The sequence below is a fragment of the Pinus tabuliformis genome, chromosome 9 (genome assembly GCF_031772625.1).
Source record: "Pinus tabuliformis cultivar Carrire ecotype Pingquan chromosome 9, CPIR1, whole genome shotgun sequence".
In the NCBI taxonomy this organism is placed as follows: Eukaryota; Viridiplantae; Streptophyta; class Pinopsida; order Pinales; family Pinaceae; genus Pinus; species Pinus tabuliformis.
In genome coordinates, this window is record NC_142307.1 from 1,879,905,676 (window position 1) to 1,879,977,764 (window position 72,089).

Genomic DNA, 72,089 nt, shown 5'->3' on the forward strand with positions numbered 1-72,089 from the left:
TTATATAATAAAGTTAATAGTTAATATGGAGATGAAAAGAGGGCACTGAGGTATGAGACCTTAGGCTTTGTTGGGGAAAATAAGGCTCACAGGTGATGAGTGAGCAGTCCTTGAGTGAAGCAGATCCTCACCAAGGCGAATGTCATGGAAATGATGAAACTGAGAGGCTCAAGCAGACCTTGACCCCTTGGGGGATGTTAGTAAGTGACTTGGGGGAAATGAGATGAAGGGGAGGTTAGTGAGTTCTAGCTTGAGTACCTCCTTTCAATGCAAAACTGTCTGATAACTATGATCTGAAAAGATAAGACATTGTGAGATACAAAATTGATCATCAATTATCATTCTGCCACCAAACAGCTACCTACCCAGCCTACTGTCCTAACATTTTTTCTTCTTTTTGTTTTGGGTGCACTTAGACTTGCAGACCCATGTTTGCAATTTTTCTTTTTTTTTCTTTTTTCTATCTAAATCTACACTTATTTCTGCCAGGGCCCAGATTAAACAGTTGGGTCCCTTAGTTTCTCTACCTATCTACAAATCTGCCAAGATTAGACTGTTTGGACAGATATCATTCTCTATATTCTACAACAGGAAATTGAAACCTAGGGAGACCAGGATTAGACTGTTTGGACCTCCCTTTAAGAAATTCTTCAAAATTGGAACAACTCATCAAAATGGAATGCAGCAGTGGCATTTGGATCAGCACACTTCATGGCTTCTTCTTTGGTCTCTTCTGGAAATATGGAACATTGCAGCTTGCAAAGTATGACATATTTGGCATGTAAAAATGTCAATCATGAAAGATGATACTCTGTTGCAACATAAGGCTAACAGTGGCTCCACTTGGGGATGGCTTTTCCTTGTGAAAACTCAAGAACAGCAGGTCAGACTGCCTTGATCTTCTGTTTGTTGCTGTTAACTGTGAATTTCTTCTTTGTTCTGGTTGTTTTAGATATGAAACTTTGAACTATGAACCACTCCTCCTCAACAGAGCTTTCTGTGAGATGTACAGCAGCGCCTGCTTTCTTCTGTGCGCTTGATCTTTATGTACAATGCTTGAGCAACTATGCTGATATAAACTGAAAGTTCTTGCTCTGTTTTGATGCTTTTGAGATTGAAGAATTTGCATCGACTGCGTCCTTTCCAAATTTACTGCTATTCCTTAACAATCGGCCTGTTTACAAAAATTTAAACTGAGTGTTGATATATACAAATAATATTGTACAAAGATATTTATAGGACTTGCATTGTTTCAATAACAAGGATCGTGATAATGTTTCAACATCCTGCCATTCACAGGGCCTTCTTCAACAGTGTTGTTCTCCATAGATCTGAGAAAATAAGTGTTGTTTCCTTGAACAGCAGAAATTACAAATGGACCTTTCCATAGAAAGTCAAACTTGGCATGTTTGCCCTTGTCTTCTCTTCTTGAGTCCCACTTCAAAACTTTGTCACCAATACTGAAATCTTCAGCTTTAGCTCTCTTATCAAACATCTTTTTGAGCTTTTCTTGTAAGATTTGTGCTCTGTCATAGACTTGTTCTCTGGTTTGCTGAAGGTGAATTGTCTGATTAATTCTTCTTTGAATGTCATTTGGTTCAGCCTGAATTTCCTGTAACAGCTTGATAGTAGGAATGCCTAGGGATGAAGGAAATCTAGCCTCCATGCCATATACCAGCTCATAAGGGCTCATTCCAATTGATCTTTTTCTTGAAAGTCTGTCTGCCCATAGGGCGTTCACCAGCTTTTTGTGCCAGTTTTTCTTGTTTTCTTCTAGCATTTTCTTTATGATGTTGATGAGGCTCTTGTTAGATGATTCGGCCAGTCCATTACCTTGAGGGTAATATGCTGTAGAGTGGCCCAGGGTGATATGAAACTTATGGCAGAAACTAATCATCTTTTTGGACTTAAAGGCAGCGGCATTGTCAGTGATGATTTTCTCAGGGCAGCCAAATCTGGAAAGGATGTTGCATTCAAGGAATTGGATAATGATGGTATCATTGGCTTGTCTACAGGGAATGGCTTCAACCCACTTGTTATAGACATTTTTGTGCCTTACAGCATTGAGCATGAAATGTCCATAATCCAAGGGATCCAAAGTCCCTAAACATGTTGTTCCTACCCCTAGAGGAACAAGGCTAACAAACCACAGCAATTCACAGAAGTTCTCCACCAAAAACTGCTCAAAAACAAGTCAATTCAGGATCAATTCAGAGGCTCCACTAGCTGTCTGCGCTGAAATGCAGAGATTGCACTGGCTACCTGCACTGCAACGCAGGTAGAAGCACTACCAGGGTGCGCTGAGCGAGAAGTGACAAATGGCAAGTTCATTCAACGAGGTGGAAAGACCCTGGAAGCTTCCAGAATCTTCTCCAATGACACTTGCCTCAAGGAATTCGACTAGTGATGAGTAAGAGGCTCTTAGTCTCCAAGTGGAAGCAAGAACTAACAGAGGGAGAGGACACTAGTCAGATCTCAAGCTGACTCATCCTCTCTCCAAACATCTATATATGGATCTCTCCTCCATGAGATCTAGGGGCTGGAATTTTGTTATTGCAAAGAATTGTTGTTGGTTTGAGATTGGAATCATTGGGTGCTTAATGCTTTGAAGGAAGGTGAAGATAGGAATTTCATTTGCTGGGAAGGAGATGCTGGATTGGAGCCCTCTGGGTTGTATCTCTTCCTGAACCTTGTTATTCATCAATAAAGCTATCTTGGTTTCTCCTATATACTGATGTATCTTTGATGTATGATTGCATTAGTATGTTTAGTTTATTTCTAATCCTGAACTAGTTATGAATATGAATCTATGTCTTTGTGTAGTGTTCTCTTCTTGTGATCTTGCAGAAACCTGTTGAAGCTGGGCGAGCGAGAAGGCAAGTAGCTGGGAACTCTCAAAGAGAAGAGAAACCGGATCGAGGGACAAACGGAAGACACCGGTTAGTCCATCCATCTCTCTTCATTCTTAATTCATAAAGGAAGAATACTAGAATAGCTGTTTCTGTTTGTTGCTAAGGCACTGTCACACCTTAGGTGGATAGGATCGTCCTGCATAGGCATTTTTCCCCACAACAAATTGGCGACTCCACTGGGGAGATCTGTTTAGTCATTTTATTTGTGTCTCTATCATTGTTTGTTTCATAGACTCAACAGCAACAATCGAACTGCATCTGCTATTCTCAGATGCAAAGTAGACAGCTGCTGCTTTGATCCAATCACTGGATTTGTCTATGATCTGAACAATGGACTCACAAATGATTTGATGATCCTTTGTGATAGATCTTAGCCCTCCCTCAAAGCATCCCTTTGATTGTACCTTGCTTGTTGCTTTTATTTGGCCTGAAACCGTAGATTAATCAGCAAACTGTGACCCAGAACCCAGTGAGGAACTCTCGTTTCTCCTTCAGCGCAGACTCTGTGAAGAGGTTCTGCATTTCAACGCAGGTCCCGTGAAGGCTACCTGCGCTGAATGTCAAAACCTCTGTGTTGAGGGTGCGTTGATCCAGTTAGGCCTTGTGCAGCTGGGGTTCTCTGCTCTGTTTTGCCTTGTTTTGATCTCTGATTTTTGCAGCCTGTAACCAGCATAGGTACCTGTCTGATAACTCCTTTTCTCTGCTTAAATTCCGCCTCCTTTTGTACAAAAAGACTGTGAGTGTTTTTATGTGTTTGTGGCGTCATTTACAGTTTTCCTTTGCAAGAGTGAAATAGTCATCCTGTAGCCCTTGATTCAGATCTGTTGATTGTGATCTTAGGAGAGAGTTCATTGGCTGTTTACAGTTGATTATACATTTACTTTTGCTTTTGGTTTGAGTTTGTCTCTTTTAAGTGTCGAAACAAGTATTCATTTCGAAAATCGTTAAGTGTTGTAATCTCTTCTACCCTTTCTGATTTCGAAAAAGTAAACTTGTTTGTATTTGTCATTTAAAAGCAAATTCAAAGTTGTACAAAAAGCTTTCTTTTTAGGCATCAATATTAAGAAAGCGGAAAACAAACACCTGCATTGTGCATTTGCATCTTGATAGTTTGCATGCTTGATTTAGGAAAAGTGCATTAGAGTGTGCTGATTGCTCTTTGAGAAAAGATGGTGTCTTTCTTTTCCCTTTGTAGCTAGGATTTTCATTGTTGAAAAGATATAAAAGCTTGCTTATCATCTTTAGACTGCATTTAGGAATTGTATCATACATCTCGTGGTGAACCTCAAAAGGCAAACTTCTAAAAAGATCAACCTAAAATAAATTGAATGAACTTAACAACGCTTTGTAACTTAACGCACAACATAGAGGTCTAGGCTAGAGACGTGTTCCGGCGTCGTAAAGCCTGGTGACTGTCGATCTCGCTGATGGTGGGTGATTCCTCCTGAGGGACGATAGCGCCAGTACGGATTGTGCTCCCACGTACCGTCGAGTATATATTGGGAGACCCCTATAGGCATAAAACCTTTATCCTTAGGAAGCCGTGTCGGCCGCCCTACTGATCGCAATGCACTGAACACAGCATTCAGGAAGATCGACCGCCCGTACCTTAAAAAGTATTCTGCGGTTTTGCGAAAAGTTTGGCACACCCTCTACCTAGAACTCCAGAGCAGTTCCTTTTGGCCTTTTTCAGACTCTATAACGGAAAAAGTCCATCCGAGCATTTGTCACTTCGGGCTCGTTAAAACATCGAAGGAGACTAGAGTCATCTTTAGCTTTTTCTCGACTCTTTAAAATTGAAAAAGCAAGTTGTGTCTAAAGCGTCGTTAAAATTTATTTTAAACGGAACAATCACCCCTTTTTCCTGCGTTGATCTTTAGGTTGAGAAAATGGAGCACACCAACCAAGGAATTCCCCTTGGTGGAAATCCTAGTCCCTTCTCCTCTTGGGGAGATGTTGGTGCGCCCCATATGGCCACATTGTCGCTTCCAGGACTGACAATTGGCTTGCCGGTCTGGCTCTTTTCAACCAATGTCGTTCAGAACACCACTATTCCTGAACAGTCGAATCAACAGTTAGACCAGACCAGAGTTACCCACCAGCCTTCTACTTCATCTAATTCTTCCTCTCCTCCTTCCTCTTCGCTTGACGGAACTGGTAAAACAAAAAACCAAGTTCCTAAGGAGAAGAAGGAAAAGAAGAAGAAAGAGAAGAAGAAGAAGGAGCCAAAAGCGACTGGGGGCAAACAAGTGTCGTCTGACAAAAATCCACACACAGCACTGACTAGGCCTAAATCGCCATGTGTCATATGCAAGGGAGACCACTTCCACAGAGATTGTCCCTGCATCCCTCGGATACTAAGGGACTGGTCTCCCCGTTTGCACAATTCGGTGGCGTCAACCTCTGATAGCCATGTTGACAGCACACCGTCAACTAGTGAAAGTGAAGCCACAGGACAGAGAGGGAAAGCTAGATTTCCCTGCAAACTGTGTGAAGGCGACCATGCCATCCACCGTTGTCCCTTCTTAGACGAGGCTAAAAGAGTTTTGGAAGATCGCCCGATTTTACGAGCGCAACTTCCTCCTGGATATCAAAAACTCCTGCCAAGTCCTTCACTAGTTGAGAACCCGGCTGGCCCGCTCAGGTGGTCAGCCGAAGCACCTATCATTGAGATGAACCGTCTGAATCCATACCTGACGAAAGTCAAAAGGTTGAGGCGGCAGTTGACCCGGTTTTGCCTTCAGAGGCTCTATCTTCGAATGATACCATCACAGAAGAGAATAAAGACGACACCGTCCAAATTCTCTTCATCAACACAGACTCCGACGAACAAGGGGGCAATTTGCCCATTCCTTTATCGCAGGAAGGAACTTCGTCAGAGTCATACCCGGCCGTCTATTCGGTCCCACCACCAAGCAACCTAGTTGTCTCGTTCGACTGGAACCAACTAGGCAGACCCCGGTTGCCAGCAAGCATACCATTCAGAATTATCGTTCAAATATACAGAATGGTAATGGCTGGCACCATCATTGATGAGGGGGCATCTGTGAGTATCCTTTCCTCTATTGCTTGGAAAGCGCTTGGTTCGCCAGCGCTTTTGCCTGAAATGAGAAATCTGACAGGCTTTGATAAAGGAACCAGTCGACCTTTAGGGATCCTCCCCAATGTGCCTATAACATTGAAAGGGAAGACCGTTCAAATGAACGTGATGGTCGTTCAAGGACCCTTGGATTATAACCTACTCCTTGGACGAGACTATATATATTGCATGGGAGCCATCGTCTCCTCACTCTTTAGAGTAATGTGTTTTCCGCACGAAGGAAGAGTGGTCAAGCTCGTGGACCAGCTTTCATTTCCCGGATCACGCATCGCAAATAGTCATATACCATCCCTAAATGGTCTCTTCACGCAAGAAATGTCTCAACCCACGGTCCGTCCTCCTGATGAGCGCGAGTAATCCGGGAGGATATGACTGGAACCCAGGGGGCATGCGTCCTGGTCTGCTTCGGCAGGAAAACTTTGGGTATAGGGTAGGTTTCCGCGGGAGAATATGACTAGTCTGTACCCCGTCCGTGCTGGAAGAGGGTTATTCTAGAATAAGATTCTTTTGTCAAAGTTATGTGAGTTGACAGACGGAGTCTCTCACCTTTGTCTATTTCGGTAGACATCGCCGAAGAAGTGTTTTGTTTGAAAGATTAACGAGACAATCTTTGGGTAACCTGAAAGAGGTAGGCCTCTCCCGGTAAAACAAATGTTTTATTGGACTAAGAAGGGGTAACCTTGAAATCGTACTTTATGCCTGGGGGCATGCAAACCTTTTGGAGTGCAAGCAAGGGGCGGCTATTTATTTTTTAAATTTTTAGGTCCTCCCTTTAAACCTGTAGGTCTAACCCTTTAAACTCGTAGGATTAGTCGTTTCCGAACTTGCATAACGAAAGGATCCGGAGCAAAGCTTTGTAAGATGAAGCTCCATAAAAAATAGCATCTTCCATGAGACATTCTTATCATATGACTGGATTAATCGAGCAGTTTTAGCACACAGTTCATGCTCGTTAAAAAATAAACGCAAGATCCGAGCAGTTTTAGCGCATAGTTCATGCTCGTTAAAAAATAAACATAAGATCGAGCAGTGTTTTTCCGCGTTTAAGCTCGTTAAAAAATGAACTATTCCGGTAAATAACCACCGTGAATGTAATATTATCAGCCATTAAAGCCTTGGTCGTGTTTGCACCGTCACCTCCACTTTTCCATTGGCCGATCGTTCACCTCCATATGATTGTTTACCCATTTTGAGGAACAGCTGCGAAGAGTGATTTCACTAGCCATCCTTGTGACACTGCCGTGATTGGAAAATTCCAACCTTACCTGGAATCAGCTGCTAACCCTTTTTATCACTCGTTCCTCAAAAGACGAGTCTTCTTTAAGCTCTTTTCATCTGACTCGTAAAATATGAAAAGATTGCCGAGTTTTGGCCTTCCAGCTCGTTAAAGCGACCGGAAGAGCTATCCCTCCTCTAGATTTTAATCTTTTTGGACCTGAGGGATTATTGCACAAAAAGATCGAGCGCTTGTTTTGTTCGGCTCGTTAAAACTATCGAAAACTCATCCCTTCTGTATTGTTTTATACTTTTTCGGACTTAAGGGATTAGATGACGAAAAAGGACTTTTGGAGTTAACTTTACGTACCTTTTCAGACTCTCTAAAAATGAAAAGGACCGAGTTATCTTTGTCGTTAGACTCGTTAAAATCATTAAATAGCGACAAACTTGTCTTTAGACGAGAACGAGTTTCACTATCGCTAGGCTCGTTAAAACATAGCGATGGGCTTGCCCGAAGGGCAAGTTATAGAACAAGCATATGTTATCCTCCTCAAGCTTGACAAAAATAAAGAGGTACTGGTCAGCAATGACTGGGGAAAAATTGGGAGAAACTCAAGAAAACTTTGATGGTAGCAAGTCGCTCTTGAACATGACACTTTTCCTCCGTACCACAATCGGGTTGGGTTGTTTCATTCACCGGTCACATCACCATGGTCTCGCCATACCATCCATATTTGGGGTAATGCTACCGATCCATCGCATAAGTGTCGCCATATGTTCAAGAGAAGTCGTTCAGAGAAGTCAACCGTGTCCCATCCACTGCCATACATTATCCTTCATCCTTTCATGACCGCCACCCTGAATCATATGTCATCAGATCGTTTTCACCTCCATCAAAATCATTTAGCTCCGTTCCGTGTCACTGATGTGGGATTCATTAAGGCCCTCCTTTGACGGATCGCTTCTTGTCGACATCAGCTCATTATCCAAGAAGTTGATCTAGGAACAACCCCTTCAGTACTTTGAAGCTTGCATGCCTCAATGGCAAGTTTCTCACTTCCGGCGACAGGTATACATCAATGACCTTCGACCGAAAGATTTTGCGTGGTGTTCGACGCCAAGTCCTTTATTCACACCACGTGAATTGTACTGCAGTACCTTGAGGGTCATTATCATTATCGGTGATTCCTCTCGCGCTTGTTAACGGTTTACCTCATTGACCGGTAATCAAGCGATGTCTTTCCATGTTCGACTTCAGAACATTTCTCACATGGATCGACTTGTACTTAGAGTGAAGATCGAACGAGTTTGAAGACCCCGGATCTAGTTTCATCCATCCGGGCTGCGATATATATTCAGGAAAGATAAAGACATTGACATGTACATCATTGCAGCAGATAATCATCCTACCCAAAGGATGATAATTTCATCAAAATTATCAGTCTACCATCAGACGATTGTCTGTTCTATGTACAGAAAAATGAATTTATAAAGCTGAGCATGGGAATGCCCGCCTCAGCTAGATCATGAAAGCAGTATGAAAAATAATGTATTGTATTGTATCTTATTACAGGTCTCCTCCCAGCATTGAATGAACTTCGGATCCTCCTAATAAAGCATTTCACCCGATAAACGGCCTCATACTTTAGGGGGCAACTGTTATAGACATTTTTGTGCCTTACAGCATTGAGCATGAAATGTCCATAATCTAAGGGATCCAAAGTCCCTAAACATGTTGTTCCTACCCCTAGAGGAACAAGGCTAACAAACCACAGCAATTCACAGAAGTTCTCCACCAAAAACTGCTCAAAAACAAGTCAATTCAGGATCAATTCAGAGGCTCCACTAGCTGTCTGCGCTGAAATGCAGAGATTACACTGGCTAGGTGCACTGCAACGCAGGTAGAAGCACTACCAGGGTGCGCTGAGCGGGAAGTGACAAATGGCAAGTTCATTCAACGAGGTGGAAAGACCCTGGAAGCTTCCAGAATCTTCTCCAATGACACTTGCCTCAAGGAATTCGACTAGTGATGAGTAAGAGGCTCTTAGTCTCCAAGTGGAAGCAAGAACTAATAGAGGGAGAGGACACTAGTCAGATCTCAAGCTGACTCATCCTCTCTCCAAACATCTATATATGGATCTCTCCTCCATGAGATCTAGGGGCTGGAATTTTGTTATTGCAAAGAATTGCTGTTGGTTTGAGATTGGAATCATTGGGTGCTTAATGCTTTGAAGGAAGGTGAAGATAGGAATTTCATTTGCTGGGAAGGAGATGCTGGATTGGAGCCCTCTGGGTTGTATCTCTTCCTGAACCTTGTTATTCATCAATAAAGCTATCTTGGTTTCTCCTATATACTGATGTATCTTTGATGTATGATTGCATTAGTATGTTTAGTTTATTTCTAATCCTGAACTAGTTATGAATATGAATCTATGTCTTTGTGTAGTGTTCTCTTCTTGTGATCTTGCAGAAACCTGTTGAAGCTGGGCGAGCAAGAAGGCAAGTAGCTGGGAACTCTCAAAGAGAAGAGAAACCGGATCGAGGGACAAACGGAAGACACCGATTAGTCCATCCATCTCTCTTCATTCTTAATTCATAAAGGAAGAATACTAGAATAGTTGTTTCTGTTTGTTGCTAAGGCACTGTCACACCTTAGGTGGATAGGATCGTCCTGCATAGGCATTTTTCCCCACAACACCACTTGGTGAAATAATCGGTGGCTATTAGGATCCATTTGTGCTGGCTTGAGGAAGAGGGATGAATTTCTCCAATGAAGTCAAGACCCCATTGTTGAAAAGGTTTTTTAGTGGAGATGGGTTTAAGGGGCAGGGGCAACAATTTTCTCTTGCCTTCAAAAATTTGGCACTTGTGACATGTCGTGGAAAACCATTTTACATCTGCAAAAAGAGTGGGCCAGTAGAAACCAGCCCTCAGGATTTTGTCTGGTGTGGACTTCCAGTAGAGATGTCCTCCACAATCACCTGCATGGAATTCTTTCATGAAATTGTTAGTTTCATTCATGGTTAAACAATTTAACAATATACCTTCATGATTTCTCCAAAATAATGCACCATCTATAACACAAAATCTCAAAGCCTTCATTTTTAAAAATCTTTTCTTTGTTCTGGACAATCCTGGGGGAGCACACAGGTTTAACAATACAAAGCAAATATCAGTGTACCAGGGGCATTGCAGAAATATTTCACTGATCTGTGGAGTCGCCAGCTCCGGTTCATTGTCCAGTTGGTTAATGTCTAAGGCCTGAAAGTTTGTTTTGGACATCAGCTTGGCTAAACCTTGTCCCTTTATCAGCAGTGTGTGGGACATAGGTAGTCACGTGTGAATATAAAATGTACACTCTGAAATCCTTGATGGCCTTAACAAGTGCGTAGGCCTGCTTTTCCATTATTGGGTACTTCAGAGGGGCGTCTCTTAAGGCTCGGCTGAAAAAAGCAATTGGCTTTTCAGCTCCCTGCTCATCCTTTTGCAACAGGACAGCAGCGATTGTGTGGTCTGATGCGAACGAAAATATGATAAAATCCTTGTCAAACTGTGGACTGGTTAGAACAGGGGTTTGGGTTAATGCAGTTTTGATACTCTCGAATGCCTTCTTGGCCTCAAGGGACCATGTTACCTTGGCATCCTTCTTTAGCATGTTGCTTAACAGTCTTATTACTTCAGCTAAATTTGGAATAAATCTTCTCAAAAAGTTAATTTTACCAAGGAATGATTGTAGCTCTTTTATGTTTCTCGGATGTGGAATTTGGAGGATGGCCTGTATTCTTTCAGGATCAATTCTGATCCCATCCTTCGATATAATGTGGCCAAGTAATTTTCCTTCTTCCAGGCCAAATAAGGACTTCTTTGGATTCAAGGAAATGCCATATTTCCTGCATGTCATGAAAATTTTTCTGAGATGCTTGAGATGTTCTTCATCAGATTTGGAAAATGGGGTTAAATCATCAAGGTACACAACTAGGAAGTCATGTAATTCTTTGGCGAATGCAATGTCCATTGCTCGTTGAAAGGTAGCACCAGCGTTTTTAAGTCCAAATGGCATCTTTACATATTTAAATGTTCCCCAGGGTGTGGTAAAGGCAGTTTTGTCTTGGTCGTCTGGGTGAACAAGTATCTGGTTAAAACCTGAAAAACCATCTAGCAGGGAAATTCTAAATGCTCCCACTACTCTCTGCAATATGTGGTCCATTTTGGGCAGGGGATAATGGTCTTTTAAGGAGACTTGATTTAAATTTCTAAGATCTACACAAAGTCTTATTTCACCTGTCTTTTTTCTTGTAGGCACTAGGTTGGACACCCACTCAGAGAATCTGATAGGGGCTATAATGCCTACTTCCCATATCCTTTTTACTTCTTTTTCAATCGGGGGAAGCAGCACAGGGTTGATTCTTCTCAATTTCTGTTTGAAGGGCTTCTGATTGGGCTTCAATGGGATCGTGTGCTGAATCACTGATGTATCATAGGATTTCAAATCCTCATAGCTCCAAGCAAATACATCTTGAAATTCTTTAAATAAGTCAATGTACTTGGGCTTTTGATTAGGTGGCAAATTTTTGGACAGTTTGATCATTTTTGGGTTCTCTGGTGTCCCAATGTTGTGTTCTTCAATTTCCGTGTTCATTGGTTGCAGTTTTGGTTTTCTGGGAACGTCATTAGATTCAAACATGTCTTCTAGCGGAGTTAGTCCAGCAGGCAAAAAATTATCTCTCAAGTCAATGACCTCTCCCTTTGTTCTGTCTACTTCTTCTGCCTGTGTTTGTTTCAGTTGTTCAATGTTTTCATTGTCAAAAATGGTTGGCTTCAGAATCTGTTTGGCTATTGCAGTGGTTAGAACTTGTTGACTTTCATTTCTCTACTGTTCAGAATCTGTCATGGCATCCATGTCAATGTGAATATTTGAAAATTCATGCTCGAGGGTAAGGAAATTATTAATCTGGGCATCATTCTCGAATACTTGCCAATCTCTGACATTATTTGGGACGGTGGGCCTGTGTTTTATTTCGGCTGTGAAGTGATGATTCGGGTCAAAAGGGAGCTTGCATGTACTCGCAAAGGTGGCTAGGCTGTGTGCATGAATGTTGTGATTTCTGGAAATCTTGTCAAGCTTGAATTCAGTGAATGCCTGGAGTATGTTAGTAGCAGCAGTTCTATAGGCTCTCATTCTGTTGTCATTGGTAACAAAATTACCTTTCATCTGTTGTATAACTAGATCAGAGTCACCTAAGATAGACACTTTTATAGCACCTAGAGTTTTCAGCAGTTTAAGGCCTAACAGCAGAGCCTCATACTCTGCCATGTTATTTGTGCATTTGAAATTCAGTCTATAGGCATGTCCTTCTGCATGATTATCATGTGTATTGTGAATCCAGACACCTGCCCCTATTCCTAACTTGTTGACAGAACCATCAAACTCTAAGAACCATGTGATTTCTTGCTTGTTGACAATGCTAAGAGTGTCATCCGAATCAGGGTTGGGCAGATTTAAAAATTTTGTTTGGGGAGGTTCTTGTAACATGCTGGTTGCATTTACTGTTTTGACAATTTCTTTATTGTGGGCAACCGTTTCTTCATTGATGTGCACTTGTTGTTCTAGAGCCAAAGGCTCCTTATTAGTGGGCATATTTGAATCATCATTGAATAAAATGAAAGAATCCATATCGGAATGAATTGAATAAATGGGAAAATTTTCAGGCTTTCTTTCACTACTTACTACATATTTCATCAGCGTTTCTCTGTACAGTCTCTTTGGTTGCCCAAAGACTGAAATGGTAGCGTAGGAAAGGTCTAATTGAAGGGATCCTTGGAGCTTTGCTCCCCATGATCTCGAGAGGAGCATACCATACTTTGGTGGGATGTCAGCCACTACTACATCCATGAGGATGGTCTTGTTGGGATATTGGACTAAGGAGACACATAGATCTTTAATGAGGCCTAAACATTTCACTTGACTTGAGTCAAATGAGTATAAATCTTTGTAAGGTCTTGCGATGTCGAGATTCAGTTTTTCCATAACTGCTTTGGGCATAAGATTGTGCGATTCCCCTGAGTCAAACATAGCGTTGTGTAAAACTTTGTCATGTATATGCAGACTGACATAAAAGGGTGGGACAGGTCCTTGTGTTGACTTTCCATTAACTTCTGGTCCAATCAATAGTTCAGGGGAATCATCCAAAACATTTACATCATCTTTGTTTTCTGGGAGTTGAAGTGACATTTGAATTTGTTGCCTATATACATCGTGTTTAGCCAATTCTGAAAGAGGAATGGCTATCTTGAGTTTTCCAATCTCTGTTTCTAAACTAAACGGCTTCTCCAATGGAGTCTTAGTATTGGCATTGGCAGTTTTTTCCTTTTCATTTGAATTTTCAGCGACTTGCTCTTGTTTATCAGTGCTATGGGAAGTATTTGCTTGCGGTTTGGCAACTTCAAGAGTACTTTTTGGGACGCTGTTTAAATTTTCTTTTGAGAAAGGAGGAGGCAAAGGCTGATCTTTGGAAGGCTGTATTTCTGTTATATCTTCTACTGTCACTTGATGTGGGTTTGGGACAGTCATATCAGTTGGTTCTGTTACAACAGCTTTGTTTTTAATCTTGTTGGGCTGTTTACTTTCCTTTGTCTTGCTAGTCTCAGAGATGTCAATGGTCCTAGTTCTGAGCTTATACTGTTTGTGTACTTCATACACAGCAGTATCATAACCTTGTTTAAAATCAAAAGACTCACCAGATTTAGTCTAAAGTTGATTGCAGTCATGCTCATTTTGGTCTTCTTGTATCAGGAAAGTTTGATGCTCACCCTTTAGATCCATTAAATTCATATGATCGTCTTCTATGGGTTGACTAGAAGTAGATCCTTCTACATAGTTATCTTGAAAAGGGGGTCTTATATCATGGTCTTGGTTAGACCTACCAGCATTTATGTTCTGCATTTTTCTGAAATTTGGGTTTCTTATGGGATTAGACTGTTGTCCTTCCCATGATGCCTTTCTCTCCACATTTTCTACCCTCTCTCCTAGTCTTTGCAAGTCATTGATGATAGCATCAAGCTTCTGGTCGAAGGCTGAGGGTTCTTCCTTAAAGGTGGTTCTCTTTTCCATTCGGGCTCTATTTCTTTTGGCATTTAAGTTGGCTTCTACCGTGACAGCAACCTTTTGCGCGTCTTCAAGGGTTTCAGGAGCTCTTTCTTTCAATTGATATGCCATATCAGGGTCAAAACCATCAGGAAATTTGTACAAGGCAAGGTCGGGTGGAGGCCTTAAATTCTGTGGTATCGCATTATATACATTGTTGAATCTTGCACAGTATTGTAAAATGGTCTCTTGAGGACCTCATTTAATTGTATCATATTCAGCTAGTATGTGCAAGGGATCTTTCTTTTTCTCCCATCTGTTGGTAAAGGATAGGTAAAGCTCATCGGGAGTGGTTATGGAATTTGCAGTGAGTGATCTGAACAAGTTCTCACATCACCTGTTAGACTCTGAACAAAAATTCTCATTCTCACGTTGTCATCATCTATTTCGTAGTTCTCAAAATAGTCTTGCATCTTTTTGGCATGCTGAATGGCTGTGAAAGGACCAGTGGAATCAAAATATGTAATTTTCAATTAGTAATCTTGGGGTAAAGCCGCAGCGTTAGCAGGTAATTGCAGGGGTGCATATTTATTAGCCATATTGGCCGGTACAAGTGGAACAACGGGGATGAATGGAACAACGGGGATAACAAGGATAACGGTAGTGGTAATGGAAGTATGTGTAGTGAATGAAGGTGTGGAAGGAGTGCTATGAGATGTGGATGACGAACAAGGGGAAGCAGGGGTAGACCGGAATAAAACCTTGACAGGGGTCGGAACAGAGCTAGGGTAAGCTGTTTCAGGACTCAAATCAGCAAAATTTTCCTGTCTTTGTTGCTTCCTAAGGATTTTAAGGATTATGTTAGGGTTTTCAAAAGCAGCTGGAGGATATGGGTCTGGGTTTGACCTTGTATATCGTGAACTTTTCTTGGGAGCCAGCTTCCGCACTTGTTTTTTTTTTTGGTATATTTTTTTTTTGGAATATTTTTTGTATTCACAAGGGCCAGATAAGATTTTGGAATGGCTCTGTATATCTTAAAAATAGCATGAAGATTGACTGAAGCAGCTTTTATCTAAACTTGTTAATGTAAAACAAAAACAGTTTCAAAGGCTTCCTGGCTGACATTCAGGCTTCATCTGTAGTTTTAGGAAATATACAACAATTAGAAAATCGATTTCTACAGGGGATTTTTAACCTTCTTCGTGAAACTTTGTAAAATTAACTGAGGAAAATCCCCAGCGGAGTCGCCATTATGTTATCACTCAGGTTGTCCCTGAAGGTTAAGAAAGGGATACGGCCGAGGTAACCACAAATCAACTTTGGACTGCAGTTTCTAGCCAACCTGCAATCAGAGAGGGCTCTCTCTTTTAGATTTAGCTTTGTTTGAAAGGATTTTAGGCTAGGTCTTGGGTCCAGAGGGTTTTTTGTTTTGTTTTGGTGGGAAAATTGACACTTTCAGGTAGAGAGGCAGAGCATAGTCTGAATGTTTCAAACCATTGGGCGTGGAGTCGAGGAGGGGAACTGCTGGTGCGTTTCCTTAATAACAGTGAGGGAACATGGAGCAAGATAGTTGAGCTTGAAGCAATTTTCAGGTTTAAAGGATGAAATGAATGCTAAAGAAAGAGAGGCAATTAAGAATCTCTCCAACAGATTAGCAGAGAAAGTAACAGGGCGCTACCTAGGGGCAGTTAAGAATCCCTAGATAATTGGCCAACACAGGTGAATTGGGGTAAACATGAGCCAGAAGGAATTCAATATTCATAACCAATTCATTCAGAGGAAAACATCAAGAAACAGCAGAAATTGAGCATAGAGAGTATTTAAACTAATTCTTGGCTATTCCTTTTTCCTGCTATTTAGATAATGGCAAACACATAAACAGAGATAAGAGGCACTTATTGCTTCAGGCCGCAACACAAGAATTCCATCTTCAGTCTGCAAAGCATTTATCAACAACAGATAGTTTGCTCTCCAAGCTTTCGGCAATCTTTGATTACAGAAAAATTCAGGTATACACAGCGAGTCTCTAGTCAAGAATTCTCAATTTACCAACCCTTAAAACTATACAGAGAGTGGTATATATAGGGAAAAACTTTCTATCTACTGCTTTTATTACATCTTGACCTAATCAGGTCATAAAAATAATTTATTGACCTACTCCTATCTGAAATAAATGCATGAAAATTCTCAAGCTGCGCTGGGGGCGGCCGTAAAAAAAAAAATGAATAAATGATGTAGTCTTGGGTGCCTTGGTGCAATGTCTTCTGAAATAAATATGCATGGGTTTCTGCTTCCTTGCTGTCCTGGTGCTTTGAATGCCTTAATGGTGATTTGAAGGCAAGGATGGGCTGATGCTTATTGATTTGACTTTCTGGGGGCTTCATCAATGTTCAGGTGCTTCGAGCCCCTAAACAAATCTTTGCTGATACTCTTTGGCGTCTTTTCTTCCACTGATACTCTTTGACAAAATCTGGACTGCTGATCTGATGTATTGCGGGTCTAATCACCAGTAAATGGTCGCTGTTCGGCCTCTGTATCATCTGGAATTGTCTTCTGCTCCTTTTGGTATGCTCTGTGAAGAAAACGGAACATTTTTGCGCCTTTTCGGGCTTCTTGGGGCCGCATGATGAGAAGATTCCCTAAAGATTCCCTGAAGATTCTCCATTTTGGCCCAAAAAATCCTGCGATGAGCTAGGCGCAAATCGCTCATCAAAAACTGCCTCAGAATTGGATTCTGGGGCTCCGAAGTGAGATTTTCGCGCCTTTGCGCCCAAAAAGTGCTGATGACGTCAGCATGATGTGACATTGTACGTCAGGTGACGTCAGTAGGGTGACGTGGCGGGATGACATCAGCATGACGTCATCACGTACGGACGATGACGTGGCAGGTAAGGTGGCAGGGACACATGGCAGTGACGTGGCAGGAGGCCACGCAGGCAGGTGACTCATCGGGTGACTGGACAAAGGGGTGACGCAAGCAGGGACTGTGCAGGGGGTGACGTGGGATGTGACGTCACGGGTGGTTAGCGGTTTTGTAGCACACCGCTTATGGGCAAAGGCGCTCTCGGGGGAGGGGGCTCCGCCACAGCCCAACGCTTGACGCGTGGCGGGAGTACGGCGGGAATACCGCCCATCTCCCGGACGCTAAAGCTCGGGCGCTTTGGAGATGGGACGGCCCGCCCACCGTTGATCTGCGGGGCGGGTGATCCAACGGTTGGCGGTCGGTGCGAGGTGATGGCGGGTTAGGGCGGGGAATATTCGCAGGAATATTCCCTTTTTAATATATGCGCGCGGTGGGTTATGACTTAGGGAAAGCGGGTTTGGGGTTTTTTAAAACGGGCGCGATCAATATTTACGGTTGGGACTTAGGGTAAGGGGTAAAATATGGGTTAAAAGTGTGCGGGTTTAGGATTTTATGCACAAAACTTTGGTTTGGGGACAAAATAGGGAGTTTTTGAGGGTTTTAGAGGGGTTTTTGGGCTAGGGAAGCGGTTACTAGCTGACCTGATGTCATACTAGCTCCTTAATGACTCGGATGGGCTAAAGACAGCCCCAGATGGACTGTGATTTCCCGGACTTATAGGAAATATGGCTATATTTCCAGGGAGGGGTATTTACATAGGGGAGTTTTATATACATGATTTTAATAAGGAAAGGGGAAAATTGTTAGGGAGTTATATAATAAAGTTAATAGTTAATATGGAGATGAAAAGAGGGCGCTGAGGTATGAGACCTTAGGCTTTGTTGGGGAAAAGAAGGCTCACAGGTGATGAGTGAGTAGTCCTTGAGTGAAGCAGATCCTCACCAAGGCGAATGTCATGGAAATGATGAAACTGAGAGGCTCAAGCAGACCTTGACCCCTTGGGGGATGTTAGTAAGTGACTTGGGGGAAATGAGAAGAAGGGGAGGCTAGTGAGTTCTAGCTTGAGTACCTCCTTTCAATGCAAAACTGCCAGATAACTATGATCTGAAAAGATAAGACATTGTGAGATACAAAATTGATCATCAATTATCATTCTGCCACCAAACAGCTACCTACCCAGCCTACTATCCTAACATTTTTTCTTCTTTTTGTTTTGGGTGCACTTAGACTTGCAGACCCATGTTTGCAATTTTTCTTTTTTTTTCTTTTTTCTATCTAAATCTACACTTATTTCTGCCAGGGCCCAGATTAAACAGTTGGGTCCCTTAGTTTCTCTACCTATCTACAAATCTGCCAAGAGTAGACTGTTTGGACAGATATCATTCCCTATATTCTACAACCGGAAATTGAAACCTAGGGAGACCAGGATTAGACTATTTGGACCTCCCTTTAAGAAATTCTTCAAAATTGGAACAACTCATCAAAATGGAATGCAGCAGTGGCATTTGGATCAGCACACTTCATGGCTTCTTCTTTGGTCTCTTCTGGAAATATGGAACACTGCAGCTTGCAAAGTATGACATATTTGGCATGTAAAAATGTCAATCATGAAAGATGATACCCTGTTGCAACAGGAGGCTAACAATGAGGATAGATCTCACCAATAAAATTCAAGGCCCATTGTTGAAAAGGTTCTTCTACTGCAATGGGTTGAAGTGGAAAGGTTGGTCATCTTTCCCTACCGTCACACTTTTGACAAATCGAGCATTTGTGTGCATATCCATGAGCATCCTTGAATGGTGTTGGCCAATAATATTTTTCTCACATAACTATGTGTGTCGTGGTATTACCAACATAATGCCCTCCTATTAGTCCATCATGTAGTTCTTTCAAAACCTTCTCAGAATCAGAAGACTCCAAACATCTTAGAAAAATTCCATTATGATGTTTATGGAATAAAACTCCATGGACCAACTAATAAGAAGATGATTTTAACCAAATGGCTTTTTTTTTCTTTTTTGATAGGTGAGATGGAAAAGGTCCCTGCTCCAAATATTGCCTTATCTCTGTATACCTGGATGATGGTGCAATCTGAGAGGTTGCAGAATTGTTATTGTACATTTCAATTTCTTGCTCCCATTGCAACATCTCTTCTTCGTGAGGATTTGTGGCTTCAGCAACAAGCTTCGATAATCCATGACCTTTAACTGTATGGGAAGGCTTGAATTCTAGATCATATTCTTGTAGGAAGGTCATCCAGTTCACTCTTTGTTCCCCTAGTTCTTGTCGTACAAACAAAGATTTAACCACGAGATGAGGAATGAAAACTATAACATGATTTCTAAGTATATATGGCATAAAATGTTTAACGGCTTTATAAATTGAATAAGCTTTCTTATCCATGTTTTAATAGTTTAAAACTGACCCTTGCATACTTGTACTCATGAATGAAATAGGTTGTTCATTTCCTTGATCATTCTTCTAAGTGTGAATAGCCGCTAATGAGGAGTCTAAAGCAAAAGTGTATAACATGAAGTCTTTGTGAAAATTAGGACTAAAGAGAGCGAGATCCTCGACTATAGTTTTCTTGATTTTGGTGAAGTATTCCTTCTCCTTTTGATTCCATTTATAGATAGCATCCTTATTTATCATATCTTGTAATGGATTAACACTTTGGTCATAATCAGAAATAAACTTTCGAAGAAAAATATTTTTCCAAAAAAGGATTGCTTTGCCTTCTTACTATTAAGGTATGGAATTTGAGTGATGGATTTCACACGTTTAGGATCTATCATGATACCACTCTTTGCAATGATATGCCCTAAGAGATTCCCTTAGGACATAGCAAAAGCGTTTTTCTTTGGGTTGAGCGATATACCATAATTTTTGCAACTTTCAAAAATTTGTCTCAAATGACATAAATGACCAGACCTTCTCTTTGAGAACATTGTAACATCATAGAGATACACCACCATGCTTTGGCCAATCAGTCTTCTTAAAGCAATAGTAATGGCTCTGTAAAAGGTAGCTCAAGATTTGATTAATCCAAAGGGTATGCATATAAAGGCAAAGGTTCCCCACTTGGTTCTGAATGTTGTCTTAAGTCTATCTAGCTCAGCTACCAATACTTGGTTGTAGCCAAAAAATTCATCCAATAATGAAAACATTTTAGAACCTGAGATTGTTTTGTGTATCTACTCTAATGAACAGACTGGATAGTTATCCTTGTCTGACACCCGATCAAGATTCTGAAAATCAACACAAAAACGAATCTCCCCAGATTTCTTCCTTATAGGGACTAAGTTAGAGACCCACGTATAATGTCTAACTTTGAAGATAATCTGTGCATCCAACAACCTCTTTAATTCATTTTGTATTAAGGGCTCGAGCATTGGATGTACCTTCCTCAACTTTTTCTAGAATGGTTGACTCCATCCTCGATTGGACTCACATGTTGAATGATCTTGGTATCATATGCCTTGAGGTCATCGTAAGTTCAAGCAAAAATATCGCAATATTGTTTGAACAATTGAATGACTGCTTGTCTTTCCTTTGGAGAACAATAGGTACTGAGATCAACAAGCTTAGGTTCTTCCTATATCCCAAGATTAATTCATTCATGTAATAGATTTGAACTCTAGGTCTTTGTGTTATGAAATCCTTTGAATCAATTCTACAAATCGAATAATTTTTCTAATGATACCAATACCTTTGGGCATTAGATTTCCCTCTTGTACATTGTCTCTTTATTGCAAATATTTTTCGTGTTCATCCTCATCTATGGCCGCATCTTTAAATACATTTGTGTCAGCAAGAAAGTCCAATATATGTTGGTCATCATTGAAAATGCGCAAATTAGTCACATTATCATGGACAGCAGGTTTGTAAACTATTTCTATAGAAAATCCATCCCTGAGAGGTGTAAATATAGAGGCTACATTAGCTAAAGTATCAGTCGTGTCATTATTAATTCTTAGCACTAACTTAATATGAAAGGCCTTAAAAACATAAATCAAATTCCATACCTCTTGTTGGAAGTTTTTGAGATGAGGAAAAATGCAATGGATAGTATTACACACATGTTTAGTGAAAATTTCAAAGTCACTATATACATTCAAGCATTCTAACTTCAGGTCTATAGATTTGCTTAGACCAAGTATCAATGCCTCATACTCTATGATGTTGTTAGTGCATTGAAACTCCAGAGGACAAGAAATCAGGAACTTGTTCTTCTTAGGATCCATAAGGATGCAGCCCGCACTAGCTCCATCTTGTGCCTTGGATCCATCATAATAAATATTCCAAAGGTCAGCACTTACATGGTCAGTATCTAAATTAAAACTATTTACATCTATAATACAAGATTCATTTTCACCGGTCGGAGGAAAAGGAAGGAGTTCTAGTTGTGTATCTGGTGAAACAGGTGATGGTTGTGCTTGATAGAAACCAATATATGATTCTAAGAAATAATTCCCCAAAATCTCCTTAGCAACATTGATAGTTTCATTAAGTCCCTCCAGCTTAGTAACCGTGTACTTCATCTGTGGCTCGTTGTTAAACTTGATTTGATTATTTTTACCTTTATACGGGAGCCGCAAATGCAACTAGTCTGTGGAAAAGTATCCTTTGAGCTTATTAGACGAATCTTTACTCAAAATTAACCCATATGCCTTGGTAATGTCGACAATGAGAATATCAATAAACTGGTGTACCCGTGAGTTGGAGGACAAAGTAATCAATACATTGTTAATCTCTCCTACCAATCTTGTACTTGAAATTCGTCAAGTTGAGAAATATTTGCATATGCCTTCTTCAGGTTAGCATTAATCTTCTTGCATGTAGATAAAGGCATGACATTTGTCAATGCATCAAAGTCAACTAAAAAATTATGAACATTATAATTATAGGTCTCAAAGGTTAGTAAAAAAGGAGGTACTAATTATATTGAATTAACATTAGTTGCATTAACAATAGACTCGAATCTTACCGTGGAATTAGTTTTACCAGAAGGTGAAGTCTTGGAAGAAGAAGTTGCTTTTCTTGTTGAAGGTGTTGATGTGAAATTCTTAACAATCAACACCCTTTTCCTAGGCAACTTAGCCAATTTAAAGAGTGATATATTAGCTTATATTTTCTTCAAATCTTCAATTATGTTGTAATCCATATCATACGATACACTCTTATCTTTAGATGATTGGGCTGAGGATGTTGGTTGAGAAGACGTATCAATTGCCACAGGTTTATTGGCATTACTCTTAACATTTCCTAAAGTACCTTTCAAAGCATGACCAGTTAAAAATTGAGGAGTCGAATTTTGTGCAGGATCCTTCGAGGGAAGGATTCTTCTCAAAAATGTCTTATCCTCATCATTTAGAGTAGGTTCATCCATTGGCCCCTTGCTACTCAAATTGTAGGTATTAAGAGGGTTGGAAAGAGGATATTCTCTGACCAAAGCTTCACCAACCGATTGGGACTCACTACCTCTAATTAAATCTAGCATCAATTTGAGTGACCTAGTATTAGCATTATCTTTAGGTGGAGAGGCCTCTTCTTCTTCTTTCAACTGGTCCCTGAGTTGATCCTCAATGGTATGATCATCAAGTACCTTATTAATCATCAAGATCATTCTATTCGACCATTGTGGGCATGTCTTCTCAAAATGGGACACTTGATGAAAAGTGCAATAATTATCCATGCACAACTCTTCCACATTGAGATTCACATTTGAGTTATGTGCTGACTTAGTCTTTTGGTTATTTCTCTTCTTGAATAAAGGGTTAAATTATTTTCTACTAGAAGAAATTTCACTAGTGTTTCTCTTAATATATGACACCTCATTAGTCAGTTGCTTTAAGGAGTTTGCTAAGTTGTTGAAATCAAACGCATCTTTATCATTAGATTTACTAGAAAAGGCTTAAGATTTCATACCATCAATCTTTAAATCTGCTTTTGTATTATGTGCTCCTATGGAAATCATGTATTTCTCGACAGCAATAGCTTCCGCAAAATTCTCAACCAACGTAATCTTTGCTGCCATTTTCACAAACATAGCAAAGTTATAAGGAAATTTTGCAGTGTAGCCAATTGTTATGGGTTCATGAGGTGGCATGTCATTAGAAAACTTATTCAATATAGTTGTGAACCACAGATTCAATTCTTTAACTTTCTCTTTGTTTTCATCTTAAGAGCACTCAATTATTTCAACAGCGTAGTGGGTGTATTTTATTTAGCAAACTTATACAAAAATGCCTTCCTAAATTCATCCCAAGTCCTAACAAATCCCACAGGAAGATAATGATACCATGAGGTGGCCTTGTCCTCAAACATATATGGGGATAATCTACAAGTGATGTCATAATGTTGCACCTTCATCATTCTCAGTCATAAATAGATATTATTGATATGATGCTTTGCAAAAATCGATTTGTCTGGGTCAAACTTGGTGACGTTTTTTTCAAGATGTTTAGGTACATCATGTAGGATACCTTGGATATCAAGAATCTAGTGTACCATCCAGGCCAAAGGTTGAGGTTCATTCCTAGCCATATTGTTATCTTTGTCACTTTCAAATTCTGAGCTTTCATTTTCGTCTTGCAAATTCCCTTCTTTCTCCAGTATCTCAAATTTCTCACCGTTCTATGGTGCTTCTTGGTTCTCACCTTCCATATTCTCCCCTTCTAGATTCTCTAAATCAGCTAGTCCTTTTTTACCTTCGTCTGAGTTTCTCTCCGCAAAGTCTACTAAACCATCCAAAGAAACGTTGACCAATTCTTGTACCGTACCAACTAATAATCTATGATGAGTTGTTTGAGGTCTGATTGAGTGCTTATGGGACAAGATGGATGTGACAGGGAGGATTCCAGGCCTTCTAGTGTATTCACAAGTAACAAGGCAAATGGCTCTTGAATGATCATTAGTAACTTCGTATACAGGTTCAGGACTATGTGGAGGGGGTTCTTCTATTTTAGGAGTTTCCCAGACAGGAGGAGTTGGTGAAGGGTAATGAGGTTGGTTGCTAGCTTGCTCATAGGTCTCAAAGAAATAATGCAAAGGTTTAAGCCCTTGTTCTAGTGCCAAATATGTTGATGGGTCAAAATTTACCACCAATAGTTAAGGGATCTCCCTGGTGAAAATCCCCAAACATACTCTACATTGTTTGAGATAAGAGTCCCATACGGTATGTGGGCTTGAATGTCACCATGTTTCTTTATGATTTGTTTTGGAAAAAATGAGGAGATGATGTTGGAAAACTAACAAAACTTCTCACAAATACAAGTTAAATCAACTTTATGGAAAGCTTTACATATAATATGCTACAACCATAACGGCGACCAAATAATGTGACATGAATCTTAAAGAAGAGTGTTAGAAAACTTCAATTAAAACGCATGTATGTAAAAGAAATATGTTTTTATCGATCATGAATTAGTTCCTAATCAACAACAATCATGAAAGCATGAATAACATACAATCCCAAGTATAATATGTGCCTAAATCAAAAAAATAGTTTGTTAACCAAACACATGAAAGCACAAACATATACCATTGAATCACCAAGATATTAGTCTCACAATGCTCAACAACACATGTGTGGAACTTCTTGTTGGGCTCAAATAGATTCTCAAAACTAAGTTGAAATGCCAATAGCACCATCATATGAGGTACCCATCAAATCCATTAGTGGAGATGTCGAGCTACCACTTGAATTCTCAAAAAGATCTATAAGCTCTCAAAACAAGATTCTCAAATGAATTCCAAAATTAAAAGTCCATTTTAACCAACCACGAGTATGGATTTATACAAAAAGAGGTGACCTTTTTCCTTCGTTGTCTTTTCAACTTCCCTCATGACCTTTGACCTTCTACATGACTTTTAATTAAAAATAAATTTATTTACAAAATATATGGAATTTCAAGAGAATAGTTACTTCTTTATGGAACACGACATGTGATTGGTAGATCAAGGGCTTCTCTATATAACTCAATTGTCGGGTACGTGTACCATGCTTTGTAGTTAGCTACTACTGGTGTGACTTTCTCAAGTATCTCCCCTTCAAAACTCATTTGGAATTTTATGGCGTCTGGAAAAAGGATGTTCTGGTCCATCTGTATTCGATAAGCGAACAATGAAAGTTTTGTGTGCAACACAGGTGGTCCTACAATAAGTTTCGCAATTGTCTCTTTAGTAGGCTCCAAATTATCTCGGATGGTTGTTTGCTTCATCGTGTCCAATTTCTCACGGATCTCCTCCCAAACTTCTTCTCAGAGCTTAATCACTTCAATTGTACCAACGGAGGGTATCCTGTATTCCTCCACAAGGGCATCAAATTCACTGAGTCGTAATTGATATGCATCCAATACACTAGTTATGTCCTTGGTTAACTTCTCATGAGATTGCACTATCATCTTGAGCCCTTCTTTGTCTTTATCTATCCTCATTTAGTCTTTCCTTGGCAGTGCTTCTAGTGCATCGAGGTACTTTCAACTTCATTAATAGAGGTATTATGTGTCCGAGAATGCAAGATTTATGAGAAATCCTCTTCCTTTTAGCTCCTTTGGTATCTTGGTTAGTGGAAAGACGATTTTGTGCAATATAATCATCCTTTCATAAACTTGTTTTATCACTTCTTCCACTAATTTGATTGGTTCTTGTGTTGTTGCTCTAAAATCTTCATTGTGGAAACTCGTGATTGCTAAAGTTTGGTTCTTTGTTCACAACCTATTAATTTCCTATTGAGCCTTTGCCAAAACTTTGTTCAAACTCTTTACTTCATCCATTAGATTTTCTACATTTTGAGCAGTGGCAACAGTGAATGCATATCATACTGTGGAAATGGAAATTGGATTGCTTGTGTCAGATACTATAATCCTTTATGTGGAAACTAATATAGAATTTTTGCGGTCTCTTGCCAAGAATTTCCTTCTTTCCTGATATATTTTGTTCTTAAAATCATCAAACTTGAAGTTTGAGAAATATAGTATTTGTTCCTCCTCCTCGAAGGTGATGTTCCTTTCGTTGATTGGGAAGTGACCTCCAATTAGAGGCATAGGAAGTTGAACATCCATGGGGCATATGATCTCCTCATCTTGTGAGTTGTCCAACCCAATCTTGCCTCCTATTATGTCAACTAATAGCTCATCTTCAAGTTGTTTGGCTAGCTCTTCATCTTCTATCTTCTTACTTTCTTCTTCTTCTTATTTCCTTTTTTCTTCTTCCTTTCTCTTTTTCCTTGCCTCGTCTTCTTTATGTTTTCTTGTTGCTTCCTCATTCTTCTTTTTCATGGCCTCCTTATTTAACCTGTCATCTTCTTCTCTCTACCTCCTGGCTTCATCTTCTTCTTGTTTCTTTCTGGCCTCCTCTTCTTATCTTTTCCTCCTTGCTTCATCTTCTTCTTATTTCTTTCTAGCCTCCACTTATTCTTGTTTCTTATTTTCTTCTTCCTCCACTTGTTTCTTCTTTGCTTCTTCATTTTCTTGTTTCCTTGTTTCACATTCAACCTTCTACTTATTTAACCTTTCCTTTTTGGCTTCTAGCTCCTATTTTCTTTTAAGTGTGGCTCTTATTTCCTTCAGGTTTACACCTTCTTGCGAGTCACCATCAGAATTTTTAGAATGGTGAGAAAAATTGTATGCTTGAGGTGATTCCAAGGCCTTAGAATCATTCAATAAATTATTCACCATTTCTTCTTCCTCATCAATAGTAGGGGTATATTTTCAATGATATTTGATAGCTTTGCAGTGATTAGTGCACATCTTCCTGGGATCATACCTATGAAAGCTTAGTATGTTGAACCTATAGTGTTATAGATATTTATCTTCCAGTTCGGCCTCTTTGAAGTTTTTCATACAATAAACCCTAATATATAAAGGAAAAATGGGCCATGGGGATTTATTGTATCTCGCAAGAGACTTTTTTAGCTAGGTGGTAAGTTGATATTCCACCTCTTGAAGCATAATGTTGTTTGTAATGAAAGTTGGTAACTGGAGAGGTAGCTTATAAGTGCCATTTACTCGGATGAAAGTAACGTCTCTTGGGGTGAACCAATATGTAATGTATTGCAAAGATTCCCTAGCTTTATCAAACATGTAGGGAGGGTCAAAATTGAAAAGTATTTCATATATTGTTGAGACAAAATATTCTGCAATCTTCTCGTACATTCCTCTATACCCATGATCCCATAAAGTCATATAGTAAATGTGTACTAGTGGACGATTTTGATTACCACTCCAATTCCATCCCATTCCTTGAAACTCATTGTGGGCACAAATGGCATCTATCAAATATGAAGCCATATAGAACTCTGATTGTTTCCCTTCAACAATGCTTTTTGCCAATTTGATATTTGTCTGTATGGAGGAGGCCAAGATGTCTTCCCAATTGAACATGGTTGTGTATATTTCACATGAGTCAAACATTGGAACCCAATTCTCCTAGAAAAAATTTGCATCTGCTATTCCATATAGTCTACAGCACATAGAAACTACCATCTAATATGTCCCTCTAAGTAATTTTTTCTTATAGATTCCATCAGATCTCTACTTAAACTTGCTAGGTTCTTTCCACCAAGATTTCAGAATTTCTTTGGTTGCTTCTTATACCTAAGTACCCACCTTGTATTAAATATTACGTGATGTTTAGGCATATTGTAGTATTCTTTCCTATATGTTGTTGTATAAGAAGCCATTGGTTCACCACGGGCATTTATGACAATGGTACCATCTTCATTGGTATGTTGCAAAATCCATTCAACAGTTTCTGCACATGGGAAGACTGGAGGGTGGGCCACTACTTTTTGGAACTAGGATTGTTTCACATTAATATACACCTTACGGTCTTCTTCATCCTTAGGCACATCTTATCTAGCAAAGTTTTGATATATATCTCCCCAAGTCATCTGTATTGTTTTATCAATGTAACAAGTTGTGTCTCCATATATAGGTATTGTGTTGGGATGACTTTCAACAACACCTTCAATATTGCTCCCTGGGGCATCTTTCTAGATCTCTTTCTAGTTGGAGACATATTTGTCGTAGATGATATTGAAATAAGGGAATATATATCAATAGTACCTAGAAACTATAATATATCCATGACACCCGCAAATGTTAGTAAAAACTTAAGTAAACCTTTATCTGAAATAAAATCACAAATTTATGAGGCTATGATGCGCTTAGTTCAAGTCGTGAATTTAGAAATTAGATAAGAGACAAGGTTAGCCACAAGTCACAAGGACATAAGGATGGTGGTGACGGATTGTGATATACGATAATGATGCATGATTAAGGTAGCATAATTTCCATGCCATGAACGTGAGTCGTAATAACAAATAGTAGTGACAGGGATGAAAATGCAGGTGTGATGTGTGCCTATAATTTGCAGTTAGTATAGCAAAGAGTTAAGTAAGCCATCACAAATCGTAAATCGCGATCATAGGTGAGATACAAATCTTTAATGTGCAATCTAATCATGATGTATGATGAGAGCATTGTATTAGAAAAAGAAAGATACCTTAAAGAGTGAATAAAAAAGGCACATGCGCGTAGTGTCGAAAAGGATGAGGAATAAAGGCTAATGAGGAGAGCTAGGTGAAATAAATGCAAGAAAGGTTGCATACATATAAGTGAGGCTTAGGGAAAATGAAGGGTCAGGGAAGTTGAAGCAATGGGAAGCCGAAGAGACAATCAAACCATAAAATCACAATCGCAAAAGTCAAGTATAGGACACTAACTTGGCTTTGTGTGCTAGTCACGGTCACAAATGGCAAAGGTAGTCAAGATCATGATGGGGTCTCCCTTGCGCTCAGTGATATAGAACGTATAGCAATCAGCCAATGTGAAAATGCGATGGGATTTTCCCATATATATATATATATATATATATATAGAGAGAGAGAGAGAGAGAGAGAGAGAGAGAGAGAGAGAGAGAGATAGGAATTTTGTCGCATGTGTGGGGAAAAGGCACAATAAATTCTAGTCAGGTTGAGGCAATGGAACAAAGAGGTGTGATTTCAAGATCTCTCATTAGGTCGATAGGAATCCTGGCGATAATACAGCAGTGCATTTTGGATTTACAGTCAGATCCACAGATCGCACAATTAGTGATGAGGTGTAATTCATTTATTTAATAAAAGTGAAATTTGTTATGACGGAGATGTGATGAATGGGTTTAACTGGTCTTAATGAAATATTTTCAAAGTAGATTTGTGATATGCTTAGTTGCAAAATTTGTGATCAGACTCTTTAAGGTAGGTTTACAGTAGAAGAAGGCTTAGGTTGATTTTAATGGTAAAATAGGCTTAGAATAATCCTTTGATGTATCCTCGGAGAAATTTCAAGTGGCAGGGACTCCAAATTTTGAAAGTTTCGAAGTTTGAGGTTGTTGTAGCGGCTATAAAAGGATCCTACACTATCACCAAGCATATTGGTGATAAAACCTTTGACTTAAGCATACTACCTCACTGGGGTTTTCATCATGTATGCCACATAGATCTTGAGACCTTATAATGTATTGTTATTGGAGCAATCTAGAATGCAACTTGATCCTATAAATATTGATCCAAAACTCATTGCCCTTTTGAAAGGGATTAGATACTAGATTGGCATCTAAAGCATAAGTGCAACAAGTTGGTTCCATTTTAATTAAAGCAACTTTGTATTGTTCACAAGCAAAGCAGTTCACATTGGACAAGATTCTTAGTAAGTTTCTCTTATATGCATTCTAATTGTAATGTCCCTAACTTCTTAGAAGAAAAAAGACGAGTTCTACTAGCCTAATAAGTTCCCATAGGCTAAGGTGAGGAAAATTTTTAATAAAGAAACATGATTCGTGTAGGAAAACTTTATTATTGCCTAAGGAGTGAAAAGGGGGACATATCTTAGGCTAATGAAAAGTCACTTTCATTTTTTAAAGTGAAATTCTCCTAAAGTGACTTAACAAAATATTAAAAAGGTAAAATGGCGGCAAAAGTGACCACTCGATTATAAAAAAGAGAAAAGTGAGGAGTCTCTCCTCATTCTTTCACTTACATTTGGAGAAAAAGAGCTCTTGGAGAGTTTTTGAAACAAGCTTAGGGTTTGAGAAACCCTAGTCGTCATTGCGAACTTGGGTGTTGAAACTAGACACCCTAGTTGGCCTTAAGAGTGGAATCACTTAGATTTCACCACTGGAATTCAAAGCAGAAGATGATTTGCAGAAGATATTGAGGTTAAGAGATCTTATCAGTTAATTTTATCTTCTAATGTTGGTTTTTCTACACATCTACATGCAAGAAGTATTTGCAGAAGGGAAAGAACCCCAACTAAACCATTTTCCATGATTGTGGGTGGATACCTTCTTGTGGGTTGAATTTGTTATACCTGAGCCCATAGAGGCCGAGTTTCCCTGCAAAAAGAGGGTCAAAATCCCTCTCTACTATTATGGTCAAGTTTTGCTTATTGGGGAGACAAGCTTTCCTTGGTTTGGAGGTCCAAATCACCCATATATGTTGTTAGATGAGTTTATCTTGTGGCGGGTTGCGTTTAGAGTGTTTAAGGGGTTGATTTCCTTAGCATAACAGAGGTCGTGGTCTCCCATTCTTGCTGGATGAAGTGTTGGGTCAGGGGGAGGAGTTTCTATTACCAACAGCTAGTGACATTATACACTGCACCATACATAACTTTGGGGTTGAGTTCCCTTTATCTGTTGGACAAGTTACTCATTGAAGATTGAATTTATATGCTGAAATGGATCAATTTTAGTCTATTGTTAGAGACAAAATTTTTGGGTTGATATTATATGTTTTTGATACAACTGAAGTTGGGAAAAAATCAGCTTGTAGCTGGCTTTAATCATTGTTTATTTGTTGTTGGAGCTGACTGTGATTAAAATACCATTGGGGAAGTGTATAACCCAAGTTCCTCTATTAAGTCCACTGTCATGTAATTTGTTTACTATGTTTAATATGATGGTCATGCCACTTCTAGTTTGACAATGTTAAGACTTTATCAGTAAATCATAACATTTTATGAGTATTGCATGGAATATCAGTTGTTGGTCTTAAGTTTGTTTCTCTATATATATGTCATTGTATGTTTATAATCAATATTGATAAATAAACTACACCAATAGTAGTATGCTCATGTTTTTTTTGACGAAATTCTTGACTGAAAGGAAACATTAAAACTCAAAAAAAGTGTTGGACATTTTGGGTTATTTCATAGTGGGAATATTAGAGTGGTACGAAAGCATGTTCTTGGACACTTGTGAGGTCTAAGGGAAGATTATTAGATATTTAATGAGTGGTGTGTTGAAAATTTTTCGCTAAGGGATGAATTTCCCCATTAGGGAAGCCCAACAAACCCTAAAAAAACCCCTCTTCCACTTGGTAAAAAACAAATTTGCACATGGAAAAATATTATTATTTATGCCAGTTCAATTCAACATGATTTTGACAAGTCAACCTAGACAGAGAAATTCAACTTGCTAGCTCCCATATAAATCCAAGTTCGTTGACTTCACTAAGAGGCATCACATCACATCATTCATTCATTGGTCCGTACACTTATGAAATTGCAAGGTCGAGTTCACACATGCGAAAGAGAGAGAGAGGAGTATTGTTGACCAACAGTGACTTTATGTTTTGGGCATTATTTGACCAGCATTGACTTGGGGTACTTTGACTTGGTTTGATTGAATTATGATATGTTTTGGAAGGCCGCATTGACTAAGGTGTTTAGTAAACTATTTTGGGCACTTTGACCATCTTTGACTATATATTTGAGCTAGGGTTTGATCGCAAGTTGACTGTGGACTTTGACCAAATTACAGGAAGGATTTTGGATCTGTTTCGACTGAGTTTGACTGAGGAAAGAAGGTCGCATCCTTTGTTGTATTGGTCGAAATTTTACGAGCACTGTTGACCGTTGAATTTGACTGGTTAGGGTTGCCATTGATTGTTGTTCGTTGTATATTAACAAGGCCAAAAATTACAGACTAGTACTTTGACCAGATTTGACCTTATGTCTCATCGTTGATGGGGTATTGGATTATTGACATGGTTAGTCAAGGCTTTTACCTTTGAATGTTGATGGATGTACTATTTGTTGAACAATTGATTATCTAATAGAAGAGGAATTTGGTTTGGTTTTCCCCCTTTTGGGGTTTTTCCCTGGTCTTTAACCTAAATCTTTATGTCTCATTGATCTTAGTTGTCTTCTATTTTGCATATTGTTTAATGTTCTATCTACAATTGCTTATTGTTGCTAGGTGATTGAAAATAAATTGGAAAAGTGATTGCTACTGAAAGAAGAAATTATTTAAGTTATTGTTACAGTGTAGAACATTGTGAAAAATTAGCATGGTACCAGAGCTGAGGTGAAGACAAGCATAAGGAGACAAGATCAAACACCCCTTGAAGATATATTATTTTTTGTTGAAGATCATTTGACTAGTTCAAGATGTCTACCTCGTATTTCAAGGTTGAGGAGAAGTTGAATGACTCCTCCAACTTTGTTGCTTGGAGGGCTAGGTTGGATTTGACTTTGGAAGAAAATGATGTTATGGAATATGTTGAAGGCAAGGTACCTAAGCCTCTAGAGAATGCAATTATTGTTGTCAAGTCCAAGTACAAGAAAGGTGAGATAAAAACTAAGAAAATTATTATTAACTCTTTGAAGGATCATTTGATTACATATGTGTCAAAGATGAATAAGTCCAAGGAAATGTATGATAAGTTGATTAGGATGCATGAAGTCAACAACTTGAGCCATATCATCACTTTGAAGAATCAACTCAGGGACATCAAGATGAACAAGCATACTTCATGAGGCTATATAAATTCAAGGATCAATTTTTTTTATTGGTGAAATTATACCTGATAAGGAGCTGGTGTTGGTCACACTTGGAGGCCTCCCTATGTATTGGGAAACATTTATCACAACCATTAGCAATAATTACAATATCCCTACATTTGATGAGTTGTTAGGAAAGTGCACTCAAGAGGATCCCAAGATGATCTCTAGAGGAATAATTCCAAAGCATGAAGAAGGAGAACCTATTGCATTTTTTTCCCAAGCCAAGAAGAAGAAAGAGAAAGGAAGGCCCTCAAATTGGAAGTCAAAGAAGTCAGGTCAAGGATTCAATAACAACAATAGAAGATTCAAGTACATGTCTAAGATCCAATGCTACAATTGCCACATTCATGTTCACTATGCTCGAGATTGTCCGTAAGAAAGAAGTGCTTTGAGGAACAATTTTGATCGAAGAGAGAAGAGAGGAGGCCCCTGTGCAAGAAGAGACCTGTCGTGCTCCTAAGAGATCAAGGAATTCAAGGTATGATAACAATGCAGTTGAAACTCAATCTGAAATCTTTCCTATTTTTGTTATTTTTAGTTCCTTTCCTCAAGATTCTTTTGATAGTTGGTTAGTAGATAGTGGCGATTCTAGACATTTCATTAGTTATCGTGAAGTCCTCTCAAACCTGGTTGAGAGGGGTCTAATTTAGAGATTATTCCTGGAGATAATGCTACATATCCTATTAAGGGACTAGGTCTATCTCATTTCATTTGGATTTTGTCAAACTATATATCTACAAGATGTTTTGTATGTGTCGGGATTGAAAAATAATATTGTATCTATATCTACCTTGTGTTGGGTGTGGAACCTGATTATCTTCTATATTCAAAGGTATCGCCACATACGACCCCAGTTCAAAATGGGGGCGGCAACACCGCCCGTAAAATATTCGCTGCAGGGGGGGCCCAGGGGGGGCCGCTGCGACCTTTGGGAGGCCCCCCCTGGTGGGGGGTTTCGGAGGCAGCGCCCCCAAAGCTAAAAACAGCTGTAAAATTGCCTTGTAAAAGTATAGTAATTTCTAGTCAATCTGGGCCGTTCATTAGGCGGATGATATGACGGTAGAACTTATGTTTAGTTTAGGGTTTTTTTCCCTAGAAGGCAACCCCTCTCTTTGTATGAGGGTATTGTATTTGAGGCTGTGTGATAGATGTGTATTCTGTGAGCGAGAAACAGAGAGGTGAGACTGTGAGAGAAAACAGAGGATATTACAGCAGATTTGTTGTAGGTTGTGTCTCTTCATTTTGCTGGATAATAGAAAGGAAGGACTGGCTGTTCGGGGTGGACGTAGCCCAAACTGGGTGAACCACGTATATCTGTGTCTCTCTTGTTTTGTGTGTTTTCTGTGTTTATATTTCCGCAATATTTTATGTGTTCCATTGCTCTGTAATATATAATTTTCTAACACCTTGGAGGATAAAGGAATCAAAGTTGCTTTCATAAATCAAAAGATAGTTGCTTGGCCAAGGAAGTCTAGCTTGAAGAATTCCTTCACTCTGGGATCTATAGTTGAAGAACTTTACTATTATAAAATTATATATTACAGAGCAATGGAGCACATAAAATGTTGCAGAAATATAAACATAGAAAATGCATAAAACAAGAGAGACGCAAATATATGTGGTTCACCCAATTTGGGCTACATCCACAGAGAAACAGCGGGTCCTTCCTTTTATATTATCCAGCAAACTGAAGAGATACAACCTACAGCAGATCCGTTGTAATTCCCTCTTCGCTCTCAATCTCCTCTCTCTTCCTCACTCAGAATATAGATCTACATAGATGCAATACAATTCCCTCATATATAGCGAGGGGTTTCCTTCTAGGGAAAAAAAAAATCCTAAATTAAACATAACTTCTATCGTGAGATCTCTGCCTAATGAATGGCCCAAATTGACTACGAAATTACAACATTTTACAAGGCAATTTTACATCTATTTTTAGCTTCGGGGGCGCTGCCCCCGATCCCCCCGCCAGGGGGGGGCTCCCAAAGGTTGCAGCCGCCCCCCCTTGGACCCCGCCTGCAGCAAATATTTTACAGGCAGCGTTGTCGCTTCATTACGAACTAGGGTCCAATGAGGCGATACCTTTGAATACAAAAGATAATCAGGCTCCACACCAAACAATCTCCCACTTGGAGACTGGTTATAGAAACTCCACTGCTGCTTCATTTGTTGAAAAATGACTCCACTTTCGACCTAGTTGTTTCTCATCTTCTTCATCATACTTGAAGATCAATTGAAACTGAGCAGATTCTCAGTTTCTCTCGGGTTACAACTTTTATTAACATATCTGCAGGATTTTGGCTAGTGTGTACCTTTTCCAGCTTCAACTGTCCATCTTCTAACGCTGACCGTATGAAATGGTACTTGAGTTGTATATTTTTAGTCTTGGAATGAAATGCAGAGTTCTTTGCAAGATGTATGGCACTCTGGTTGTAACTGTATAACCTGCCCAACTCATGCTTCTTACCCAATTGATCCAGAAACCTTTGTAACCAAATCATTTCTTTACTAACCTCTATAGCAGCAACATACTCTGCTTCTGTTGTTGAGAGTGCAACCACACTTTGCAGTTTTGAGACCCAACTAACCGTTGTTCCACCTACAGTAAACACATACCTTGTTGTGCTCCTCTTGTTATCTCTATCACCTGGCATATCTACATCAACATATCCCTGTAGAGCAATGTTTGAACCACCAAAGCATAATGCTTGAATTGTGGTACCTCTAAAATACCTCAAAATCCACTTCACCGCCATCCAATGTTCTTTTCCTCGATTGTTCATGTACCTGCTTACAAATCCCACTGCATGTGCAATATCAAGCCTTGTGCGAACCATTGCATACATTAAGCTTCCAACTGCTAATGCATATGGAACTTTAGACATATGAGCCATTTCTTCCTGAGTCTTGGGACACTCCTCCTTACTTAATTCGAAATGGCTAGCCAAAGGTATACTAACTGGTTTTTCATTCTACATATTAAACCTTTTCTATGTACTCACTTTGAGACAATGTTAATTTGTTATTCTTTCTGTCTCTAGTTATTCTCATACCAAGGATTTGTTTTGCAACACCGAAATCCTTCATTGCAAATGAGTTCGCCAATTTTCTTTTGAGCACATTTATTTCTTACATGTTAGAACCTGCAACAAGCATGTCATCTACATACAATAACAATATAATATAGTTGTCATCATTTTGCCTTTTTAGATAAACACAATGATCAGAGTGACATCTAGTATAACCTTGTTCAGACATAAACCTGTCAAATTTTAGATACCACTTCCTTGAAGCCTATTTTAAGCCATACAAGCTCTTCTTCAACCTGCACGCTAGTTTCTCCTTCTCTTTTACATCATATCCTTGTGGCTACTGAATATATATCTCTTCCTCCAAATCCCCATGGAGAAAGATTGTCTTTACATCTAACTGCTCAAGATGCAAATTTTCAGCTTCTACTAGACTTAAAATAATTCTGATTGAATTCATTTTAACAACAAGAGAAAATATCTCATCAAATTCTATACCCTTTTTCTGTGCAAACCTTTTCACCACAAGTCTAGCTTTATACCTTTTTCTACCTCCATCTTCCTCCTTCAACTTGTAAACCCATTTATTCTACAATGTTGTTTCACCTGTAGGCAACCTGATTAAGTCCCAAGTCTCATTATGTGCTAAGGAGTCCATCTCTTCTTTCATGGCCTGCTACCATTTCTTCCTAGTTTCTACCTGTACTGCTTCTTCATAACATTCTGGTTCACCAGAATCAATCAACAATAAATAATATAATGAAAGAGAGTATCGTTCAGGGGGTCTACTTATCCTGGTAGATCTTCTAACACCACTTCCAGGTGTTTGAGGTGCTTATTTTTGTTGTGGTTGTTGTTCTGGATGTTGATCATTATGATTTTAAAGCGCCATCACTTTTTCTGTGATCTCGTCAAGCACTGTGTATTCTTTGTTTTCTTTTTCTCGTTTATTTTCTTGCAATCGATTCGTATACAAAACATTTTTGTTGAATATGACATCTTTGCTCCCAATGATTTTGTGTTTTTCATAATCATAAAAGCGATAACCAAAATCATTAACAGCATATCCAATAAAGGTACATTTCTTTGATTTTACCTCAAACTTTGTTCTATTTTCTTTATTAATGTGGACAAAGGCTTCGCAACCAAAAGTCTTTAAAAAAGAGTAGTTTACCTTTTTACCTATCCATGTCTCCTCTGGAATACCACCATCCAAGGAACTTGAAAGCCCTCTGTTTATTAGATAAACAGCAGTATCTATAGCATCTTCCCAAAATTGTAAAGGAAATCCTGCATGCAACCTCATGCACCTTGCACGCTCCATGATTGTCTTGTTCATCCTTTCTGACACACCATTTTCTTGTGGTGTTCCTAGAACTATCTTCTCTCTGTGAATTCCATTCTCTAAATTGTACTTATCAAACTCTTTGCTGCAATATTCACCTCCATTATCTAATCTGAGACACTTCAACCTTTTTCCTGTCTCATTTTCAACCAAAGCTTTCCATTTCTTGAAAGTATCAAATACATCAGATTTATTTCGAATACAATAAATCCAGGTTTTTCTGGTTGCATCATCAATAAAAGTAACATAATAACGAGAGCCACCGAGAGATGATGCTTGAGCAGGTCCCCATACATCTGTATGCACAAGATTTAATTTTTGGCTATTCTTTTCTTTCCCAACTCTGAGGAATCTGACCCTCTTTTGTTTTCCATAAACACAATTCTCACAGAATTTTAAATCAACATGCTTCAAACCTGGAAACAAATTTCTTGAGTGAAGAATCTGCATCCCCTTCTCACTCATGTTCCCGAGCCTATGATGCCACAATGTCGTATCTTCTCATGTAGAGGCTAAAGAATTAATAGAATTAGAAATACCATTTCATAAATACAATGTACCAACCTTTTCTCCTTTTGTTATTACCAGGGATCCTTTAGTGACCTTCCAATTTTTATCTGTAAAAGTAGTCACACAGCCTTCACCTCCCAACTACCCTATTGAACTAATATTTTTCTTTAGATCGGGAACATGCCTTACATCCTTCAATAGCCATTGATTTCCATCCTACTATTTTATGAAAATTGTACCCATTCCAATGATTTTGAAGGATTTATCATCACCCAATCGAACTTGTCCAAAATCTCCTTGAACATAATCGAGAAAATGTTTCCTATCAAGTGTGGCATGGAATGAGGCCCCTGAATCTAAATCTACCACCCAGGCATCAATAACATTTTCTAAAGAAAGAATCAAAGCATCTTGCAACGCATCACCTGTCACATTCGCTTCATGATTGTTTTCTTGTTGCGCGTCTCCTTCTTTTCCCTTCCGAGACTTGCATTCTTTCTTCAGGTGTCCTTTCTTCCCGCATTTCCAGCACAATATCCCCAATCTGGACTTAGATCTAACTTTCCTTCACTTACTACGATATCCTGGGCTCTTTCCTCTTTCCCTTTTCTTCCCGTAGTCTCTGCAGTCAAAGCATTACCTGATGTCTCACGGAGTTTTTCCGTCGCATTTCCTCGCTAAGGATTGCACCGACAACAACATCAAACTTTAAAGTACTAGATCTAGAGACAGAGTTACTAATGGCCATAACTAAACCATTCCAACTTTCTGCCAATGAGCATAGAAATAACAGAGCCCTAACTTCATCATCAAAAGTTACCCCTACAGAACTTAACTGACTGGTAACTATATTAAATTCATTTAAATGATCAACAACAGATCATTCTTCTAACATTTTCATATTAAATAAACACTTCATAAGAAATACCATATTTGAGGCCGAGGGTTTTTCATATAGTTTGGCCAATGTCGACATTAAAGCCTATGTTGTCGTTTTCTTTGAAATATTAAACGCTACCGACGCTGCTAGGCACAGTTGTATTGTTCCAAGTGCTTTTCTGTCGAGAATATCCCATTTTGTGTCTGTCATACTCATCGGCTTCGTTTCCTTTCCGCTCAATGGTTGGTACAGATATCTCTGATACAGACAATCTTCCATCTGCATCTTCCACAGCTGGTAGTTTTGGCCGTTAAATTTTTCAACCCTAAACCTACCATCTTCCACCATTGCTCCCACTCGAACCAGGAACCCTTCTCTCCTGCGAGTTTATCAACCAAATAGGCCTTCGGCTCTGATACCAATTGTTAGAAAATTATATATTACAGAGCAATGGAACACATAAAATATTGCAGAAATATAAACATATAAAACACATAAAACAAGAGAGACACAGATATATGTGGTTCACCCAGTTTGGGCTACGTCCACGGAGAAACAGCCAGTCCTTCCTTTTATATTATCCAGCAAACTGAAGAGATAATACCTACAGCAGATCCATTGTAATTCCCTTTTCGCTCTTAATCTCCTCCCTCTTTCTCACTCAGAATATAGATCTACATAGACACAATACAATTCCCTCATATATAGCGAGGGGTTGCCTTCTAGGGAAAAAAATTGTAAATTAAACATAACTTCTACCATCAGATCTCCGCCTAATGAACGGCCCAGATTGACTATGAAATTACAACATTTTACAAGGAACTTTTACATCTATTTTTAGCTTTGGGGGCACTGCCCCCGATCCCCCGCCAGGGGGGGCTCCCAAAGGTTGCAGCCCCCCACCCCTGGACCCCCCCTGCAGCGAATATTTTATGGGCGGCGTTGCCGCCCCATTACGAACTAGGTTCCAATGAGGCGATACATTTGAATACAAAAGACAATCAGGCTCCACACCCAACATTTACAAAGTCAATGGAAGACCAATTCAAGCATTGGTCCATGATAGTACTCATTAATGTGAGTTGTGGCATCGAAGAGTCGCTCACCTACACTACAAAGCTTTGCCTAATGTGAGAAAGATGGTTTCCAGTATGCTTGAGATATGTAGATCATGATGGAATTTGTCAAGGATGTGCAAGTGGAAAACATGTGAAGGGACCATTTCCTTCTAGTAACAACGGGACTAATGGAATACTTCAACTTATACATTCTGATATTTAGGACCCGTGTTTGTGACCTCTCTTGGTGGCTATTTGTACTATATGATCTTTTTAAATGACCTTTCTTGCAAGACGTGGATTTTTTTCTTAAAGAACAAGGACCAATCATTTGACATGTTCAGGGACTTCAAGCCATTGTTGAAAATTCAAACTAGAAAGAAGATCAAAATTCTAAGCACTGACAATGGAGGAGAATTCACTTCAAATAAATTCATAGACTTTTGCAAGCATTAGGGGAATTTTGAGGTCTAAAATGGGTCTCCTAAGAAAAATGTACAACCAAAATAAACTTTATAAGAACCAATAGGATTCAAGATGATGATTTCAACCATGGGGGGTGATTCACCATTTTTGGAGTAAAAAGTAAAAAGATTAAAAAATAATAAAACTACTTTTTCAAATCTTATTTTCAACTTATCTCCCTAAGGTTTTAGTCAAATTTTGAGTGGGAGTACTGGTTGAATTCAAAATTTAATTCATCATCCAAGGAGTACCCATGTTGCATACTTTAGATGGACCTTACTACACGAAAAATGAGAAATACATTAAAAAAAAAAAAAAAAAATGTGATTTCAATCACGTTTTTTCATGTATTTCTCATTTTTCGTGTACCATGGTCCATCGAAAGTATGCAACATGGCTATTCTTTGGATGAGGAATCAAATTATGCATCCAACGAGTGTTTCTGCTTGAAATTTGAGTAAACCCATACGAAGATGAGTTGAAAATACGAGTTGAAAAAATAGTTTTTTCTTTTTTCCCTCTAAAATTTGATGATGTAATCAAATCTTATTTTATTATTTCCACTATTATTTTATAATTTCCTTAGGAGGCCCATTTTAGACCTTAAAAGTCCCCTAATGGAAGTTGGAATTAAGAAGGAGACCATCGTACCTCTTAATCTTGAACAAAATAGTGTAGCTGAAAGGAAGAACATGATTGTCATGGAAGCAGCCAAAGCTATGTCGAACAATTAGAAGTTGCTAACATTGTTGTTTATGTTCAAAATAGAACTCTTCACTAAATCTTAGGTGAAATGACTCTTGAAGAAGCCTTCACATGTATGAAGCTCAAGGTTGGACACTTGAGGATCTTTGGCTGCCCTTTTTACTTTCATGTGTCAAAGGAGAAGAGGACCAAACTAGAATCTTTAGGAAAGAAAGGTATTTTTGTTGGCTATTGTGAAAATTCTAAAGTTTATAGAATATATGTACCTAGTTAAAGGAAGATAGATTTTAGCAAGGATGTGACATTTGATGAAGATGTTGCTCTTGGGAAAGCAATGGACACTCTCCCCTGCCACTATTGAAAGAATATATGATTCCATGGATGTACAAGAAGAGCCTATGCCTGAGGTTGAGCCTAATTTTGTTGTTGATCCCATGGCACCCATGGATCCTTTGGATCCCCCTCCATGTGATCCTTCCTCTACTAGAAAGATACCATTATGTCTTTGTGACACTATACAGGATGCTGAGAGACATGTTGCCCCGAGGGGAACCTTCATAGAGAGCAAGAAGCAATGTCTATACCAAGGATACATTGTATCTATGAGAAACACTATACATGCTTAACCCTGCACTTCTGAAGAAGTTGTGATGGAACAAGTTTTGAATGATGTTATGGCTGACGAATATGAGTCCATCATGAAGAATGATGTATGGGAAGTCATTTCGAGACCAAAAGGTAAATTTGTTGTGACTTCAAAGTGGATCTACAAAGTTGAGCATGGTATTGATGGAAGTGTTGAAAAGTACAATCCAAGATTCGTAGCTAGAGGTTTCTCCCAGAAAGAGGGAGAGGACTATGATGAGATTTTTGCACCGGTTGTTAATCAAGGTTGTCATTGATGTCAATATGGTATTGACCAAGAAGGAAAATATTCTTGAGATGCCTGGTGCTAGATGATGATGCCATACACTTGACGAATGACCACACTTGACGATGGTCTCAATGACATGGTTGGAAGACTATATGATGACGTGGAAGATTTCATTTGATGGTTGGAAGACTAGTTTGGAACTTTCCTAATGATGTTGCACTATAACATATCACTGCACTATCTTGATGACATGGTGACATTAATGGCACGCGTGATGACGTATATGGTGACATTACATTTGATGACATGGACAATGAATGAATTGGAGATCACTTGATGGCATGCGATGATTAAAGACATAACAAGTGGAGACCTCACTTAAAAAACACTTGGTGACATATGACAATGAAGAAGCCCTTTCTGTCCAAATCACATTTTGCACATAGAAATTCAAGGACAGTTACAAAGAAAAATAAAATTAAGCATCTTGGAGGCATCATATCAACAGGAATCTTATACCATCCTGTAGATTATATTTTTTCCTTTCTAATGATCCCTTATTTTCTCCGAAACTCCTAGTGGTTGATGAGATAATGAATTTTCAAGTTAAAAATAAAAATTAAATAAATAAATATTGACATCTAACCAATCTGTACCCTATATTTCATGTCGGCCTCCTTCAAAGGGACACATCCCTTCATTTTTACAACATAATGTATATAAAGATGAACGCAAACCTCCATTTCCAACGTCTTTTTCGGTCAAAATTACAGGAATGAGAAGAAAAAAACAGATTGGAGGCCGAAAAGCAGTTTCAGATCATTGTTTGTGTAACAATTGTTTCAGATCACTGTTTGGGCAATTCAATAAGGATACAACTACTCTCAACTCAAAATTTCGAACTATAACTTTTGTAGTCACATAGCAGCTCGTATTATTTTTGGTGGCTCACTGCAATATATTTCAAGACCTCGTTTTGTGATTTATCACAGTGATACAGACCTTGTCCTTCAATCAGCAAAGCAGTGTTATGATAACCTTCAAACTATAGTGTTTTTGTAGCTCTAACTATGTCTCGGACTGTGTGGAGCAGCTTGGTGATACACCTTTGGATAGGTGCTACAAGCACAGGTTTATGAACAACTAAGGAGTATTGTCTCACCTCCTCTCTTAGACTGTGCAGCAGCTTGACTGTGGACTTGACCTTCATTACAATGACAGGATCCCTCTCTGTGGCTCAGATTAAGGACAGTGTTGTTTGACTGCTAACTCAAACCTCATTACAGTAATCAATCATGAATAAGTGATCTCGAACAGTGGTGAAGGCACCTAACTCAAATACATTAACTCACACAGTGATTCGAATCATAGGAGCATTCTTTAACTATGATGAAGTAACCTATTGTACAGTGGGTTGAAGAATGTGATATAGTTGGACCATGATGTGTCACTCCAACTAGGAATATGAACTAAGATTGCAGTAGTGAAGTCAAATGGTGGACAAAGTACAGTGAAGATATAGTGAAGTCAAGATCAAGAAGTTTTGGATCTGATTGAACTGTGAAGAATTTGGTCAAGGACATACAAGTAAGTGCATCACTAATCAAAGTTAGTGAAAGGTTTTGGAGACTTTGATTGAAGTATTTGTGTAGTGACCTTGAAGAAGATTGAAGATATTTTGAGAAGCCTTAAGAGATCTAGGAGATAACATTGAATACCATGCATCATTGATGTCATCATGAGGTAACTTGAAGAATTTGATTGGGTACCATGAAGGAAAACAAAGACACCTTCGTGTGAAGAAATTTTAGATCTGATTGAACAATGAAGAATTTGGTCAAGGACATACAAGTAAGTGCATCACTAATCAAAGTTAGTGAAAGGTTTTGGAGACTTTGATTAAAGTATTTGTGCAGTGACCTTGAAGAAGATTGAAGATATTTTGAGAAGCCTTAAGAGATATAGGAGATAACATTGAAGACCATGATGCATCATTGATGTCATCATGAGTGTTATAGACATATTTGGGCACTGCAACCCAAATCACATATGTCCATAAACCAAGGGCTTCTAAGTCCCTAAAAGTGTTGATTCTGTTAGCGCTTGAATTTGGCCTCAGGCTGAAAAGGACAAGATCCAAGGCAACATCAAACCACTTAGCCTCGTAGCTAGCCCTACGGGGCAGGAGAGGGCTCTCTCCGGGTCTATCTCGGCAAAAGGTCTTCAAAGGGCGGAGATGACCGATAAAGAACACTGATTTTAGGCTAGTAAACTGATAGGGAAAGTTTGATTTTTAAGTTTTTAGAGTTTTGGTGGAAAACTGAGCACAGCAATTTTGGGTGCGAGGATGAGACACAGTTTTTGCAGAGGTCTTTTTGGGGCAAGGTAGGAGATTGTCTTGATGCCTTTGAATTAAGTGAATGGATAGAAAATGACCGGTGAGGAGCTAAAGAGAGCAAGAAACTTTCGAGAGTTCTCTTTAGACAGAGGAAAACATAGATATTAAGCAAACTTAAAGGCAGAGCATATAAATTATGAATTCTACCTTAACACTTCATTTACTTAATGTGCAGAAAAGAGAAGTTGGAAAATTATACACATAACACACTTAAAAGTACATGAGAGAAGCACACCATCAACACAAATAACCACAGGAATCCCAAATAGTGCTGCAAAACCCTGGTCTTTCCTTTGCCAAAATTGCAGAGATACAAAGTATAAAACAGTCTAAGCTTATCCCTCAAGAGTCCAACCCTGAAAATGACTAAGAAAGTACATAATATAGGCAAGCTAACACACTTCCTTGCCTCTAGGGGTCGAGCTCATCATCCTAGGAGCTGTTTCAACCAATTCTAAACTGAGCACTACAATCTAGGCAGTCAAAACAACTTGCCTCTATAAGCTAGGAAACCAATTCATTCATTAATTTTTTGCCATTTTATGAATGAATCTTCTAGAATAGGTTAAAAAGTGTCATGCCAACATAAAATTACATCAATTACATCAAGGAGGATGAAAAATCACTCCAAAAAGTCAAAACTAGTCAAATTTGCGTTTTGCTGAGCTGTAGGTGAAAATCTGGCAAATTTCCCTGATGCGTAGCGCCCCAATTCTCTACGCGTAGCGCGCCTTTGAGCCAACTTTTGAGGCACTTCCCGGCATCCAAATGAGGCAAAAGTATGCTTGTTGGAAAGGTCTGGATGTCTACTTTCCAACCCAAGTAGAATTTCTCAATTTTGTGTCCATTTGCCCCTCCAAAATGGCAATCTCCCAAGACTGCTTCCTGTGTGTCCAAAAAGTGGCAGAAAGTCATTTTTTGCATGTTTTTTGACCTTCTGAGGGCTCAAAACCTGATGAAATGTCTTGGCAATTGCTGAGAAAGTGTAATTTGTCATGCAAAATCCAAAAATGCTGAGTTTTTGAGAAATGGACTTGCCCATCTTCAGGGTAGCGTGCGGCGCGCTACGCGTTGAGGGCAAAAACCTGTTTTTTGACCAAAAAAATTCAAAAAGGACCAAAATTTCTCCAAATTCTCTGAAATTTGAGCTGAAGGTGTCTCATTTAGTGCCATGCTCCTTCAAGGAAGCCTCAGCCAAAATATGAAGGGGATCGGGCCTTTTTCTCCGTTTTAGTGCCTTGGCCAACCGTCCTTTGAGTACCTTCATTCTTGCTTTACACACATGCATTCGAGCCCAATAGTGATTCTTCATGTGTCGGAGCATGTCCTTTTCCCTGTTTTCCTTGGCCAGCAACTTCTCCAAATGAGTATTGACCCAGATGAGCATAGCCTCTCGCTCAATGGGTGTCAAATCACCGGGTCTCTTGCGAGCCAAGTTGCGGTCTTCATGGATCCTCCGCAACTCATCAAGAGTGTGCTCATCCTCTAGTTGCTTGTTGCGCTGCTCTAAGTAGGTGATTGTCCAATTTGCCATTTCCAACTTCTGCTGCAACAAGCGATTTTCAGCCTTTTGTTGCTGAATGATCTCCTTTAGCTCCGAGCTAAGAGAACTGATGTCAAGGTCAATAATGTCAATGTCTGGATCACCTGACAGTCCCTCCTCAATCATGGGTTGCTTGCCTCTCTCCGGTACCTGTGCTGCTGTCGAAAGCGAGGCCCCTTCCACATGAGGTGGAGATAACACTCGCTGTGTTGATGAAGAAGGCGAGACCCCTTTCACCTGGTGTGAAGATAATACTCGCCGTGCAGATGCAAATAAGGCCCTATGGCCTCTCTGATATGTAACAAATGGAGGGGAGCTGACATGCTCGGGCTCTGGAATGTCAAACTGATGTAAAGGCCCTCCCTCATCATGGACAACCTTAGGAGGTGGCTGTGGCACTGTGAACAAGTCACGAGAAATGAAATCCTCCCATGGAATACCCTGTTGTGCCAACTGATGCATGACCACAATCTTGATCAGTGCATAATGATAGATGCTCTTGTGTTGCTGTGCTGGGCTCTTTCTTTGCACCAAGGGCACCATCCTCTCTATATTTCGGCACATGAAGAATGGAATGTTCATCATTCGTACCCGTGTGAAATGCATCAACAAACGGATATGGTACGAATATAAACGTGAAAATCTGCCCTCGCAAGTGAAATAGCGAATGATGAGCCTCATCAAAGGTGCATACTCGTCTCTTAAGAATCTGAAGGGAAAAACAGCAGTTAGGTGCCTCATATATACAGGTTTGATATATGGCTCATAATGAAATCTGTCCAACTGCTGGCACTTGTTCCACTCTTCTCCAATATTGGGTATCCCTGTTGCTTGAGCAACAATCTCGGGTGACAATGTGAAGTCCACTCCTGCAAGATTCACATGCCCATTGTGCAAATGTAGGACAAACAAGCGGACCAATTCCCTGTGGTGTTGAATTTGGGAGATTCTCTCGCAATATTCATAACATGATTGGTATCGGAAACATGTCACTGCAAGTGGACAAGCTTGTAGATAAGCCAAACCGGTGGGCTCCTCCCTGACATGATGACCACCTTTACCACCCCTGTGATGCCTCCTTGGCACCTCTACCTCTGGTGTTGATTCACGGTCATCACTTTGCTCATAATCTGTTTCGGTTTCTGACATGGTTTTGGAGGCAAGTGACTGAAAAATAATGTTGACTGTGCACCCAATGAACTGTTGTTTTGACTTGTTTAAATGTTGTTACCAAGGGGACAAACACACATGGGAAATGTTAGGGAAAAGGGAACATTGAGGGGATTAGGGAAAACAAATGTGAAAGGAAATTTTAGGAAAGGAACATGGAACATATACAATCATAATTTGTGGGATTTTAATGGGAAGTAGGGTTTAGGAAATTTACATAGGGTTTTAGGAATTAGTAGGGTTTAGGGATTTTAATGATTTTTAATAGGGAAATTATATGATTGCATGGAAAAATGTCAAGGAAAATGGTGATGAAAATATGGGGAAAGAGGAATGGAAAATGGGTAACCTTGGGCAGCAAATTTCAATGAAACCCTAGCACATTTACATTTTTAAATTTTGACACAGCATGGCATTTTTTGCATGTTCATTGCTCATTCATCTTAGCCAAACCAAAATCACCATGGATTAGAGGCCTACCTAAAAAGATTTTGAGAGAGAAGTAGTTTTGGTGGCTTGCTGGCGATTTCCTGAGCAAGAAACCCTACGCGTAGCGCGCCCAGCCTGATGCGTAGCGCGCCTCCAACGCGTAGCGCCTGAGTTAATTTGCACTGGAAAATGCGCGTTGATGCGTAGCGCGCCCCCAACGCGTAGCGTGCCTCCTCTGATGCCTAGCGCGCCGCTGTAATTGCCCAATTCACCCAATGAACTTTGAAATCGACTTGACAAGTATTCTCTTGAAGTGTTGAGAGGAAAATGAGTTACCAATGAGGAGGGAGGGGCTTTTATAGGCTCACTTTTGAATTTAATTTTCCCAAAACCCACTTTATAATGTTTTTGAAATGACACTTTTTTGAATTAATTGCTGCTGACTTCTGGTTTCCTTTTTTCAAAATAAATTGGTTGAAATGATGATTTCTCTTGAAAAATTTTGCAGGGATAGCTTCTGAGATGTCTTGGCAAAGGAGACCAAGGCTGCATGCCAACTTTCGGAGAATTTGAACTTTTTACAAATTTTTACAAAAATGAGATAATGACCTTTGTCTTCAAAAACAGGGTTTTTGAAAACAAGGTAAAAATTAGTTGTACAATGATAAGAGTTATTAAAATGATGCTTTATGACAGACATCCCTCTGGCCTGCTGGTCCTTTATGACATCTCAAGACAAAGCTTGACTCAACCCTAGACCTAAGACCTTGACATTTAAAACAGGGTAATGGCCTTGTGAAGATTTTATTTACTCAAGAAAACATGATCCAGCAGTGCCAAACAAGAGGGGAATAAAAGACATAAGCTTCTCCACCAGGGTTATGGCATGCCTAACGGGATGCAACATGATCACACTGATGAGACACCTAATTATGAAATGCAAAGTGTTTTGATCTCTGGTGGAGGGCTACTAGACCAACTCTAACAGATTCATACCCTAAAGGAGCAAGGTCAACTGATTACATCATCTCCTAGAAGTTCTCCCTGAAAAACTACTCAGAACTGGTCAAAATTGGACCATACAGACTGCTCAGTGCTAAGGGTGAGATGCATCTCACCTGCCACATGCAAAAAGTGTGATGCATACTAGAAATCCCTTCTGTAGGGTGCGATGACCGAGAGGAGACAAATGGCAGAAGTAGTTTACTAGGTGGAAACCAAGAGAATCTTCTAGAAGCTGCTCATTCGGCACTTGCCTCTCTGAATTCACCCAGGAATGAGTAAGAGATCATGAAATCTCCAAGTGGAACCAAGAACTATCAGAGAGATGACACTAATCAAAATTCTAGAAGCTAACTCACCCACCTGCAAACATCTATATATGGATCCCTCATCCTAGAGATCCAGAGGCTGGAATTTTGTATTTTGTAAGAATGTGTTGTTGGTTTCTCTGTGCAACATTATATTTTTGGGTGATCTAAGTTTTTCATGAGGTGAAGAGGGCTTTCATGCTGGGAGGATGGTGCTGGGTCAGACCAATGGGTTGTAATCCTCTCTTCTACTACTTCTATCAATAAATCTATTTGATTTTTCCTCCATATTCTTGTGTATCTCTGAATCTTGTATTGATATACGCATTTGTATGGTTAATATACATCTGATCCTATATTGTTTATGGTTATAGATCTCTATGCTTTGATGGTATTATGCTGCTTTGACTCTACAGGTGCTCTTTGAAGTGGGACAAGTAAGGAAAAAGTGTTGAAGTTCTGTCAAAGGGGAAAGGAAACAAACAAGGAGCCAAGCGAAAGACTGAGGTTGGTACTCTTTGCTTCTTTCTCATCTATCTCTCATAAAGGAAAACACAAGTGACTTTAGTTTGTTTGTTTCTAAGATAGCTACTCGTCTTAGTGGGACTAGCAGCTCTGAATGGACACTAGTTTTCCCGATAACAAAATGGCGACTCCGCTGGGGAGCGAATAGCTTGTTTGCTTGTTTATATTTGTTTACTTTATAAACTATAGACGGAGCCTGAAGTTAAGCCAGCTAGCCTTCGAACTGCATTTGCTATGCAAGTGCAAAGTAGATCAACGTTGCTTCAGTCTATCTCTGGGTTTTGTTTATAAACTGAACAACTGACTTGCAAACATCCTAAGTGCCCTGGTGGTAGCTCAAGTAACCTCATTAGATCAGCCCCTATACTTTGTGTTTACTAACTATCATTAGCTCAGCCTAAATCCCTGAACTAAGCTGCAAACTGTGACCAAAAACCAAGTTAAAGTCTCGTCCTTGGACCATCGCACTGTCTCCTTTTGATAGTCTGGATGCATCGCACCTCCCATGTGCAGTAGGTGAGATGCATCCCTATTTCCCTGTGTTACAGGTGCAATGATCAGATAAGACTGTTTCTGCCTCCAGATTTTGGTTTTTTCTTCATTCTCTTCAGCTTTATTCAGGAGTTTTGTTGTCTGTGATCAGTATACCACTGTTGAAACTCCCTTCCTTTGCATTATTCAGCCTCCATTGTACAAAGAATTGTGAATGTTTTTATGTATTTTTCACCATTTACAGTTCTCCTTTACAAAAAGTAGCTTAATCGAACTGTCGTCTTTTGATTTGGAAGTGTCGCAAGTGTCGTTTTCAGTCAAAGAAAATAATCCTACTCTTTTTTATGGTCGATTACACTGTTACTCTTGTATTTGATTTAAATTAATAGTATTTCAAGTGTCGAAAGCAGTGTTCAAATTGAAGATGAAAGTGTCGTCTTAGCCTTCTTTTCATTTTTTAAATTCGAAATCACAAAGTGTCGTCTTAGCCTTCCTTTCGTTTTTTGAATTCGAAATCGCAAAGTATCGTCTTGGTCTTCCTTTCGTTTTTTGAATTTGAAATCGCAAAGTGTCGTCTTCATCTTCCTTTCGTCTTTTGAAGAGAAAATTGTTAGTACTGTCACTTTGAGAGAAAAGATAGTTCAGATTTGTATTTAGCATTCTTTTTGTCACTCACACATTAAGAAAGCGGAAAACAAATACATGCATGTGCATTTGCATTTAGACTGCTTGTTGATTTTGATTTAGGATAGTGCATCTAGTGTGTGCTCTCTGCTCTATGTTGAAATAATTTCGCTTCTCTTTCCTTAGTAGCTAGGATTTTCATTGCGAAAAGAAGAGTAAACCATTGTTTATCATCTTAGATTGCATATTTAGGAATTGTATATCTACATCACGCGGTGAACCTTAAAGGCAAACTTCTTAAGAAAGATCAACTGTAAAATAAATTCAATGAACATAAAAACGCTTTGGAACCTAACGCACAACATTTAGAAGTCTAGGCTAGAGACGTATTCCGGCGTCGTAAAGCCTGGTAACTATCGCTTTCATCGTAGGTTGGGTGATTCCTCCTCTTTGAGACGACAAGTGCCAGTATGGACTTGTGCTCCCACGTACCGTTGAGTATATATTGGGAGACCAAAATAGGCTATATCCTTTATCCTTAGGAAGCCGTGTCTGCCGCCCTATTGATCGCAATGCACTGAACACAGCATTCGGAAGATTGACTGCCATACCATAAAATGTATTCTGCAGTTTTGCGATTGGTTTGGTAATCCCTCTGTCTAGATTTCCAGAGTAGTCTCTTTCGTTCCTTTTCAGACTCCTTAAACGAAAAGGCCCATCTGAGCACTTGTCACTTCAGGCTCATTAAAAATTGAAGGCGACTAGAGTCATCTTTAACTTTTTCTCGACTCTTAAAAATTGAAAAAGAAAGTTGTGTCAAAGCGTCATATAATTTATTTTAATCATAATAACATCCCTATTCCCTCGTTGATCTTAGGTTAAGAAAATGGAGTCCACCAACCAAGGATTTCCCCTTGGGGAAATCCTAGCCCTTTCTCCTCTTGGGGAGATGTTGGTGCACCTCATATGGCCACATTGTCCCTTCCAGGGCTAACAATTGGCCTACCAGTATGGCTCTTCTAAACCTTTTTCATTCAAAGCACCATGATTCCTGAGCAATCAAATCAGCAACTGGATGATACTAGAGTTACCCCCCAACCTTCTACTTCATTTGTTTCTCCCTCTCCTTCTTCCTCTTCGCTTGGTGAAGCTGGTAAAACTAAAAACCAAGTAACTGAGAAGAAGAAGAAAGAGAAGGAGAAGAAGAAGAAGAAGCCAACAGCGAAAGGGGGCAACCAAGCATCGTCTAGCGAAAATCCACACACTGCACCATCCAAACCTAAATCTCCATGTGTCATTTGCAAAGGGGACCACTATCATCGAGATTGTCCTTGCATCCCACGGATCTTAAGGGACTGGTCTCCCTGCTTGCACAATCTAGTGTCCTCGACCTTTGACGATCATGTTGAAAGTACACCGTCAACTAGTGAAAACAAAGTCACTAGACAAAAAGGAAGATCTAAAATTCCTTGTAGAATGTGCGAAGGCGATCATGCCATCCACCATTGTCCCTTCCTAGATGAAGCTAAAAGAGTCTTAGATAATCGTCCTGCTTCACCACTACGGCTTCCTCCTGGATACAAGAAACTCTTGCCGAGTCCATCACTAGCTGAAAATCCGATTGACACGCCTTTGTTGTCAGTCGAAGCAGCTATCATTGAAGGTAAACCCTCTGAGTCCACCCTGGACCAAAGTCAATAGGTCGAGACGGCAGTCGACCCAATCTTGTCTTCAGAGGATCTGCCTTCAAATGATACCGTCACCCAAGAGAATGAGAATGACACCGTTCAAATTCTTTTCGTAAACACAGACTCTGATGAACATGGGGGCAATCTACCCGTTCCTTTACCACAGGAAGGAAGTTCGTCAGAGATTTATCCGGCCATTTATTCGATCCCACCTCCAAGCAATCTAGTCATTTCCTTTGATTGGAATCTACTAGGAAGACCCCGTCTACCATCTAATGTACCATTCCGAATCATAGTACAAGCTTACAGAATGATCATGGTTAGTACTATCATAGAGGAAGGGGCTTCTGTGAGCATCCTTTCCTCAACTGCTTGGAAAGTGCTTGGTTTGCCATCGCTTCTGCCTGAGATGCGAAATCTGACAGGCTTCAACAAAGGAACCAGTCGACCGTTAGGGATCCTTCCAAGTTTGCCTATAACTTTGAGAAGGAAAACTATCTACCTGAATGTAATGGTAGTCCAAGGACCTTTAGATTACAATCTACTCCTTGGGCGTGACTACATTTATAGCATGGGAGTTATTGTTTCCTCACTCTTTCGAGTGATGTGTTTTCCACATGAAGGCAAAGTGGTCCAACTCGTAGACCAGCTTTCATTCCCTGGCTCACACATAGCTAGTAGTCAAATGTCATCCCTAACTGGTCTTTTTGCGCAAGGAATGTCTCATCAATCTCCAGTCCGTCCACCTGATGAGCGCGAGTGATTCGGTGATTGTGACTGAAACCCAGGAGGCATGCGCCCTGGTCTGCTTCGGCAGGAAAACCCCAGTTATAAGGTAGGTTTCCGCGTAAGAATATGACTAGTCTAACACACCCGTCCATTTAGGAAAATGGGATTAGACTAGAATAAGATTCCTCTGTGAGAAGGTATGCCTTTCCCGATAGAGCCATGGAAGTGTTTTGTCTGCAAATTGAATGGTAACCTGGAAACTCTACTTCGTTATACCTGGGGGCATGCAAACCTTTTTGCATGCAAGTGAAAAGCGACCATTTATTTTCTTAGTTTGTAGGTTCTTAACCCATTAAACTCATAGGATTGGTCGTTCCTAGCTTGCATAACAAAAGGCTCGGAGCAAAGTTTCAAATGGGGCAAGCTCCCTAAAAAATGAACCTATTGATGAGACATCCTTATTATACCACTGGCACGAGCAGTTTTACGCGAAGTTCAAGCTCATTAAAAAATAAACCTAGCAATGAGTATATGTTCCACCAGAGTTTAAGCTCATTAAAAAATGAACCCACCTCCGGTAAATAACCATTGCGATCGCATCATTATCAGCTTTTGAGCCTTGGTCGTGTTCTTACCATCACCTCCACTCTTTTTCAGCCGATCATATGCCTCCATTTGATTGTTTACTCCTTTTGAGGAACAGCCGCAACGAGTGATCCTATTAGCCACCTTCTTTGCACTGCCATGATCGAAAAAGTTCCAAAACTTACCTAGAACCAACTGTTGTCCGAAAACTTGTTCCTCAAAAAACGAGTCTCCTTTAAGCTCTTTTCATCTGACTCGTAAAATATGAAAAGATTGTCGAGCAATTAGCCTCTCCAGCTCGTTAAAGCGATCGGAAGTGCTATCCCTCCTCTAGATTTTAATCTTTTGGACCTAAGGGATCATTACACAAAAAGATCGAGTGCTTGTCTTGTTCGGCTCATTAAAACTATTGAAAATTCATCCCTTTCGTATTATTTTACACTTTTTTGGACTTAAGGGATTACATTACGAAAAAGGAATATTGGAGTTTCCTTTCCATCCTTTTTCAGACTCTCTAAAAATGAAAAGGACCGAGTTATCTTTGTCATTAAACTCGTTAAAACAATAGCGACAAACTTGTCCATGCAGGCAAGGGCGAGTTTCACTGTCACTAGACTCGTTAAAACATAGCGATGGGTTTGCCCGAAGGGAAAATTATAGAACAAGCATATGTTATCCTCCTCAAGCTTGACAAAAATAAAGAGGTACTGGTTAGAAATGACTGGGGAAAATTTGGGAAGAAAACTTGAAGAAACTTTATTGGTAGTAGGTTGCTCTTGAACATGACACTTTCACTCCATCACCATGATTGAGTTGGGTTGGGTTATTTCGTTCACCGGTCATATTACCATTGGTCCACCGTACCATCCATTTTTGGGGGTTAACGCTAAAAATCCATTTCAGTGTCGCTAATATGTTCAAGAGAAGTCGCTCAGAGAATTCACCAACCCAGCTTGTGTCTCATCCGTTGCAATACCTTCACGCTTCATTCTTTCATGACCGCCACCCTGAACCTTGTATCATCAGATCGTTTTCACCTCCACAAAATCATTTGCTCTGTTCTGTGTCGTAGATGTGGGATCCATTAATGCCCTCCTACGACGGGTCACTTCTTGTCGAAATCAGCTCATTATCCAAGAAGTCGACCTAGGAACAACCCTTTCAGTACTTTGAAGCTTGCATGCCTCAATGACAGTTTTCTCACTTCCGGTGACAGGTTTACATTAATGGCCTTCGACCGGAATATTTTGCGTGGTGTTCGACATCGAATCATGTATTCACACCACGTGAATTGTACTGCAATACCTTGAGGGTCATTATCATTATCGGTTATTCCTCTCGCACCTGTTAACAGCTTACATCATTGGCTGGTAATCAGGCGATGTCTTTCCATGTTCGACACCAGAACATCTTTTCACATGGATCAGATTGTACTTTGGGTGAAGATTGAATGAGTTTTGAAGACCCCAGATCTAGTTTCATCCATCCGGGCTGCGATATATTCAGAAAAATAAAAACATCAAATGTACATCATTGCTGCACAGATAATCATCCAAGCCAAAGGATGATAGCTCTACTAGAATCATCAATCTGCCACACAGACGGTTGTATGTCCTATGAACATGAAAATGAATTTATAAAGCTGAGCATGGGAATGTCTGCCTCAGCTAGATCTTGAAAATATTATGAAGATAATGTATTGTATTGTATCTTATTACAGGTCACCTTCTGGTTCGAAAAACTTCGGATCCTCATGATAAAGCATTTCACCCAACATCAAAAAGATTTACGACCTTATGCTTTAGGGGGCAACTGTTATAGACATATTTGGGCACTGCAACCCCAATCACATATGTCCATAAACCAAGGGCTTCTAAGTCCCTAAAAGTGTTGTTTCATACCCTAAAGGAGCAAGGTCAGCTAATTACATCATCTCCCAGAAGTTCTCCATGAAAAAATACTCATAACTGGTCAAAACTAGACCATACAGACTACTCAGTGCTAAGGGTGCGATGCATCTCACCTGCCACATGCAAAAAGTGCGATGCATACTGGAAAGCCCTTCTATAGGGTGCGATGAGCGAGAGCAGACAAATGGCAGAAGCAGTTTGCTAGGTGGAAACCCAGAGAATCTTCTAGAAGCTTCTCATTCGACACTTGCCTCTCTAAATTCGCCCAGGGATGAATAAGAGATCATGAAATCTCCAAGTGGAACCAAGAACTATCAGAGAGAAGACACTAATCAAAATCCCGAAATCTGACTCACCCACCTGCAAACATCTATATATGGATCCCTCATCCTAGAGATCCAGAGGCTGGAATTTTGTATTTTGTAAGAAAGTGTTGTTGGTTTCTCCGTGCAACATTGTATTGTTGGGTGATCTAAGTTTTTCATGAGGTGAAGATGGCTTTCATGCTGGGAGGATGGCGCTAGCTCAGACCAATGGGTTGTAATCCTCTCTTCTACTACTTCTATCAATAAAGCTATTTGAGTTTTCCTCCATATTCTTGTGTATCTCTGAGTCTTGTACTGATATATTCATTTGTATGGTTAATATACATCTGACCTTATATTGTTTATGGTTATAGATCTCTATGCTTTGATGGTATTATGTTGCTTTGACTCTATAGGTGCTCTTTGAAGCGGGAAAAGTAAGGAAAAAGTGGTAAAGTTCTATCAAAGGGGAAAAGAAACAACAAGGAGCCAAGCGAAAGACTGAGGTTGGTACTCTCTGCTTCTTTCTCATCTATCTCTCATAAAGGAAAACATGAGTGACTTTAGTTTGTTTGTTTCTAAGATAGCTACCCGTCTTAGTGGGACTAGCATCTCTGAATGGACACTAGTTTTCCCGATAACAATGAGGTAACTTGAAGAATTTGATTGGGTACCACGAAGGACAGTGGAGACACCTTCATGTGAAGAAATCAAGTTTGTCATTGATGACGTAACGTGGATACTATAATGAAGACTAAGTGAAGATTGACAAGGCTCGTTGAAGAAGACATTGGGATCTGTGAAGTAAAACCAAATACATCTTAACGCAGTGAAGTTGAGGGTTGGAGCCTCAAAAATAAAAGGTTGGTGCCTTGGAGGATATGGTTGGAGCCCTAGAGGATCGGATTCCTTAAGAAACTCGATTGGAGCCTGAACCATATATATGGTTGGAGCCCTTGAGGTTGGTGCCTCAGAATTGACAAGGTTGGAGCTTTGGAAGTCCAAGTCAGTGCTTGGAAAATACAGGTTGGAGCCTAGGAGGTTGAAGATCGGTGTCTTCATTTAGGGTTGGAGCCCTACATATATTGTACTTGATTTATTGTAAAGAAGAAATTAATAAAATCACTTATTCTTACTATTCATTTTGTGTTCTAAATATAAGTGATCTAACTAGTAAAAATAATAATTTAAAATAAACATTGATTCACCCCCCCCCCCCTCTCAGTATTTCCAACAATTGGTATCAGAGCCAGTACCTTCACTCAAAGCCTAGCAGCTTGAAGGTTGATCCTTAGAACACAAATGGCAAAGCCAAGGAAGAAAGCCTCCAATCCTCCTAAAGTTGTCTCTTCCTCAACCACGAAAACTGAAGACAATACAATTGAGAAAGTTCTAGTGTTCAATGGAAACTTTGATGTATGGAAGGTAAGAATGAGAAATTTCTTAATGGCTCAAGGCGTTGGAGTATGGGAATCAGTGATTACTGATAGCACAATGGACGATGAATCCAAGGAGTACAATACAAGAGCAATGAAGACAATTTTGAATGGGCTACCAAATTCTATAAAGGCCAATTTGGAAAAATGTTGGGTGTGGAGCCTGATTATCTTCTTTATTCAGAGGTATCACCACATTGGACCCCAGTTCGTAATGTGGTGGCAACGCCACCCGTAATATATGTGCTGCAAGGGGGTCCAAGGGGGGCGACTGTGATCTTTGGGAGCCCCTTCCCTCGGCGGGGGATCGGGGGCAACACCCCCGAAAGTAAAAATAGATGTAAAATTGCCTTGTAAAATGTTGTAATTTCATAGTCGATCTGGGTCGTTCATTAAGCGGAGATCTGACTATAGAAGTTATGCTTAATTTAGGGTTTTTTCTCTAAAAGGCAACCCCTCACTATATATGAGGGAATTTTATTGTGTCTATGTAGATCTGTATTTCTGAGTGAGAAAGAGAGAAGAGATTGTGTGAGAGCGAAGAGGGAATTTCAGCAGATATGTTGTAGGTTGTAACTGTTCAATTTGCTGGATAATATAAAAGGAAGGAATGGTTGTTTCTCTATGGACATCGCCCAAATTGGGTGAACCACGTATATCTTTGTCTCTCTTGTTTTATGTGTTTTCTGTGTTTATATTTCTGCAATATATTTTATGTGTTCCATTGCTCTGTAATATATAATTTTCTAACAAAAATGTTCATCAGTAAAAGATATATGGGACAAACTTCATTACCTTCACTCAAAAGGAGCATTGACCATGACCTCTAGTCAAGAAGATGATGGAAAGCAAGAAGGAAATCCATAACCAATCAAGGAAGCTGAAAATAAGAATGATGACATCAACACCAAAGAAGACCTAGAAGAAGAAGAAAGCAAAGAAGACTTTGAAGAAGATCTCCTCACTAAACTTATAGTTTCCATGGAAGAGATTAATAGTTTGAAAAAGGAAAATGAGGAACTTAAGAATAAAGCGCAAGATGGAGAGGCAAATCCCCTCTACGGATAGAGGCAATCCCTACTAGCCCAGAATGGGTCTAGCAATAATCAGTCAATGCTACTACGCAAGTTCCTAATTGCGATTAAAAGGTAGGTAAAGAACACTTACTTGGATTCCAGCGCTGTCATTTGATGAAGAGATGCTTCCTTCACTCCTTCGCTCTGGCTGGTCACGGTCCTCCGCGATCTCCGCGAATAGACACCTGCACACACGAAGAGGAAACAAACACAAGCGTGAAATCTAATAAAAGCAACCATACATCAGTCAGAAGGATGTAATTCACATTTAACCATTGCATAGACAAATGAGAATGGAACAATAATAGTAGTCATCTATTATTAATCAAGCAGAGAAGTGTACAACCAAATGTTCTGACGTCGGTATCCTTCTCAGGAGGGGCCAGTCAGCAAGTGTCTCAAGCATTCACCTTTGGAAATGAGTCTCCCAAGACAAGAAACTCTCTCTCACACAAGCAACACAAAACAACCTTCCCTAAGCTATCAAGCACTTCCACACTTATCACACCAACTACCTATAGTAGCAGCAAATCTGAGCACTATAAGCTCCACACAATCCAAGCTATTCCAAACTAGCTGCTCATGGTAATGGTAGAGGTTTATATAGGAGAAGGAGTCTCCTTGAATGGTGGAAGGATGAGCTTATCTTCAAGGGAAGTAGTTGCAAAGGGTCGAATAGACATGCCATAGAAAGGAGTCGATACTCACGAGGCCAACAACCAGGTCTGGAGTTATCTGGAAGGCTGGCTGTTGGAACAAATTCGCCCAAACTGGATCAGCGCGGGTGCATAACTAGTCTGGCGCGCTGACATCGCAAAGACATAATGGAAAGGGCTATGTCAGCGCGGGTAAATACAAACAGAGGCTGCGCTGGTCATGAAATTCGATCAGCGCGGGAAAGCCGTGTGCTTCCGCGCTGGCAGCGCACGCGGTCTGTTATGAAGCGCCAGTCATCGCGGATATTTTGGAAACAGACGCGCTGATGAGGAAAACTTTGGAAAAGTGGGTTTTGGCCAGTTCAGAAGGCATGAACTTGATTATTGTGAATTCATGACACAGTAGGGTGACTGACAGGGAGACAGTGACAAATTACTGTGTAACAGATGCCCCCTAAAGCATGAAGACCGAGAGAGTGGGAGGGGTGAAATGCTTTACAACACTCGCCGAACTAGAACACCACCAGGAAGGACCGAATATCTCTGATAATCAAGTACATGCAGTCTAGGCATGGGCGCAACCATCCGAAAGACATGCGAAAAGGTCTGTGGAATGGACGCAGCCACCCAGCTGAAGAGACCAGAATAATGATAAGGTATGGTCGCAGCCATCCATCAATGAGTCATGTAATGATCATCCACAAAATCGCAACCTGGACCATAACAGGCAGAGACCCAGGGTCTTGCGCTCCGTCCCGACCCGAACAAAGTACAAGTCCAATCATGTGAATACACGAGCTGAAGTCGAACATGCATGAACATCGTCTGATTACCAGTCAGTGATGAAAACTATTAACAGATGCAAGAGGTACCACCAATAATGACAATGGTCCTCAAGGTACTATAGGTACAATCTGCGGCGTGTGAATCAATGAGCTGGTGTCGAACACCCGCAGAATCATCCGATCGGAGGCCAATGATGAAAACCTCGCGTCGAACACGAAGAACCTGCCATTGAGGCATGCAGGCTCTAAGGCACCTGAAGGGAGTCTCTAAGTCACCTTCCCGGATAATGAGCTGAAGTCGACAGGAAGTGACTTTGATCGAAGGTGGGCCATAATGTTTCCCACATCATCGACACGAGACAGAGGTAAAATGATTTGTGTGAGATAGCAGATGAGGTTGTATTATTGCAGAGGTCAACTTCTCTTGAACATATCGGCGGCACGACAGTGGATTTGGCAGTATTTGACATCAAATGAGCAAAGGGTATGATGATGACGGCAATGAGCAAATGAGAGGTCAAATAGGATAACCCATACCCACGAAGGTCAGTTGTGAAACAACATGAGAAATTCCCACCCGACACGAATGCAGACCAGTGCCATGTTCAAGAGCGACATACTACTGACGCGACAATTGTAGTTTCATTTTCCCCACCATTTCTGGCAGGTACCCCGGTTATTTTTGGATGACAAGCTTGATGGGGATAGCATATGCTTGAAGAGTGTCATTTCGACGATGCCCAATGTCATCAAGTGTTTAACGAGCTTGACAAAGGAAAAACTCGGCGTCTTTTCTTGTTTAGAGAGTCTGAAAAGACAGCGGAAAAGGAAACTCCAGGGGGGTCCTTTTTCGTAAAGTTGTGTCTCTCGAGCCCGAAAAAGTATAAAACAATGCTCGAAAGAACCGCCCGACCATTACGACCGAGGAGTAATTTTCGTAAATAGTGCCTTCGACCCTAAAAAGTAAAAAAGCGGTCGGAAACACGTCGCTTTAGAGCCAATAACGAGTGTGAAACGACAAACACCCGGCAATCTTTTTAAGTTACACGGTCGGAAAAAGAGCTTAAAACGACCGCCTCTCGTTCCCTTTAACGAGCTGAAAGGAAGCTCGGCCATCTTTTCTTGTTTCATGTCGGAAAAGAGCTCAAAGACGACATTTTTTTGGGACCAAGTGTATTTAGGACCATTATGACTTCACCGTTTCTGAGGACCTGCACAGTAAAAATACCCGCATAAATCCGTTCGACATGTTTAAAAACATAGTAAAACATGCATAAAGGCATAAGATATTGACAGAAGCGCTAAATCCATGGTAAAAGCATGACAAAAACCCACATTTGTAAAATCTATAGTTAATTAAGCCATTTTTACTATAAATAGAAGGGTAAATAGTCATTTTTACCATTGTTACCATATTGAGCCTTTGAGAACGTTGTGAAGCTGCGAAGTTGACGGAGCGAATTCTTCCCCGTGCGGACACCATTCATCGAACGGCTTGCTCCAGGTAGGTTCCCCTTGCCATGCACTCTATTTTGAGTCCTTTTTTAAACATTTTAATGGTGGGAATTGGCCATTTGGCCGAATTCTTTGAGCGTTGGTGCGCTCTCGGTCAGCGCGGATTTCCCGCTCGGGACCGCGCTGATCGATTTAAAATTACACGTACCACCTTTTGGGTCAGCACGGAAGACACGTGTTCTTCCGCGCTGACCCAATGAAAAAACACAGAGGCGCCATTTTCGCGCTGGCGCGGAAAAATTTGATTTTTAACAAAATGAACGTACAAATTTCCACAAACAGCATTCTAATGTTTCTTCATGGTTATGCAGGACGCAATGGCCTTTCAGTGGCAAGAGAGGGCCCATGATGTCGAGGATATAGCTGCTTTTGCAAATGCGGATTGCCGAAATGCCATGCGGGCGTGCGGATTCATGAAATTCTTTCTCACTCCACGTCTGAGAGCTCAGCCTGACCTGCTTGAGTTCCTGATCAGGGCATGGAACCCAGTAGATGGCAAATTCACCATCCGAGGCCATGACATTGAGTTTGACCATATGGACATTTATTTTTTGACTGGATTGTCACGTCGGGGCGTGATGCCTATCATAGAGGGGCAACGGCCTAGCGGCGAGACACTTGACCAACTCATGGCTCGAGTGTGTCCAGAGGCGATAAAATCGCGAAGTGGAAAGGTGTCAATTCCCACGGTGACTGATATGGTCCTTCGTACCATACTCTTTATGGTAACCCGGGCAGCGGGGAGCTTGGCCAACCATGAGGCCTCGAAGACCCATCTATTGCTAGCTCTCAAGTGCTTACAGCCTACTGTGTTCAACTGGGCAACGACGGTGACAAATAGCATGAAGAGGCAACTTAGCAACTGTCGTCGCGGGGAGACGAAACAGTTTGGCTACGGGTCGCTCTTACTCCCACTCATTCTGGAGCGGGTACCAGCCATACGGCTACAGACCATGGCCGTGGATCCACCTAGAGGTCCCCGGGAGACGAGGGCCACTCGATGGGCCCGTATCATGCCGCGCGGGGGTGGTGGCCGCCCAGTGGCTTGGGGAGTGTACTTTCGAGAGTGGTTGGACCAGCAGGTCATTTTCGTAGAGGACTGGCCATATGCCGGTATGGACTTCCGCAACGATCCTGACATGCCACTGCCCGCGGGAGAGCACTGGGATGATGGAGGTATGACACTTGATCTCTTTTTAATTTTTTTAATGTTTTTTGATTTTTCATGTACATGTCTTGATAAACGTCACGGTGTGCAGATGTGGGACCTGTTAGACCCATCGGCCTAGCCCCAGAGGCTCGGAGAGAGGGGCAAGGAGCTGGAGCCCTGGCCCTAGTTCCTCCAAGAGTTGACACGTCGGAGACCGTAGCTCGCAACCTTGAGGGTTTACTGGAGGGGGTGCCAGATTATCAGGGGGTCGAGGAGGTCCCTATAGAGCATCAGATCCACACAGTGGGGGTGGCACCCAAGGTGCACTGCCTGCTGAGGTGGGTGGCACGAGCGGCTGTATACTACAGAGAGCATAACCCAGCACAGTAGTCGCCTAGGTTTATTTCCACTGATGTTTTGAGAGACATATGTCTCGGATGTACTGAGGACAGCGACTCCATTTTTGACATATACACTTATTTTTGAGCGCCTTAGTGCGCCACACGATATATATATATATACATACCGAGTTTTGGATGGATCTTGTTACATATGATGATGTTTTGTTTATGCTATGCAAATGTTCAGTACAAATGTGATCTTATGTATGAATTGCACAACACACGACCCATGTATTTTAATGTTTTAAATGCAAGCTTAAAAGCACACACAGCACGCATGCAAACTATGCTTGGGAAATATCTTATTTACATATGCTTTACTCTATTATGCTTTCTATGTTTTCTTGTATGATGTTTATCTATTTCGCAAATGTCTGTCTAACACATGATTTGCCAATGCATCAGTCAACGTGTTTAATCGTCTCGGAATATGTTGATATGTAATATAGTCAAAATTCCTTTCTAACAATCTGACATGTAGATACAACCTTAGGATACATTGGTCTCTTACGGAATATCGCCCGTTGAGTTGATGAACGACAAGCTGGGAGTCCAGGTTTACCATCATTGCACGAATGCCGAGATCAACTGCTTCGGCTAGTAGCTCAATTACGACACTGTATTCGGCAACATTATTAGTGGTACGACCGAGGCAGACTCCTTGAAGATCTAACAACTCTCCGTGAGGATCATAGATTGCCCACGCCGCAGAAGACAAATTGCAAGTACTACGGCAGGCGCCATCAGCGAAACCAACATAAGGTGCACTAGACATCTGCACAAGAAGGAGAAAACACAATAAGAAGCAAACACGCCTTCACACCAGAGCAAAACATGAAATCATGCACACTAAACACGCGTATGTACAAACTGAGTGCACGAAGTCATGCATAATATTTCTTCAAATAAAGCCCGTTACGGGGCTTGTCAAGAGGATTTCCTTCGTAATCAATCAACTCATATGCGCCCTTTTGTAAAACTCTCTTCACGATATAGGGACCTAGCCACATGGATTCGAGTTTTCCTGCCTCCAGCTTATCTTTAGGTTGATCGTAGAGCAGTACTAGATCTCCCTCAACGAAGGAACGAGGATGAATGTTCTGGTCAAAGTGAGCCTTGACTCTCTTCTTTTGCGCTTCGATAGCCAGAGAAGCTAAACGACGAGTCTCGTCTAACCGTTCTAGGTAAAGAAGTCGTTCCTCCACCGGAGTGGTGTTGGGAAGCAACTCGACAGCTAATTTCAACGAAGGAATCTCACACTCGACGGGAAGGGTGGCCTCCAGTCTGTAAACCAACTGAAACGGAGTGAAACCGGTGGCGTCCTTCACGGAAGTCTGGTAGGCCCACAAGGCTGGGAACAGCATCAGATGCCAATTAGACTTGTGCGTATTGACGGTGCGTTGAAGCATAGTGATCAAAACTTTGTTCACGGCCTCGACTTGACCGTTAGATTGTGGATAGTACGGTGTCGAACTATCTTGGCGCAAGCCTAGTTGGGTCGTTAGTTTCGTCATCATGTGATTACGGAAATGCTTTCCATGATCCGTGACAATAGCCTGAGGGACTCCGAAACAAGTAATGACATGATTAAATAAAAACTGCGCCGCTGTGTAACCGTCTTCGTTCAATGTAGGCATCGCTTCGGCCCACTTGGTGAAATAATCCATGGCAACGATGATGTACCCATGCCCCCCAGCCGAACGAGGGTTACAAGACGTATAATCGATGCCCCATTTGGCAAATGGACCTACGGTGACAACAGGGTGCAGTGGTGCAGGAGGAGCACGCATTTTCCGGTGGTATACTTGGCATTCATGGCATGCACGAACGGCAAGAATGCAATCTTTGAAGATAGAAGGCCAAAAGTAACCAGCACGGAGAATTTTCTGGGCGGTAGCATATCCGGACATGTGACCGCCACAAGCACCAGAGTGGCAGTCATTTAACACCCGCTCAGCTTCCTCGAGAGTCAAACATCGGCGAAGAACAGAATCAATGCCGAGGCGGTACAGGGTATCGCCCAAAATGCGATAGGGTTGAGCTTGGTGACGAATTCGCCGTCGAGCATCTTTCGATACATTTGGACGGAAGGAAGACGTCTGCAAATATACGATAATGTCCCCATACCACAGGTCGAGGGTGCTGATGAGAAATAATGTTTCATCCGGGATATGCTCCTCCGGACGAGATGGTGCAGAGTGAGATGGTAAGGAACAGAGCAGTTCAGCAAAGACCAGAGATTTCTTAGACTTGGCCGCAGTGAATTCCAAGTCGAACTCTTGGAGGATTACAATCCACTTCGAGTATTTGCCCCCTAACAGTTGACGCGACAAAATGTAGGTCATGGGGTTGCAGTCTGAGATCACGGTCGTTGTGCGCAACAGGATATAATGCCGGAAACGTTGGACGGCGCAGACAGCTACCAATGCCAACTTCTCGACATGTGCGTAGCGAGTTTCCGTATCCAGAAGGTTGCGACTAAGATAATAGATAACGTGCTCGGTGCCGGCATCATCATCCTGCACTAGAACCATGCCGATGGTGGTGTCAGCGGCAGCTAGATAGAGAGTGTAATCACGGTGGTAGTTCGGAGGTCTTAAGAGCGGAGCTGAGACAAGAAGGTCTTTAAGGCGCTCGAAAGATTCCTGGGCGATAGCATCCCAACGAAAGGGTGTGTCTCGCTTTAATAACCGTGTGAAACCCTTAGCCACCTCGGCATAATTCGGAATGAATCGTCTGAGAAAATTAGCTTTACCCTGCAAGCTCTGCAATTGCTGCAAAGAGGCAGGGGGAGGAAGATTCAAAATGGCCTCGACTTTGAGGGGATCCAGACGGATGCCTTCCCGGGAGACGATGAACCCGAGTAGTCGGCCAGATTCTACGCAGAAGACACACTTATGCGGATTGAGTCGAATACGATAGTGTCGACAGCGGAGAAAAATTTCGCGTAGATGAGATGGATGGTCTTGACGCTTAGCTGAATGAGCTGGGAGGTCATCCAGGTAAGGTTGTACGATGTGTCGAATATCATGAAAAGCATACGACATCGCACGCTGGAAGGTGGCACCGGCATTTTTGAGACCGAAAGGAAGCTTCTTATAAGCGAAGGTGCCCCAAGGACAAATGAAAGCTGTCTTATGCTGGTCGGCAGGGGCTATGTTGATTTGGTTGTAGCCAGAGAAGCCGTCCATAAACGAATAAATCTCACTTCCTGCGCAGTCATCAATAAGCTGATCAATGAAAGGCGTAGGAAAGTTATCTTTTGGACAGGCACAATTGATATCGCGGTAGTCAACACAGACCCGGATAGTGCCCTGCTTTTTATTCACAGGGACTATATTGGACACCCACTCCGTGAGGGGGATGGCATAGATGAAACCAGCTCGAAGAAGCTTTTCGACTTCGGCCTTGATGGCTGCGGCCTTTCAAGGGTGCACTGGACGTAAGCGTTGACGAATAGGCTTAGCATCTAGATAAGTAGGTATTTCGTGCACCACAATACTAGGGTCGATGCCGGGCATTTCCTCGTAAGACCATGCGAAGACATCACGGAATTCACGAAATAAAGTGGTATAGAGTTGAACTTCCTCGGGAGTGCACGTGACTCCAATGAAAATATTCTCGACAATCCCTGGTTTAACAGAGATGTCAATAGGCTGGGTTTGCGTGATGTTACCCATATTGCCCTCCGAAGACACTTGGTATAGCTGGACAGGTGTTTGGAGGGGCGGAGATGGGACACATGAAGCAAACCGCTCGAGACATGCGACCATTTCCAAATGTGGAGGGAGAAACGAAGAGCGATGGTGGTGATCTGACCAAGGGAGCTCTTCGAGAGACATAGTCTCTATGATGGCCTCATCGGAGGGAAATGTTTCCTTCAGGGGATCCGAAGTGGCCTCATCACCCAGCCAAGGGAAATGATCATATGAATCAGGAACACTGCTTAAAAAAGCAGGTTCAGGAGGGGGAGCCGATGCAGTGACAATCTCGATGTAGTTGAGCTCGGCAGGACTCAACGGCATCATATCACCCCAAGAGTCTTCCTGATTCAAGGGAGGAAGAACCCATGGATCAGAACGTACTGAAATCATGTTAACAGGGGCGAGATTCGGAGGTGGGAGGGGAAAGACTCCCATTAAGGAGGGATCTTTGAACAGTCCGGCACCCACACTCACTAATGACTTGGAGGTATGCTCCACGAACGGCACATTTCCTTTAGAAGAAGAAGCAAAAAAGGACAGCTGGTCCACCGTAATGATTCTTCCTTGATGAGGGAAGCGAACGACACGCAACAAGGAGGAAGCCACGGCTTGCATGGCGTATGTCCAGCTTCGTCCAAGGAGGAGGTTTTAAGTGAGATTAGCGTCAACAACTTCAACCTCTACCTCTACGGTTTTCCCTTCTAAAGAGATAGGCAATCGCGGGAGGATACCATATGGACGAGATTCTCTTCCATCGAAAGCTTCCAGGGTCGTAGGAGACTGGCTCAGAGCAGGAGAACCAATAGCCTTCCAGCAAGCAACAGACATGATGCAGGTCGAGGCACCCTCATCAATGACTGTACGGTGAATCGTTTTGCCATTGATGAGGACCTGTATAAGGAAAGCCACTTGGTGAGGCAGTCTCTGTGTGAAACCCTCGAGATCAAAAGAAATTAAATCCGAATCTGCCAGGTCGATGCCACCAATGGCTGATAGCAAGGACTTCCTCTAGGAGGGGCAGCTCTGAAGGACTTCTAACGCGGACATAGCAGACGGAGCCTGAGCTAAGTCCTCGACAATGCTATAGTGCTGGGCAGCACGAGCATTGGGGTTATAAGATGACTTCCTGAGTACACCTTTGGGAGGGGGTCGGGGGATCGTCTCAGTGCTGGGCCGTTCGATGTGAAGGGGACCAGAACTGGACGGAGGAGCGCTGGAGGGAACCTCCGGCTCTTTCCCGGCTTGAGATGGATAATCTTTCGCTCGAGTTGAAACATGGATGGGGATCGTTCCAGCCATGAACACTTGAGAACTGAACGAGGAAGAGGATTGAGAGGGATCTGCCACCATTTGGGTCTGCTGGGAAGGGAAAGGCTCTTTAAGCACAGCAGGAGGCCCCGGAGCACCTTTCAAAAGTCGACTAACCTCGGACCGCCTTGGGCAATCCTTGGTATAGTGATCCTCATCGCAGATGAGACAAGGATACTTAGGTTTTCGTTTAGCTCCTTCCTCGGAGGGAGGCTTAGGAGGATCCTGCTTGGGCTGTCCAGACTTATCTTTAGCTTTCCCTTTCTTTTTCCCTTTCGAGGATTTGTCCGCCGCGGTGGACTGAACGGCGTTTACCTCGGAGGTATTCCCAGAAATTGATTGGCCCTGAGGAGCATTTTCGTTAGAAGCATTCTGTTTCTGCTTCCTAGGATTCGCGGCCGATTTCTTTGATGACGAATTCACAGAACCAATGACTCCATCAACAGAAGGCTTTGGTGGAGCTTTGGGCTGTCCAGGCCTCGGGGCATCTGGCAAATACTCATACAAAGTACCCGACTGAGAGTATACTAAGTCAAGGTACTGAGCTCGCGCGATTGCTTGCTCTTCAGTTACACACGCTCCCATTGCGATGTCTTTTGCAATCTTAGGGACAAAGGAAGTCGTGAACCAATCGGTCAGGAGTTGATCAGGAATCCAAAATTTGATCAAGCGACGACGCCTTCTCCATTCATGTATATGATCAGAGATGTGCGTAGCCGTATCCTGTTTGAGAGACGTGAGTAGATGTGTCCCAGTCTCGTACCGAATGGGCAGCTGAAAATGAGTCAAAAAGGCCATAGCTAACGAGTTGAAATCTTGAAACATGCCGCGATTCAGCTCGATATACCACTTAGCGGCTGAACCAGTGAGAGTTCTCTGAAAGAGGCGGAGCCGGATAGAATCATCAAGCCATGAGTTCGATGAACACCAAAGGTGATAAGTCATTACATGGGCCTGAGGGTCTTCACCAGCTTTGCCATCAAACTTTGGACAATCACCTGGTATTTTGGTTGGAACCGGTGGCCAATATGGATTATGCAAAATAGGATCATTTGTTAACTTGGACACATCAGGCAGTTCCAACGTCGCTAAGAATGGTAACTGAGGGTTAAAGGACATTTGTGGCTGCAGATTCGAGGCAACATTAGGGTTCCAACCAGGTGGTGGTTGCCCCCATGGGCTCTGTCCAGATGGACCCGGCCCGAAAGGGCCTGGTGCATAGGGACCTTGCCCATAGGAGTTCTGTCCATACGGATTCTGGCCATATGCGGACAGTTGTCCCTGTGTCTGCCCCCCAACTCCCCATGTATTAGCAACTTGCCCTACAGGTGCAGCATACTGATAATTTTGGTAAGGAGTGACCTGTGGCTGTTGATAATTCTGATAAGGAGCAAACTGAGTTTGCCCCTGGGGTTGCTAATAGCCATATGACTGTTGGGCCCCATACTGAGCCTGATAGGGAGGCTGCATCTGGTAAGAAGGTTGAGGCTGTGGCCCACCTTGCATTTGATAACCCATTTGAGTTTGAGGCCCAGAGTAATGTCCTTGAACCGGCTGGGCTTGGATCATCTGGCCCGAAGATTGACTCGGTTGGATTTGGGATGGACCTGGCTGGCCGGCAGGATGAACTTGCTGGGTGCCAGGTTGTCCGTGGACCACCAAGGGTTGTCCTTGCGGAACAGATGATTGAGCCGGCTGAACAGCTGGTTGGCCCTGAGGTTGGCCAGCTTGTCCAAATGGATGAGTAGGGCGGACAGCGGGTTGACCTTGCTGCATAGAAGGTTGGCCCGTCTGCCCCCCAGGGTGCACAGACTGAGCAGAGGGCTGGCCTTGCTGTATAGCAGGCTGCCCCCCTTGGTGCATAGGCTGAGCAGTGGGTTGGCCTTGCTGTATAGCAGGCTGCCCCCCTTGCCCAGAAGGATGCATGGATTGAGCAGTGGGTTGACCTTGCTGAACGTAGGGTTGCCCACCCTGCCCAGAAAGATGACCAGACTGGGCAGTAGGTTGGCCCTGCTGTAAGTAGGGTTGCCCCCCCTGCCCAAGAGGATATCCCTGCTGGACTGTTGGTTGATTTTGAGGAGTATAAACTTGCCCAGTTTGTCCAGGTGGGAACCCCTGCTGAAAACCGGGTTGGCCTTGCTGAATGTAAGGCTGCCCTGGTTGTCCAGTTGCGTAACCTTGCTGGGTACCCGGTTGCCCTGGATATCCAGTAGGTTGACTCTGATATGAAAATGACGGACCCCCAACGGCCGAGGGTTGTCCCGGGTAGGGTTGTCCCTGCGGGCCCCCAGATTGTCCTGGGTAAGGCAGGCCATAAAGTGGTTGCCCTTGAGGGGTTTGCACATAAGGTGGCAGGCCTTGATTGGGTGGTCCTTGGGACTGTCCGGGAGGATTCTGGTGCCCTCGGAAAGTATGAGTAACGGGATTATACGTAACGTCCAACGGTGCCGAGTTCTCAACGAAAGGTTGACGAGGCAGGGATGAAACGTTCTCGAGGTACTGACCGTTAGCATCATAATAAAAGAGTGGACCTTGGTAATCTGGGTCCACAATGGGCTGCCCATGGGCATCATATGGCCCTGCTCCTGGAACACCGCCAGAAGAGGGCTGAGCATTTTGTGCAGGATCAATGACTCCAGACGAAACCCCTGGCTGGCCTTGACCGTAAGGGGGACCAGCCCCAGGGTTTGTAGATGAGGATGTTGTCACAGCACTGACGACCGGAGTCGAGTGCGCTACACAGACGGTTGGATTGGTAGGAACTGAGGTAACAGGCGTATTAAGACCTGAAGTAACAGGTGTATTAAGAGGTCGTGAAATAAAGGGCCCTGTGGTGGCAATAAGACTAGGATCCCATATAGTCGTAGAAGTAGTTCTAGCAGCTATCCTATCCCTCACTGACTGATATCATGGAGGGAGTGGAGAGGTAGCTGGGATCGGAGTTTCAATGTCTGTCACCACGGGTGTCTCACCTGTGCTGGAAGATGTCTCATCCATGGGGGAAGTAGACATCGGAGACGACATACCGAGAGGAGTACGAGGGGTATAATCGCTGTCAGGCTCCCAGATAGGATTCCAATCTTCTATGTAATCTTCGTCGCCCGGGGCACGTACGTTGATAGGCTGGATACTCGGAACAATGGGAAGAGTATCGCTTACAACTGGTACCTCTGGAGCAACAGAAGATGGAGAACCTTGATCACTCGGACCGGGAGTTGACGGGTCAGCCAGGATGACAAGACCCCTTAGGAAACCTAAAGAAAACTAACGATAAAGACCCTACTCAAAACTAACGCACACAAGATCTAACCAGGTGATGTTATCGTGGCCGAATAAATTTTAAGACACAAGAACCAAACTTGACCTTTTCATGTTTCAAGAGTCGAGAAAAGGACGAAAAGATGACTCCAGTCTCCTTCGAATGTTTAATGAGCACGAAGTGACAAGACGCTCACAGGCACCTTTTCATTTAGGGAGTCCGAAAAGGATCAAAAGTGACTGCTCTGGAGACTCTAGGTATAGGGTTTACCAGGCGACCCTTAAAACTGCTTATACACCTTAGCAATCGTATGAGAGCCAAGGACTTTCTGTACTGCAGTCAATCTTCCCGAATGTTGTGTTCGGTGCGTTACGGTTCACAAGGCGGCAGACTCGGCTTCCTATGGATAAAGGATAAAAGCCTAGTGGGGTCTCCCTATATACGCGACGGTACGTGGGAGCACAGTCCGTGTTAGACCACTATCAAGTCACAGAAGGAGGAATCACCCAACCATAATGTGAAACAACAGTGGCTATGTTTAAAGACGCCGGAACACGTCTCTAACCTAGACCTCTAGATATTTTCGTTTAGTTCCAATGCGTTTTTTAGGTTGATTCAGTTCATTTTATGGTTGATCTTGAATTAAGTTTCGATTTCAGGTCCTATCGTGTGTTCTCTCACAATTACCTAGATGCAAACTACATGCCAAAGAATACCATTTTGTTCGATGAATTCTAGCTATGAGAAGGTAGAGAATTTTTTATCAAACAAAACGGACACGAGCAATCAAACAACCTAATGCAGCTAAAGGCAAGGAAAGGAAACTTTTCTTTTGAAAATGCGAATCAATGAAATGTTCTTTTCCTTTTCAATTCTCGAAAGCAAAGCTACTAGTTTGATTTTCTTTCAATGGCACAAAGCATCCAAATGAATTTTGAGGAACAGGAACACCAAGCAAATCACTTAATGAAAGCACACAAAGTTCCCAAAACATCCAAAAAAGATCTCCAAATCAAAAGGAAAAACCAAGTTCCGCACGAGCTATGTGATCTAAGCTCAGCAAAACAAACAGGAATTCCAACAAGGAAGAAGCACAAACCGCTCGGAAACACAACCAAAAACACTTCAACAATCACTGAACAAGTGTAAAAAAAAAAAAACAAATCTGAAGTTGGCTGGTCGAACAAGAGAACAAGATCCCTACGGAAGGCTTGA